Source organism: Acipenser ruthenus, chromosome 3, assembly GCF_902713425.1.
Source record: "Acipenser ruthenus chromosome 3, fAciRut3.2 maternal haplotype, whole genome shotgun sequence".
Classification (NCBI taxonomy): Eukaryota; Metazoa; Chordata; class Actinopteri; order Acipenseriformes; family Acipenseridae; genus Acipenser; species Acipenser ruthenus.
In genome coordinates, this window is record NC_081191.1 from 27,380,816 (window position 1) to 27,447,229 (window position 66,414).

At 36.9% G+C, this 66,414-nt stretch overlaps 2 protein-coding genes across 4 annotated transcripts; one reads left to right on the top strand and one right to left on the bottom strand.

Moving 5' to 3' along the window:
* Positions 1-10,818: 10,818 nt before the first annotated feature.
* Positions 10,819-55,882, bottom strand: LOC117395006 (solute carrier family 66 member 2-like). Of its 2 annotated transcripts, XM_033993830.3 has the most exons (6): positions 55,576-55,882; positions 54,697-55,204; positions 48,738-48,871; positions 46,479-46,529; positions 30,810-31,026; positions 10,819-11,831 (listed from the first exon to the last, which is right to left on the bottom strand). In XM_033993830.3, exons 2-6 carry the CDS (start codon positions 54,897-54,899, stop codon positions 11,624-11,626), a joined length of 813 nt encoding a protein of 270 aa, XP_033849721.3. In that variant the 5' UTR covers positions 54,900-55,204; positions 55,576-55,882; the 3' UTR covers positions 10,819-11,623. The 2 variants fall into 2 exon arrangements, with proteins under 2 accessions (XP_033849721.3, XP_033849724.3); XM_033993833.3 differs by lacking the exon at positions 46,479-46,529.
* Positions 55,883-60,754: 4,872 nt separating this feature from the next.
* LOC117394864 (heat shock factor-binding protein 1-like) lies at positions 60,755-64,741 on the top strand. 2 transcript variants are annotated; one of them, XM_033993520.3, is made up of 5 exons: positions 60,755-60,944; positions 61,254-61,431; positions 63,116-63,182; positions 63,810-63,904; positions 64,406-64,741. In XM_033993520.3, exons 2-5 carry the CDS (start codon positions 61,357-61,359, stop codon positions 64,409-64,411), a joined length of 243 nt encoding a protein of 80 aa, XP_033849411.1. In that variant the 5' UTR covers positions 60,755-60,944; positions 61,254-61,356; the 3' UTR covers positions 64,412-64,741. The 2 variants fall into 2 exon arrangements, with proteins under 2 accessions (XP_033849411.1, XP_033849410.1); XM_033993519.3 differs by having other exon boundaries at positions 60,758-60,944; positions 61,257-61,431.
* The last annotated feature ends 1,673 nt before the right edge of the window (positions 64,742-66,414 follow it).

Here is a 66,414-nt window from a genome sequence, read left to right on the forward strand (position 1 = left end):
GGGGAGAGTTTACGTAGCAGCTACAGGAATATAGAATGGTAATGTACACCTCTTCATGGTGACCTCACCCACTGCACTCCCCCAAAAGGAAATCATACAGTTGGACAGTTGTATTGGATTTACCGCTGTATCATGTATAAAGGGTTTCGCAGCCTTGCAAACAATAACAAACTTATGCACAAACGTGAGAATCCATGGCACGGCTGTGAGACTCTCAAGATTGTGACCGTGAGTTTCGCAGGTAAACCTTGAGACTTGACATCCATGACTCATACTCTATGTAGACATAAAACAACTGAACATGCTCCTGTGCTACAAGTTCTAAAACACATTTTTAAAACCCAGTCATGGGAATAAAACAAGCTCAGTTAGCCTGAGGTAGGGTGCTTTTCTATAACTGCCTTTGAGAGGAACCAGTTAAAAGTGCTTTTTATTGATATGGAGTTAATTTTTTAATTAAATGCCACATCAGAATGTTAATTATCCTTATGATTCCAGAGGCGGATGATGCATTGGGGGACCTCACAAGAATGTTTCTGATAACTGCTCTCGCAGGCGTGCATCTACAGATCAAGAGAACTCTTCGTATATGAATGATGGAGCCAGCTAGCAAGTCAAACATCGCACTGATTTTTAAAGTGCTATGGTACCCAATGTGCCATGCAATTCATTTTATATATATATATATATATATATATATATATATATAATATATATATATATATATATATATTTATATTTATTTTAATTTAGTAGTCACCAATTATTTTTATTATTTTCTCCCAATTTAGAATATCCAATTATTTTTAGACTCAGCTCACCGCTACCACCCCGCGCTGACTCTGGAGGGCGAAGATGAACACACACAGTCCTCCGAAGCGTGTGCCATCAGCCAACCACTTCTTTTCACACTGCAGACTCACCATGTTGCCACCTCAGAGCTACAGTGTCAGAGAACAACACAGCTCTGGGCAGCTTACAGGCAAGCCCGCAGGCGCCCGGCCAGACTACAGGGGTCGCTGGTGCGCGGTGAGCCTAAGAACACCCAAGCCGACCGAAGCCCCAGCGGCACGTAATTAGTAACAGGCTGTAGTGTACACAATACGCGTAATAGAAAATTATTACAGCGATTATAATTATTACAGCGATTATAAAACACAAAAAATGCTATATAACAGATATAAGCAACAAAGTACTTATCTGAACAAGGCTCTCTGATCAGGTAAGTCTTGAAAGGAAAAATGCCACTGAGATCTGTGACAGCAGTCATTTTGATACCTCGGGGGTGGAGTCATGACTGTCATGACTTATAGGCTCAGTGAGCAGCTTTGGTATACAATTTTCAAGATTCGGGTCTTTAGGAGGTAAATACCCATTTGGTAATGGTACATTTCCTACTTGAAAGGGAATTGCCCTGATCACTTTGCTTCTCAAGAAAGGGATGGATCCTCATGACTGTGCTAGCTATAGACCTCTATCATTGATCAATGCTGACATGAAACGATAATCGTGTAGACCAATGATCTATTATGCTCAACTGGCTTCAGTACAGACTGGGCCAAAGCCAATGCTGCCTTTTGTCTCTACTGCTTTTTGCTCTGTCTTTGGAAGCGGTCAGACAAAGCAAGGATATATCCCCAATTGTTTAAAATGGTACTACATGTCTGTCTGATGTTTCAGAATCGGTCCCGCAGGTTGACAGTTTGGGTTAGTTTCAGGCTATAAATCTCGCCTATTCCCCTTCCACTAAAGCCCTTTCACACTGGCACTCCTGGCTACCCAGGTCACAGTCCTGCGTAGTGTGAAACCACGTATCTGGGTCGTACCCAGGTTGACCCGGGTCCCAGCAACCCACCTCAGGATGTGGGTTGACACGCTTTGACCTGGGTTCAGCATGATAGTCGTTCGTAAAGCCGACGACATAACAAACAGCCACGCCTGCGTGAAGGTTTCACTTCCGCAAGGACCATTTCTGTTTAGCCATATTTTTGTTGATTAAGACACAGCATGAGCCAGATTGCAGCAGGGATGAAGAAACATTTGCTCTAATCAACATTTGGGCCGATGGTTCAATCCAGAGAAGCTTGGATGGAAGTGTCCGTAAAAAGCTGCTTCCGGGGCATTGATACACGTATTGTGTACTTGCGTCTGTCACCCAGGTCAACCCTGCTTTATCAAAAGTAGTGTGCAATCGCGTAGCCGACCCACATGTAGGTTCCGACCCAGGTAGAGCATGCCAGTGTGAAAGGGGCTTAGGTTATATAGAAGAAATACACTCTATGCTTTCTAAATTTATATGGGATGGTAAACGTCCCAGGATCACGTTGGCGGTGCTACAGCACCCTTAACACTTACGTGGCTTGGCTTCCCCAAACTAAATTTAATTACTGGGCTTTCCAAATTACAGCATGCAGGCTCTAGCTTGATAGGGAATCATCAGAGCCATGGTAAAGAATAGAAGCTGCACTGGTGGCATCTTATGCACACCTTGATCGCTCATATTCAAGATATCGTTCTGAAGCTTTTTATTTAAAGGTAGGACCGCTTATTTCCAATTCAATCAAAATTTGGAGAATGGCAGAGAGATTAATAGGAGCCCTTAAAAAAAATCTGCTGACTGGTGGTCACCTAGGTTTGGGCCGATTTACGATAACTCGTTAATATCGTATCGAACAGAAGTCACTATAAAAAAAATTGCATTGTAGTTATCGGAAATGTACGATATTGTATTCATTATGATGATTTTTAATGACAGCTGAATTTTTTATGCTATTTTTGTTTAATTATTCCACAAGAAAATCCAAGTATTCCATCTGTTCTAGTAATATTTAATTAGTACGTCTTGTAGTGTATTCGAGCAACCACCACTTCCACCCTAATGATGACCCAGTGGTTGTGAGGCTTTTGCGAGATTTCGTTTAAAAGGCGGTGAGTGAAAGCAGCAGAGCACTCTCTTTCAAAAAAGCTTAACAAAAAAGAAAAACACAACAAGTTCAGTATCTATTTCGATATTCCTGGAGAAAATGGAGGTACCCTATGAGCAAAATATGCCACGCTAAGGTTATCATACCAATAGAAAACAATTGTGGACTATTTCAGGAAATAGCAGGTAGGCCGTGCGTTTTTCTTGTTGCCACACGTACACTGTAAACTATTATATGCAAATTTAAAATAGATGTATTATTTCTTTATTGTGTGCAGTTAGTCCCTCCAGGATTCTGCAATCGTGGAAAAAATCACAGAACTTGCTCTCTCCTACGGAAAGTTTTTGCAAAAAAAACCCCAGAACTGAAACATTTGCTCCCTGCTATCACTGTATATGTCACTAGAGCACATACACGCTGTTTGTATAGTGAGAAGTGTGGCGGGGTTTCAGTATGAGTTTTAGTTCAGCCATGGAGAGATTCCTAAGGCCATCGGATAGCTCCGGAAACAAATCTAAATTAGCACCGTATATAACATCAAAAGATAGGCCACAAATGCAAAATGCAAGTCTAGTATTTCCAATAACTCACCATCATAGCTTCTGTTAAAATGGCAGAAGACCCTGACAACGACCATGGATAGACAAACAGTGGCTACTGAAGAACGAAATAAGGTAAGATGATGATGATTATTATTATTATTATTATTTTACAAAAGGATTTCATAGTTTAGTCACAAGTTCAAAGCAAAGCATTGTTCTGTTACTCCTATGTGAAAGGTCAGAGAAAAACAATTAGGACCTTGCTTGTACTCCCTATGTTGCAGGTCCTAAAGATGTCATTCTAATTATATATGGAAATACGCACTTTTTTTGTATATGGTGTAGTAACATGAATGCTCAAAAAAGGAAGGGGGCGGCAAACTATATTAGATATTATCCAGTTACTTGGGATGACTTAACATTTTTGTGAAAATTCTTTTTTTGTTTTTTAAATTGTTACTTTCCTGTTTGTTTTGTGGTATGTGATGGCAGCACTTTCACACTGTGGCCTTGGTCAAAGAAACAAAAACGCTAGTTTATCAGCCAATCAGTGTCGCCTGTCACTGTTTCCAAGCGCATGTCACAGCTTCCAAACTATTTTCTGTCTTGATGTAATTTAAAATTACAACATTTTGGTGAACAACACGTTTCTAAAAATACCCAGTTACATGTGTACAAAAATGCTCCAAGCCTAGTACACATTTGTAAAACAGTGCATTTGTAAAATGTACCAATGCTAATTTGAATCCCAGTGCACAAGTACAATCTTATTCTGCTAGGCAAATGTTATTATTACTAATGTGATTAAATATAGTTGTATGTTTTGGCCATAACTGTATTTAATTTGTTTTTTAAGAATTGTTATGTTTTATGTACTGTATATTTTTTAAAAATCTAATAGTCGGTACTGTAAGAGTTTTTAAAAAAGTGAACTCTTTTTGCTTTATTGTATGTGTTTTTTTTCTTCTTCTTCTTTGATTTCCATAAAATATGGTAAATATGTTTTGTTCTGGGTTTTCTTTTCAGATTTTAGTAATATGATTTAATAAAAAAAAAAAAGAATTTAACTAACTGTGACTTACTTTTTGTTATTTCTTTATACTCATTAACACTGTTTTTCCTTAAAAAGTCATTGCTCTCTTTTCTCGTTGCAGATTTTAGAAAATGTTACTGCGGATTTCCGTGGGGACCAACCAGGGAGCCACTTGCTGAAGTAGACACCAAGACTGAGGAATCTTTTTTTTTTTTGCTGCAGTGAGGCCCGCCTGCAAGAGCCTGTAGAAACAGGGCAGGCGCTGACGGCACTTCCCTTTCAAGCAGTGCTGACAGGGTCAATGCTGCCTGGCTCCAAAGGCTATAGGAGGGCACTCCCGAAACACATGTAAATGAATGACTGTAGAGTCAGGCTGGCAACCACCACTTGCAGGGTCAGGAATGATTTTCATGCATAAGCGTTTGAATAGGGTGTGATAGGATCTGTGTATCAATTTGAAATTGATCCGCTGGTGGGCTAGATTTTGTGAAGTAGAAAAAGTATTATCTCAAACCGTACCCCATTTAGGGTTTTCCCCATCTTACCCAGCTCCCAATCCCAATTTTGACTATTGCAAGAGGTTTGTACTATTTAGATATTAAATTACTATGTATAGTGGAAACTAGGCCCCTAGGGTATCTGTCCAGATCAGTCCACTCAGCTATTGGATGACTAGATAAAGCTGAATGCCATGGCTCCCCATACAGTATGCCTTCAGAGCTGACCTGATTCTAAATGATATGAATTGTGAGCAATCCGTAAGAGAGATGTCTTTTATTTCCTAGAACATGCAGAGGCCACCCCCATTATATGTATTTTAAGCTATGTATCTTTAGTGAATTAGGTATAGAATTTATTTAAATATAAATTAGTCTCAAGTCGCACACTCAGGGACATCAAAATGTAAAAGATGAGACATACCATATTTAAGTTCTGGATCATGTAGAACTCAGATTTCCTTGACGATAACCGACATTCACACGTGTCAAAAATATAAAACAATAGTTTATTTAAGAATAAAAAGGGGTGCACAACAGAAAGGAAAGGCTATTGGTTAGAGATATGCATGAATAGTATACAGTTAATTGATTTCATAGTCAAACGATTACAACGACCATAACATTATTAGCATACATGATTAATATACAAATATTAATTATGGCTCATCACACAAAGTTTATGCTTTACATTAGTATTTTCAATACTCGTTTCTTGAGTCATGTTTTATATCAAAATGCACGAGAATTAATTCATCTTCCCATTCAGAACAGAATCCAACATTCCAATAACTAATTTATCAAATTTAGTTTAGACGTGATCGACCAAACTAATAATATGTTATCAACCTCAATTGATTACATATTCAAATTAACTGGGGCAATGATCAAATTCTCTGCATTTACTCCTTTGAGTTGCACATTTCAACAAACAAAATACATTTCTTACACACGCTAAAACAGGAAGTTATATTCTATTCCTAGAACAATTTATCCGCTAACTTGATAGCATTTGCTACTGTTATCATATACACACGTATTGCACAATAACACAAAGCAAATTAAATATCTACTTGCTGAAGCTGTCTTTTATTTTAGCCAACAAGGTGTTCACGTGTGGCAGCAATGCACTAGCAAAAGTCACAGGGCAGTGACTTCAGCTCCCTAGCAACAAGCCTCCTATGTTGTTGTTGGGAATGGATTATTTCAATGCAGCGGGTTTGTGCATTTGAGAAAGGAGATGAAGACTCATGAAATTAATTGGAGACTGAAGTTGATGAGAAGTAATTACCCTCTGCTGTACAAATTAAAATGGTGTGCTGCTTTTTATACAGAAAATGAGAAAAAGCAGGTTGCGTAGAGGATTTATATTGGACCCTGACGCCCCTAATAAAACAAGGGAGTGGTTGTACAGTATTTGTTAGCCTATTTGTTTTTCTGTGGGTCTCTCGCTATATTGCAGCCCTTGATATATAGTTGATTTATATTGGACCCTGACACCTGTGATATATCAAGTGGGTGGTTGTGACAGGGTAGCCGTGTGGTGACGGCAGGCCAGATGCAGGGAGAAAAACACTGACAGGTACTGAAGGGAAAAAGTTTAAACAAAAATAAATAAAATATTTAAACACAAAACAACTACTCACAGAGTGAAGATAAATATTTAAACAAAAACAAAATCACGAACACCAAAACAAATGCCTCGGTCAGGCTGGACAATGTCCTGTCCTGTCCTGTCGCTCCTGTTCGCTCCTCTGAACACCCACACCGAGCAGGGAGAGCTGCAGGCTTTTATATTAGTGACCAAGGGATTAACTAGCCATCAATTATCCCTCGGCCACATTCTGCACAGGTTTTCTAATTACTACTGGGAGAGGACGAGCTGCCGACCTCGCCTCTGCCAGAACACATTTAAATAAAAATAATAACAAAACAAAAATGCACGGCTACGCCGTCATATATATATATATATATATATATATATATATATATATATATATATATATATATATATATATATATATATATAATACTAATCATTATAATAATAATAATAATACAAATATACATTATAGGAGCAGGGCCCCCTTCTCGTGTACAGGGCTTCTGGCCCTGTTACAGTGGTGTATAATAATTTACATGTGTGTGTGATTATATATATATATATATATATATATATATATATATATATATATATACATATATATATATATATATACACCTAAAGACTGACTACAGATTGATATAAAACATTTATGGATCAAAGAAAGTGCTCTATAATATGCCAGCAAGCCAGCACAACAAAATGAAACAGAGAGCAATGCTTAATGACTACTATAATTTGTTTTTAATTTATAATAATTATTATAAATTTTAAAAAAGCGGTCGGCTGACGGCACACGCTTCGGAGGACAGCGTGTGTTCGTCTTCGCCCTCCCGAGTCAGCGCAGGAGTGGTAGCGGTGAGCTGAGCCTAAAAATAACTGGCCATTCCAAATTGGGAGAAAAATAATAAAAATAATTGGCAACGACTAAATTAAAAAAAAAAAAAAAAAAAATTCAGTGTGAAACCATACTTAATATTTTTAGAGGTGTCGTGAGTCAGCATTCATAAGCAGCAGCCGAAGATTCAATTACTTCGGGATTGGCTAGAAAATTAACAACCCCGAAGCCTGTGCTCAGTGAAGTATAGAAATATTTTGGTTTTGAGGTGGCTGATGATGGAATAGTAAAACAATATAACAAGACCTTGGATATTGTGAAGCAAAGCACCACTAAGTTAAAGTATGTTATTGCTTTACATATGTAAATATCTGTTAACGTCTATATGTGTTTCATATTGCAATTGTGTTAATATTTTTCTGTGTTTTGGAACCCTTTGATATTATTGATAGCGATATCAAAATACATGCTGGATATTTTCATATCGATGCATAGATAAACTATAACACAACATAGATTTGAAACAATGACATTTGTAGGATAAAACTGTAATTGAATATCCTGTGAATTATCCAATTTTTTCGCATCAACATCATGGATAGTAGTTTTTTTAATGAATTGACTAGAAAGTGTTTTTTTTGTTTTGTTTGTTTTTTCCTGAATTGCTGGGGAAACTTCGTAACCATAGCACCAAATGTCCTGTAACTTAATTTCCAGTAGCAGAAGGGTTCACATTGTTCCTTGGACAAATGTAACCTGTTTACTTGCCTGAATCTGTTAAGTAAATGATTTGTAGTAATAGGCATCCACGAGACACCCTGTAAAAGTTACAGAGACAAGGAAATGAAAAATGGCTCTCCTGAGACCTGCAGGTTTATACAGCATATGCCAGTGTCCTGGCTGATCACCAGTAACACTATGAGAGGTTATTAGTCAGAGAAAAACAGTTCTTTCAAACAGGTTCCCCCCACTGCTGCAGATAAAATAAATAATGGTTTAGCAGAGGGAATGTTAGGTCCATCTGGATGGTAATGGGACAGTCAGGATTTCATTTTCTGAGCAAGAGGTGGCTCTGCAAAAAGTGAGAAGAATATTGGTGAGTTTTTTTGCAGCATTAAAAAAAAAATTATTTGAGTGAAAAATAGTAGTGACAAATGGCATCTGATTTTCACATTTCTTCTACGTTTTACTGTAGAATCAAAGTGTGTTTGAAACTGTCTTATGAACACCACCATCACCACTACTGACACAGGAAGATCTGATTCCAGTTTCATTATGGAACTCTTAACAGTATCCAATATTTGGTTTAAGCCACGTATTGTAAATACTCTGGGACATGTACCATAGATATTTCAAACATAAACATTAACATAATGCACACACTCACTGTCAAAAGTTGTAACATTCACTTTTATTAGAAGTGTTTAAACTTAATTTACCTTCCCATAAATAGTTATTTTTTTATGCAGAGATCAAACAACTTTGGCATTAAAGAAGTCAAACAGTGACATTTGCTGCTGTATAAAAACTTTGCATTCTTTATAATTCAGATTGCACCTTATGAGGGCTATGTTTTAATTTGACAGAAAAGCAGAAGGAATATGTAAATGATAACTTACTGGACAAATAAAATATTTAGTAGGAGCAGTCTGTCAACATAAACAGCAGGCCTAATATAATATTTATTCACCTGAGGTTTTGGATAGTTCATGTGTTGCATGACCTTTCCTTCAGCCCGTTGTGTTGTGGCTTTTACACGGAAAGGCATGCTTTCTATACAATAGGTGAATTCACAAAAGGGAGATGGCTTTATCTCATGGCCATGTCAGGTTTCAAATATTTACACTACTTCCGAGTGTAAATTGTGAGGAAATGTATATCATTTACACTACTGTTTACACCACTGTTGTAAACACACTCCTAATATTATTTTTAAAACATATTTCCTTTTTACTAACCTTATATCCCAAATATTTCATTTTACTAACCTTGTCAACCTTTCATTATTAACAGTTATTAAGGGAAACCATGAAAATCCAACCCTAACGTAATCATTATTATGAATTATTACTGTCAAATTTAAGAATTGATATATAGTGGTGTAAAAATGTCATGACTGACTAGACAGAAACCTTTCAAACAGACATTGCAACAGACTTTTAAACTTGACCCTTCATTTGTTTAAATAGTACAGCAAAAACACAAAAATATCCCCGCCCCCAGAAAATAAAGCCCTTTAAAAAAATGAATAAATAAAAAAACATAACAACAACCTGTAAAATAAACTAAGGTACCCCATATTTTCTTACAGTAACATCTTTTCAATGTGCTTGGCATTCTGCTACAGACACACTTTTTTTTTTTTCACTGTGGATGGTCCAGGGCCCGTTTGCAAGTAGTGGGACCCAACAGATCCAGGGTTGAGCAACTTGTACAATGTCAGCTAATCATGGTCGTTTTTGTATAACAAGCCATTCCACTGACAGATAACAAGTTCCACTGAGAGGGGGCATGAATAAAACATTCAGCTATACAGGATGTGCCTCTTTCTTGTAAGGTCACTTAGGCAGGCAGGAAAGTGGAAAGACAAAAATCTAAACTTCTGCCCATGGTGCCCCTGGCCTACACCCAATTTCAAGTGTGGTGGCGGCTGTTTCCATTTTGTGACCAGTCCATGAGGATTTCTTACAAATTCTGCTTTTGTTGAAAAACATAAAGTAATAAAGAAAATATTAAAGCAGCAGGGTGCAGTATTTTTCACAAAGGACTGACAGCATTCATTATTTAGATAACAATTTTTTTTTCCACAGCAAAAGTGGCCCGGTAAAGCAACTGGTCTTAACCTGTGGAAGCCTATGTGTAGTAGACATGAATCAGCCTACTATTAAAAATGTTGTATTTTAAATTAGGTGTATATAGGCAATGAATAAGGTACCTGTTGAACACAGCTGTGTACCTTCTTATCCTGTACATTTCCTCATCAATGCACCCTATCAGGTAACACATTTTAAATAATTAATGCAACACTTTTCATCGTATTATGACTAAATATGCTTAATTCAGTCACAGACGGTTCCAGATATCACCTCTGTTGGATTCAAGGTACTGTATCGTATCTCTCCAAGCTGTCTTTATGGTTCCTAATCAGAGTAAAAAACGGTTTACTCTTTATTACAATCAGAGATGAGCAGAAACTTAAATATTAAACACTGATGATTTCTTAGACATTAACTCTGACGATTTTTACAGTAGCTGTCTTCAAAGGTCTCAAATGCACTTCCCATTAGATGGCATCAAACATCAATCACGAAATGGTATATATATATATATATATATATATATATATATATATATATATATATATATATCAATAATGGGAAAAAAAAAAGCCAGTCACGTTTTTGACAGTCAGAAGAGTTAACCTTTTACCGAAAGCCAGTGAAAGAAGCAGACATAAATGATTCAAGAGCTTGGTCTGGGACTTTTAAACCAAACACATTGATGCCTTTTGCACAATAAGAGGGTAGATAAATACTTCATGAAAATAGTATGATGTAACATGACATGTGGCATATGTAAATGAGGTGAACCAGCGTACATACATAACCTTGAGTTGATTAAATTTACACACACATTGATTACAATTACTATCAATTTAACATCTGGCGGTAAACCTTGCTAGGTATATTTATGGCAGGAGTGTGCATTGGGGGCTGAGAGAAACCACTTACAGTCTAAATATATAAAAGCACAGACTGATTTTCCCCAATTAGAATTATGCTGCAGTTGCTCCTGTTGTGCTTGCTATGCGTAACAGACAGAGAGGAAGTCCATAAGCCCTTGCAAAATGGTCAAGATCAGTTGTGTTGTACATTCATAAAAGATTCACGAAAAAAAAATCATCCCATCTTCCTTATTGTAATTATCACAATCTGTTTAAAACTGAACAAGCCCTTTTTTAGAATTTTTTTTAAATATATTTATATATAAAAATATAAATTACAGCTGCATTTGTCCATTATTGCTTTGAAAAAAAAAAAAGTTTTCTAGCAACACAAATCCATAAATGCAAGCAACCCAAGTTTGGTTTTCATACTAGTGGAATCAGTCACTGGCCATGTGTATAAAGACCCAGGTAGCTGCAGGAGTGTGTGGGTGGATACATTTGAAGTTTATGACTTTGTGTTCAGAGTGCCTTGGCACTGGTGGTGTGGACAGCGTGGGAAACTGGCTTCTGGGGATAGTGGCTGTAGTAGTAGACCTGGAAAAGAATGGCAATGTCCACAAAGACCTGGAGCAGTCCACAGATGGAGAACTGGACCGGGGCCTGGTTCAACACAAAGTAGCCTGTCTTAAAGGTGTCCCCGCTGGTCCACATACACACCATCTTGATGCTGCCAATGAAAAAACAAAGGACGAATGAACAGTGTCATCGGTTTGCATATATAAGCATGTATATGGGTAAATGGGAAGAAATGGAGTAAACTAGACAAGAAACCTTTAGAAAACATTATTATTATTATTTTTTAGATATGTGGTTGACATACTGGGAATATGGACACATTGAGAAGAATCTCTTTTTCAGTTTCATAAAGCAGCAAATAATATCCACCCTAACATTTCAGTTGATCTACGGTGGACAAAATCTTAACTTAAATCCTGCAAGGAGCCATTAAAACAAATCTACTCAAAACCTACTGATATGCATCAGTACTTACATATGTCATCTGCACATCCTATCAATACTAAAAGAGCAATTTCTAAAGGACTGGGTACAGGGCCAAAAAAAAAATGTGTTCTGATGAAAATGACTATACAAAAAGAAGAAAGGAATTAAAAATAAATCCTAAAAAAGATATGAAGAACAGATTATTGAGAGAGAATTTTTAAGAGTTGACCAGCTCCGTAGAAATTAACTACTTGAGTATAATAAAAGTAAAATTAATTAACAATTTAAAAAATAGTTTGGAAGCATTTATATGTACTTCATAATTCAGAAAAAATGAAAAAAAAAATATTTCCAAAAAAAACAGTAGTGGCTTTTAGAAGGAATGCAAATTTTGCTGACATTTTGGTCCACAGTACACATAAACGGATCATAGACGCATTAAGAGGTTATTAAAACCGGTAAGAGCACATGTAAGTAATGCAAATATATTTGTAAGATACAAGTGAAATCGCAAATAGAGAAAATACATATTCAGTCGTAAGAAACCTGTCATGCAAAACTAGCAACCTTGTTATGGTATATTTTGCTAAAAATTTCACAAAATTAAATATGTAAGAGAGACTGGTACAACATAATATAAAAGAATACAGAATCACCTACCACACATAAGAAATAAAAAAAAGTAAGTGAACCAGTAGTTCACTTTACAAAAAATGAACATGAATGACCTACAATTTGTAGTTATAGAAAAAATAGAGAGAGAGAGAGAGAGAGAGAGAGAGAGAGAGAGAGAGAGAGAGAGAGAGAGAGAGAGAGAGAGAGAGAGAGAGAGAGAGAGAGAGAGAGAGAGAGAGAGAGAGAGAGAGAGAGAGAGAGAGAGAGAGAGAGAGAGAGAGAGAGAGAGAGAGAGAGATACTTAATGACCAGAGACCACGAACGATGATTCAATATTGTGTTTATACCACAAGTATATTTTATATGTTTGATAGGGTTTATATCAGGAAGCTGCAACCCCTGTTGTTTCTTCCAGGTAGTAGTGAGTCTGGACATGACCTGTGGCGCTGTGTTCCTGCAGATGGTGTGATGTAAACTGCTGAGCCTTGGTGGAACAATGGTATGCGATGGGTCTGAAGGATAGCAGTGCTTTCTGTGCTATACATTTGCATTGGTGAGCAGGGGTCGCGATCAGGCCACTCGCCTGTTGATCCCAGCCTACACAGAACCTGTTGTGCTGTCACAATAATGTTATGCACACATTCGAAAAGTTCATGATCTCTAGCAATCTGCCTCTCACTCTTCGCCAACAGTCAGATTGCCCAATCTACATGACCTTGCATAACAGGTGAAATATCACATGCACCTCCAAGGACATATTGTATGCTCCTTCTGAGCTCCTCAATGCAGACGGTTAATATTTACACCATGGGTGTGAAGGTATTGTGGGTATTTCATGTGATACCATTATTTTCAAGGGTGCTCATTTTAATATGGCAGGGCACTGTACCATTTTGTAATGAGAAAGGTGGAGACAAAATGCTGGACATTTTGGATGGTTGAAGACTTGGATAACCACATATGGACATATGGTTTTAATTTAAATGTAAAGTAAAAAGATACAGTGCATTTTAACTAGGTTAAAACTGATGATTAAAATAAGTAAGGGGCTCCCGAGTGGCGCATCCAGTAAAGGTGCTACACGTGGAGTGCAGGATGCGCTCTATAGTCTGGACGTCGCGAGTTCGAGTCCAGGCTATTCCACAGCCGACCGTAGACGGGAGCTCCCAGGGGGCGGCGCACAATTGGCCCCGGGGGGAGGGAGGGTTAGGTCGGCCAGGGTGTCCTCGGCTTACCGCACACCAGCGACCCCTGTAGTCTGGCCGGGTGCCTGTGGGCTTGCCTGTAAGCTGCCCGAGAGCTGCGTTGTCCTCCGACGCTGTAGCTCTTGGGTGGCTGCATGGTGAGTCCGCAGTGTGAAAAAAAAGCGGTCGGCTGACGGCACACGCTTCGGAGGACAGTGTGTGTTCGTCTTTGCCCTCTCGAGTCAGCGCAGGGGTGGTAGTGGTGAGCTGAGCTTCAAATAATAATTGGCCATTCCAAATTGGGAGAAAATAATAAAAATAATTGGCAACGACTAAATTTAAAAAATAAATAAATAAATAAATAAAAATAAGTATATCACAGTGGTTTTCAGAATATATAATACTGTTAAAAAGAAAACAAGCCTATCAGAGTGGTGAGATTCAATTCAAATCTCTTCTAAAAGAACTTCACATATAATTCTTCAATTATGTGACTAATGGAAAATAGAATAACCAATACTTGAAACAAAAACTGAACTCAACCACATTAAAAACAGAAAAAGGAAGAAACAATGAAATTATGATTACTTATATTACAAACAGAAGTGATCTCATTATATTGGCTTTTAACCAACTACCACCTGATTTACCACATTTAAACACCATTTATCTAGTCTAGAAGTTACATTCAAATACTGTAAATTATTTTAAATAACATGAAGACTTACGTACTGCAACATATTTCCCAACAGGCTGGAGCCGGACAGAGTACACATTGTTATTATGTGTAAGCAATAACTATTCTCCAAGGAATTTGCAAGGGCATTTCTCAAAAACAGACACTTGGCTCAGATCTTAACAACTTCTTGATCTGAAGAAAGCCATAAAGGCACTGTGGGAAGCTTACTGAGCTATGTTAGGAGTGAGAACGCTCTTCTGTCAATGTAGTTTTCCCTCATGGTGGATAAAACATTGCTGCTGCAAAATATTTTAAAATAAGGAGGCATCTGTCTTGCAAAAACTTTATACTGAAGTAAAAGTTCAATAAAATTGAAAATGTGATTTCTTATACTAACCATGAAGGCAGTACATTCAGAATGAATTATAATAACACAAATAAATTACAAAAGTTTGTCTAGTCTTTAATTGGCAATGCTTTCAAGGTTCATTTACAGGAAGCCTTCAGATTTCATGAAAGCAGCATTGTTAACTGCCTTGTATTGAAAGTAATTGCGAGTTCCTTTGAAAGCCTGAAAAGGCTATTTTGGAGTGCTACATACCCACGAAAAGACAAGCATCCCTCATATACCACAGATACTGACAATAACCTGCGCTAAAGAATGTTTTCACCAAGCTTTGTCAAAACTAGGTAAGGGATTACTTAGATACAAGAAGTGTGAAAGACAGACAGACAAACAGACAGACAGACAGACTTACAGCCAGTCAACCTCCTTTTACCCCCAATCTTTGAGACTTTTGTTAACTTTTACTAGACTGTCCTTCTTAAGTTTCATCACAACTGAATAAGCAATGGAAATCTTAACTTGCTTTAATATCGTACACAAGTTTCGCATCTATGCACCTAAATCTAATCAAGCAAGTCGCCAGATCAATTAACGGGTCTACAATGCAAGTTTGGTGTGCTGAACACATTTTAATGATCGCAAATCTACATTTTTAAAGGCTAATAAACAGGCATGTCAGTAACATACACCCCCATACTAAGGCTGTAATTGCCATGGCCTGCATCCGCAGGATTTAATACTTACGGTAAGGAACTTTATCACAATTTGGATAAGTGGTTCTCTAGATATACCTATGGGCATCTGCATGCTCATGCTAGGGATACACAGAAACAATCTTGATTAAATATTGTGATATTTAAAAAAAAAAAGCTAGGCTGAGAAGAGAAAAACATCAAATAAAACAGAAACTGGAAAACTTATATAGGTGACTGGTTACTATGGATACCTCAGAGAAGCCTGTTTACATCAAGTTTATTGTGTTTTTTAAGCAAGCCTTTGATGGTTGTCAACATGGCATGCCTTATCTTTACTGGCACAGACAGTAAACAAAGCTGGTGTTCTAACACATCCTCACAAGATAAAAATAATGGTTGCCAGTAAGAATCATTATTAAAACCAAAAAGAGGGGTATTACATGCCAGTGTTTCAGGAGATGTCACACAGCTTGTGAACAAAAACAGCAAGAACAACTCATATATTCAAGCTCTTCATCATTTTATATAATTCCTGTTCAAAGTACATTCTTCCTAGGCCATTTTCTAATTGTTAAAGCTACACACCAATGCATGTTAAGACTGTTAGAACACTCTATTCATATCTCCAAACAGATTTTTGATAATAGTCTGTTAACCGTTTCACTAAAACAGGTATTTTCCTAGTTATTACATAATTATGTTGTTTTTGTAGGCTCCGTTGTAAGAACGCATTGACCCGGAAGGGAAACAACGTGGCAGCCGCAGATTGATGAGGTGGTTGCACTCATTTACCAAGGGGTCATGTGTGAAAGCATAAAAGGGGGCGGAGAATCGTAATTTGTTCCTTCGCTTGGTTTGTATTTTTAAACCTAGAAGGACTGTGAAGAGAACATAACAGTATTGTGAGTGTTTTTTGTTTGTTTGTTTGTTCTGTCTGTTAGTAACTGTCTTGTTTGTGAATCACCAGACAGCTAACACGATTCCGGTGTTTTGTACATTGTGGGAGAGATACGTGTATTTATTATTTGGGACTGTAACCCATTGATTTACTTCCAGTGCATTACACATTGTTGTGTATTGCCTGGAGTTACTGTTTGGTCTCCAGACCAGGATTATAATCAATAAAACCTTTTTCCAACTGGATTACAATTCTCTGTTTGTTCATTGCACACTGCATCACTCCTGCACCTGTACACAATCAACCACTTTGCCACAGTCAGTTACCCAGAAAAGCAACTGACCAGACTGCTTACATTCCTCCCATTAGTCCAATTACTTGACATGTAAAAGGGGTAATTGCTACCCTTTTAAAATCCATTTCCCTACGTTCCATTAGCTTAAGTACCAGAATGTAAGTCAAAGAGCTTATTTTGTTTCACCAGCATAAAGCAGAGAGTTTGTAATACTGGATTTGCACCTCCATGAGCCAGAGGCCAGGGAGTATGACCCAAAATCAGATGGGCAGACTAGGTTGAAATACAAGCCAAAAATGGAAATGGTAATAAAGCTAACAAAAGGTAGCAACCACATGTAAATGTCAACTAGGCCTATTTGTGTCTTTAAAAGGGGTAATACCCAAAGCTTTGAAACACAGGAAGACACCTTTGTGTCACCTTTATTTTTTGGCTTGCACATAAGCCCATGACAAATGCTTTCCAGCTGTTCACCACTATAAACATAACACAATATTTGAGGTGCTAAAATTGTATGGATAAAGAGAAAAAAAGTAGTGCATTTGGTCAGAGAAATCAACCACAAGTATGAGGTTGAACTTGAGAAAACTTGAGCTGAAGCTGAATCCCAAAGGAATATTCTTGTCCGACAGACATAGTCATACAACTTTTGTCTGTTATAATTATGTTTTCTTCTTCAAAAAAGAGAATTTCATAAATCTTAACTGTGGTTTACGTTCGCAATGAAGAGCTCACAGGTTCAGTTTTGATTGATGTAGGTGGAACAGAAAACATATATATATTTTTTTTTTAAATTGTATCTGGTACCACCATGTGAGACCTATATAGTGAATTGAAGTACACCTCAGGTAAGATTTATGGAACCTTTCCATTAGCAATAACCTTTACTGTCAGTACTATTTTTCCTAACAAAAAACATTTTAAAAATGAATTGCTGCACAACTCCACAGTACACCAGGGTTAAAAGCTACAGAAGAAGCAATTTTTACAGCAATCACTGTTATACTTCAAAGCCTAACCTTCAGACATGCATCAAAATAACTAACAATATCCTACTAAACAATACACTTGTCTATTACAGCTTCAACTTTTAATTCATATAACCATATTTAAATAAACTTATTTCCAAAAAGCTACAGGTTAGCTTCATGTGGTATGATAAAGTAGATGCATCTGGAGCCAAATTAAATGGGTTTCAAGGAGGACGAGATTGATGCAAACACATAGGAAAAGAGCTAGCACCTGATCACTGTATGTAACACATTTCAACAGAATAGTGCAAATACTGTACTAGACGTAGTGTAATTGGATTTCCCCATCCCTGTACTCAAGCACTTTTAACCCTTTGCGGTCCTATGCGGGACCAGATCCGACATTACAATTTTCCCTTTCCGGTCCGATGTCCTGTCCGACATCATCAAAAAGACGTAAAACACAGATCTCTAGTCGTTTTTTTCTCCGGAAAAAGCCGAGAGAAGCTGAAAATTTTTTTAAAAAAAGGGGCGGATCTGAGCAATACACATAGCCCCAGCACCACAGAGATAACACAGACATAAACAAACAAGATAGCTGCTTCTGCATCCAGCACTCAAAGAATATTACAGACATTTGCACAGCTTTTTGAGATGTTATAGTAATAAAAATAATGATTTGGATCGTATTATTGAGGAGTTTGGTGATAAAGGAGATGATTCATCGGTATGCATGACTATGAAGAGGTATGTGAAAAATACAGCGAACAAGGGGTGGTGCGGGGCTGGAGATGCAGTACTGAGTGTCCTGTTGATATGCAGTGCCTTTTAAACCTCTTTTACTGTGAAAAAAATACTTTTAAACAGTGCTAAAATAAACTGCGCGGATGAAAATAAATTGGACCTGACGCGCCTGAGAGGCGCTGAATAAACGGACCGCAAAGGGTTAATGAACAGTGTACCTCAAGGTGATAGGTGGCTATAAGTCGAGTTGGGCCAAACAATATGCAGAGACTCAAATTCTAGATGGAAATTGCACTTTTGGATAAATGTACTTTTGGAAAAGATAAATTAAGCAGCATTTGTAATGTCCCCCCACATCTGCTACCAACAGCATACACACCAAAACATTTTGAATAATAAGTGTACTTAAAATCTGGGCCTTGCTAGGACAACAAGAAACTTTGATGGCATTGTGTATACTCTCGGTAACAGATGTAGGGGACGCAAAAAATAATTGCAGCGGAATGATACAGTTCCAAAGCGTAGGCGGATAGGAGGTAAATACCCAGCTGCCTGTAATCAAACAGACGGGACAGTTATATTCCTGGCATTCAAAAATATCAGGGCTCAGCCAGGAATATACCTAGAGACCAAGTCAGAGAGATGCACAAGTGTAGTCCAACATTCTAAACATTCTGGCCAACATTCTGGCCTTGTTACTTACTCAATATTTTGCATTATTGTCATAGTAGAATGTTCACGAGAAGCCATATTAAATGGGGGATTTCAATTTCCCCCCACATAAAATGGGAAAACCCAGTGGACGAAACTGAAATGGTGGAAATGACAAATGACTGCTTCCTAACGCAATTTGTCAAGGCACCGACTAGATGGGCGGCATGCCTTGATTTAGTCGTTTCAAATAACAAAGACAGAATAACTAAAACAGGTCATAGAACCACTGGCAAACTCAGACCACAACATGGTCTAATTTGAAGTGCTTTTTAAAACCCCCAAAATAATGACTAAAGCTAAGGTTTACAATTTTAGGAAGGCAAACTGCCAAACACGCCCCAACAATCACCCCTCTTTCAAAGTCACTGAAGTCTCCTCTTGCAGCCATGCTAGCCATAATTATAGGCAACCAGACCTGTCCAGCATTTTTATACAAGACCCTAAGCATGCTGGGATGTTATTTGCTTAATTAACGCATGAGCCACACCTGTGTGGAAGCCCTTGCGTTCAACATACTTGGTGTCCCTCATTTACCCAGGTGTTTCCATTTTTTTGTCCACTACCTGTAGATTGGAGTAAAATAGAGAAAACATCCACGGAAAAAGGATGGCTGTTTTTTAAAAATGTAGTACTAGAGGCGCAAAACAATTACATCCCAAAAGTAGACAAATCTAAATATAAAACAAAATTGCCAAAATGGTTTAACAGATCAATTAAAAAAATATTCAGAGAAAAAAGGCACTTTACAGAGCATTTAAAAGGGACCAAGAACAAAGTACACAGAAAGAGTACTTGGAACTGCAAATACAAGTCAAAAAGGATGTTAGAAAGGCCAAGAGAGAGATAGAAATGAGCATTGCTAAGGGGGCTAAAACCATTTCCAAAAAGTTTTTCCAATATTATAACAGCAAGAGAACATGCAAATAGGAGGTAAAATGTCTAAGAGACACAAATGGCAAAATCATAGATGAAGAGAAAAAAATAGCAAATATATTAAATGGTTACTTTCACAAGTTTTTACAAAGGAGGATACGGACAACATGCCCCACATGTCGACCTGTTCCTATCCAGTTTTAAATAACTTTAGCATAACAGAGGCAGAAGTGTTTAAGGGACAAGGAGCTCTTAAAATAAACAAATCCCCTGGGCTGGATGAGATCCTCCCAATGGTACTCAAAGAAATAAAAGAAGTTATTTACAAACCACTAACCAAGATCCTGCACAGTCTCTTGACACATGGGGTTGTACCGACAGACTGGAAAATTGCAAACGTAATACTGATCCACAAAAAGGGAGACAAAACCAAACCAGGTACCTACAGACCAATAAGCCTGACTTATATTATATGTAAACTTATGGGAACTATAATAAGATCCAAAATGGAAAATTACCTATATGGTAACAGTATCCTGGGAGATAGTCAGCATGGTTTTAGGAAAGGGAGATCATGTCTAACTAACCTGCTTGACTTTTTTGAGGATGCAACATCGACAATGGATAACTGCAAAGTATATGACATGGTTTATTTAGATTTCCAGAAAGCTTTTGACAAAGTCCCACATAAAAGATTAATTCTCAAACTGAACGCAATAGGGATTCAAGGATATGCATGCACATGGATTAGGGAGTGGTTAACATGTAGAAAACAGAAAGTACTGATTAGAGGAAAAACCTCAAAATGGAGCGAGGTAACCAGTGGAGTACCACAGGGATCAGTATTAGGTCCTCTGCTATTCCTAATCTACATTAATGACTTAGATTGTGGTATAGTAAGCAAACTTGTTAAATTTGCAGATGACACAAAAATAGGTGGATTGGCAGCAGCAAAGGTCATTCAAAATTATCTAGAGAGCATTCAGAACTGGGCAGACACATGGCAAATTACATTTAATAGAGACAAGTGTAAAGTACTGCACGCAGGCAATAAAAATGTGCATTATAAATATCATATGGGAGACACTGAAATTGAAGAAGGAATCTATGAAAAAGACCTGGGAGTTTATGTTGACTCAGAAATGTCTTCATCTAGACAATGTGGGGAAGCTATAAAAAGGCCAACAAGATGCTCGGATATATAGTGAAAAATGTTAAATTTAAATCAAGGGAAATCATTTTAAAACTTTACAATGCATTAGTAAGACCTCATCTAGAATATTGTGTTCAGTTCTGGTCACCACGCTACAAAAAGGATATTGCTGCTCTAGAAAGAGTGCAAAGAAGAGCAACCAGAATTATTCAAGCATTCAAAATTCTAAAAGGTACTGACAATGTTGACCTGAAAAAAGAAGCAAGGACCAGGGGTTAGAGTCCTGCATCGGGTCGGGGACCTGCGGAGCCCGTGGATGACACGCAAAAGCGGGTCGAGTTCGGGTCAGAATGTGAACTTTTTCACGGTTTGCGGTTCGGGGGCGGGTCAAAAAAAAATAATTTTCGGGTCTGAATTGTGAGGGTCTGGAACCAACTCCCCTGTAATGTTGTTGAAGCTGACACCCTAGGATCCTTCAAGAAGCTGCTTGATGAGATTCTGGGATCAATAAGCTACTAACAACTAAGCGAACAAGATGGGCCAAATGGCCTCCTCTCGTTTGTAAACTTTCTTATGTACATGCTGTTTGGAAATCTCCGATAGCTTGACAAATGAAACATTAGTCTTCTGCCCATTGTTTAAAGACTAAGTAGGGAGGTTCCGAAAAATATATAGCGTTCACATGTCCCCACATATATAGCATTATACATCCCCCAATAATAATAAAAATAATAATAATAATAATAATAATAATAATAATAATAATAAATAATGCAAGTCAGGAGCCGCAGAGAAAAAGGTACAGTTATTTACAGTGTTATGCAAAAATTAAGCATGTTGTTTGCTTACTGTACACATATTACGGTGTCTGCAAACAAGCAAAGCCAGCTTTCTGTTAAATATATGCAAAAATAAATGTGTTCAACATTATCGACTGGATGCAGTATAACTGATCAGTTTCATCAAAAACGGTCCGCCAAGAACTCCACAGAGCGGGATACCATAGTGGCCCAATGCCCTATTAAGTGACTTTACATTGGTGTTTCCATTTTTTTGTCCACTTCCTGTATGTGTATATATATATATATATATATATATATATATATATATATATATATATATATATATATGTGTGTGTGTGTAAGATTGTAATTGTAATCATTCTAACTCATTAAAAATACACATATATTAGCATGGCTTAATAATGTATTTTCTAAATTTGTAGGCATCAGGAAAACGCTTTTTCAAATGAGTATAATAGACACCTAGCCTCCTACAGACCTTTCTCATTAATGCGATGATTTTCAAGTGTTTTGCTTGTGAGATCATTTTGCAGTGCTCTACTATTATAATATATATATATATATATATATAGAGAGAGAGAGAGAGAGAGAGAGAGAGAGAGAGAGAGAGAGAGAGAGAGATTTTTTTTTAAACTCTGAGCAATCACGCCTGTGCATCCCCCTATCTAAGTGTACCTGCTGTTGAGATCTAATTTTCAATCTGAAAAGACGTGCAAAACAGTCCTTGCAGCTCCATTATTTAACACTTAGTTTGTGAAGGTGTAAATTCAACATAGAGCAGTTTGGACTGGTCACTGTGGTTTTCAATGCAATTGATAATACACAAACTGCACTTTTTATGGCATGAATTGAATTTCAGCATTTCAAAAATTAGCTACTACAGGATGATAGAGGGAAGCTGGGATGTTTTGTTAAAACATGGAAACCTCTCTAAGATTATTTTTAAAAATAGCCTGATATATGTAACCAACTCTTAATTTATGCTAGTACTTTTATAAAATCTTATTTTACAAAATAACTAATTTGTAGCATTTTTATACAAAATACTTAAATAACCGATTATTATTATTATTATTATTATTATTATTATTATTATTATTATTATTATTATTATTATTATTATTGACCCTGTATATCAAATTTAGTAATTTCTGTACCAGTACTAGTCACAGACTATAATATATGCTTTAGGCAGAAAACGTCAGTCATATCACTAAATATTTAAATGACTAGACCAGGGCTTCTCAAACTCGGTCCTGGGGACCCCCTGTGGCTGCTGGTTTTCATTCCAACCAAGCTTTCAATTACTTAACTAGACTCTTAATTGAACTAATAATTTGCTAAACTATACCTTTTTACTTGTTTTCAGCTCTTGAATAATTGCATATTTCAAGTTAGCTGTAACATTTGATAAGTAACTTGAACTGTAACTGTTTAAGAGCTGAAAACAAGTAAAAAAAAGTCTAATTAAGCAAATGATCAGTTCAATTAAGGGTTTACTTAAGTAACTGAGAGCTTGGTTGGAATGAAAACCAGCAGCCACAGGGGGTCCCCAGGACTGAGTTTGAGAAGCTCTGTGCTAGACGTTTTCTTTTTAAATTCTGAACAATATTAATTTGCCAACATATTCATATTTGTACAGTTTGTACAGTGTACATTATAAACTTCAATACTTTAACTGTTGTATGAATATACAACCTCATGTAACATCTTTTTCAGGTTATATCCCAATTACTAAAAGTAGTGACATGCTGGTTTTAGGTTTAATTATTCACAGTGGCAAACAACTTTAATCTATAGTTAGGCCTAATTAATAATTAAATGGGCCCTTGAGTGTCATTATCTTGTAAATATTCAAGCAAAAATTACTTGAAACGTTATTCATATAACATATAAATTCAAAAATACAAACCATAATCTAGACCAGGGGAGGGCCGCTGTCCCTCCTGGTTTTTCTTCTAACTGTACACTAAATTGATTAATTGGACCAATTAAGCTTCTAATAAGCACTTCATTGGTCCAATTAAGTAATTTAGGGTAGAGTTGGAACAAAAACCAGGAGGGACAGCGGCCCTCCAGGACCAGGGTTGAGTAGCCCTGCTCTAGACTATAATGCTTGTTAAGGGATTAAATAGATTGTAGACAAAAGGGGAGTGGGTTTCAAACGCACACGTTGTCAATTTGAAAGAAGCAAAAAAAAAAAAAAAAAGTAGATTCATGATGCAGTAGTAATAGGGAGAGGTGGATAGGGCTTTTGTAGGTGTTTAAGAACTTCTTGAATTATATAAAATAAAATTTAAAAAAATAAAATAAATAAATACATATTTTAAAAAAAAGATAACCATTAAACTACAAACTGTGACTGGCCTGAAGAGGGTGATCTATTATTTTCAAAAGCTGAATTAATGAAGGTGTTTTTCATTTCCGCTATAATTAATTTATTTGCTTTCACTTTATTATCATAGATACTGCTATTTGCTCCTGTTTGGCAGAGCAAAGATAATTTAAAAGGGAGTGTCATTCATTACCATAGCAATGAATACATGAATAGCTGATTATGTGCTTCGGAGCAAAACCAGGCAGGGATCAGAAAGTTTTCATTATTATGTGCAAATGATGTCACTGTGAAATCGTAACCCGAATACCTCTCTTTCTGAAGGAGGCCAAAAAAAAAATATATTTCATTATTTTGTATCATAAAATAAATGTTAAGAAAAACATGAAAACTAAAACGCATGGGTGCAGTTCCTTCTAGTTATACAATCCTACAACAGCTGAAAATAACATATCTAATAATACCAATCAGAAACCTATAGAACTAAAAGTCCTGGAAAAAAAAAAACAATAAAAGTAAATGATCAATTTCAACAGCTCTTTATGTAACAATATACTGGTCTAAATACCTCACCACCATCCCATTATAATGGCAAGTCAGGCACTCACACTGTAGTCTGAAGTCCTGCATTATCCCAGAACAGGTGCTACGCATATAGAAGTAATACCACTCATCAGGACTCGTGGAGCCATCATGCCCCAGGAGTCAGAGAATTACTCAACTCCAGACTGACGCAGCTTAGGACCTCTCCACAGTAAACACTGTCACTATCATCTAGGCCTGTTAAATTGTTTGGTGGTTCTGTATTACAGCCTGCCAACTCCAGGGGGAGACTGAACAATTAATTCCCCTTCAAACATGGTTATAGAATAACATTCAACTCACTAGAGGTTTTCTGTTCTGTTGGAAGCACAGTGGAGAGACAGGACCGAAGGGTTGTTACGCGTTCCATTACTTTTTCCAACCCAATTATTTAATTACATACCCCATTATTAAAATGCTGAGCATTATAACCTGGATGCATAGCAAATGTAATGAATTGTGCATTTTAATTAAAAACTAGCTGTTTTCCCATTTCTGTGGTTGATTGTTCTTTGCATTAACCAACGAGTAGCAATAACGTGCGTCACAACCACAGAAAATGATTAGGGTTTGGGTTAACGTTGTCCTTTGATCCATAGCAACAAGTGATGCAACAACCCTGGTGACCAGTCAATATACCCTTAGGATTGGGATACCAATAGGGGATCCCTGGCCATGGTTGACTCACCCTGTATGCAAATCTAAATTGAGTGCTCCAGGTGGGTGAACTCCTACTCGGTTAGCAATGAGAGAAACAGGGCTAATCTGACCACTACAAGCAGGTTAAGCACATCCAAACTCAGTATGTAGCTCGTCCCCAAAGACGGAGATACTGCTGTGCCTCTCGTGCCACTGAACGGCACGGGAAAGAACTAATGACATCCCGGCTATCTTAAACTAAGAAGGCCAAATGTTAGGCAGCACGATTTTGTGGTGAAATAGAGCATACAAAATTGTTACCAAAACTAGCAACAGAATCCAGAACCACTCAGAGTGATTTCAAACACATTCAAATAGAATTGAAATGTAAAAAAATAATACTTCTTACTCTTTAAACTCCTGCTGTTTAGTGCTGCAGCTTCACTCCCTTGGTGTGAATATAGAAAGTGCTACCAAGGAACAAGGAACAACATGTTTAAACTTGTAAATGGTTTTCACCCAATTGGTATTGCTTGGCATGTCGAAAAATACAGGGGACTGATCAGCATTTCCGATCTGTCCAAGTTGTTTGTTAGAAATGCTGAAATTGAGGCTCCCGAGTGGCACATCCAGTAAAGGCGCTCCGCGTGGAGTGCAGGATGCGCCCTATAGTCTGGAAATCGCAGGTTCGAACCCAGGCTATGTCATTGTCAACCGTGACCGGGGGTTCCTAGGGGGTGGCTCACAATTGGCTGAGCGCCACCTGGGTAGGGAGGGCTTAGGTCGGCAGAGCAATCCACGGTTCACCGCGCACCAGCGACCCCTGTGGCTGATAAGGGCGCCTGCGGGTCTGCAGTGGAGCCATTCAGATCTGTGTTGTCCTGCGGCACTGTGGGTCTGGTGGCTTCGCTGTGGATCTGCAGTGCGAAAAATGACGGATTGGCAGGAACACGTTTCAGAGGACGCGTGTTTCAGCCTTCGTTTCCCGAGACGCCGGGGGGTTGCAGCAGTTAACCGGGATAAAATTAATAATTGGGCATTGGGGAGAAACCGGGGTAAAAACCATTGGCAACGACTAAATTAAAAGAAAAAAAAAGAAATGCTGAAATTGTATAAGCTTCTCTTTGAATTTCTCAGGAAGCTAATGACACTTATTTGAAAATGGCTTCCTGTACGTCATGGATGATTCGAGATCGGGCAGTAATGTTTTGGTTCGTCTTTTCTCGGCAGTTAGTCACGTTGCTGTTTGTGTACTCGGGTAGTTGCATCTTTTGTTGGAAATTTTAATACACACATCACTACTGCACTCGAATTTAAGACACAGGCCATTTTTGAGAAGCAAAAAATGGTTCAAAAAGTACGTCTTAAGTCCGAAGGAATACAGTATAAATGTAAGTAATAAAGCACAACAGGGTGTGTGATATACTCTAATGTTACCACACACCGGGTGCGTTGCAATCACGAGGTGAAGCCGAGTGTTTCAACCACCAGTGGCATGGTGATATTAGAGTATATCACACACCCTGTCGTGCCTTATTGTGCTTAGAAAATGCAACTAACTAACTTAGAGTATATCGTGCAGAATTTTTTTTTTTATATATAAAATAAAATCAACCAATAAAAAAATATTCTCTGCAGCAGTCCAATGTAAGTGAGCAGAGGCAGGACATAAACAGTTTAAAGTATTCTATATATATAATATAACATTTTGTGTTAAAGCACATGTTTCACTAGTTAAACAGGAGGAGTATAAAGGTAGTGAAATCTATTATAAAAAGAAAACAGATAAATTAATGCACCTCAAGATTGTATTTCATTTCATTATTCGTACTGATAAAACAAGGAAGACGTCACATAGCTCATGGTAACGTTATAGCTATTTGCTCCTGTTTTTTTTTTTTTTTTTTTTGATAAAGTAATAATTATCTACCTATTATGTGTTCATTTTTAGCATGGGTGAAACCAAGGTTAACATTATAACAAAATAATCTCCATGACAGATTAAATTAGCATTTTATAGACACTGAATAATCTTAATATCCTGTTAGGTTATCCTGTTATTTTATAAAATAGTAATCTTATTAGCCTGTTATCTTATAAAATAGTAACGTTTTTAAGAGTTAATTTTACTTTTGGTCTATAAAATAAACTGCATACCTTTTAAATAGTATCTACGTTGTTCTGTAGTACAGTAGGTATGTGTACTCTACTGTGCAAACAATACGATTTGCATGGTGGGCCTCGCGTGTATAGTGGGTTTTCTACTATTATAACAACCTACAATCCAGCATTTTCTAGACTTTTCTAGAATTAAGTTCTGCATTATCATATTGAAATTTCTAGCAACTTGTAGACAATACTATCATAGCATCAAAGTGTATGAATACTTTTTAAATTAGCATTTTTTGAGTTTTGCAAAATAAATAATAAATAATAAATTTCTTGTAATTTTTTTTCCTCATCCACAAAAGCAAAACGCATTAATAACTAATTACTTGTTTTCGAGAAATTTCAAGAAATTATAAATTTCCATTGGGGTATGTAAAGTTTTGACTACAACTATATATATATATATATATATATATATATATATATATATATATATATATATATATGTATATATATATATTATTATTATTTATTTCTTAGCAGACGCCCTTATCCAGGGCGACTTACAATTGTTACAAGATATCACATTATTTTTACATACAATTACATCATTTTTTACACATTATTTTTACATACAGTTGGGTTTTTACTGGAGCAATCTAGGTAAAGTACCTTGCTCAAGGGTACAGCAGCAGTGTCCCCACCTGGGATTTAACCCCCGACCCTCCGGTCAAGAGTCCAGAGCCCTATTTACACACACATATACTGTACAGGGCCAACTAGGCGTGTAAATAGGGCCCGAACTCAAGGGGGGGGGGGGCCCAAAACGGTTATGTGTGTTTTTTCTGGGGGTTTTTTACATACAAAGATTTGACTGGAAAAACTTCACTCACTGACATTCGAACCGAGGCATGTATCTCAAAATCAAATTGTTCTGACAGGTGTTACACAGATTTCTGTAACATTACCTTATACAATTCTGTATCCCCATATTATTCCATGCTTGTGCAGATGCAGTTTTTAAAAGATCGCTGGATGTGAATGTGCGATATTTCTGTGCCCAAGCCCTGTTGTGTTCTCCATTGAGTTCTGCTGCAGCTTGCAACAAATATTGTAAACAAGACAAAACAAATTCTGTGGCAAAATAAAATAGCATGTATAACACCATTGATTTTCTAGATATACAGTACGTTCAGCCTCCTGCGTTGCTCAATACACGAAACCCTTGATTAAAGTAACCTTATACAACTTTAAAAGAAAAATAAACACATTTTCATTGTATTACATGTAAATACTGTTCAGAAACATCAAGCTTTCACATCCAGCGATCTTTGAAAAAATGCAGCTGTGTCGGTGTGGAATCATCAAAAGTACAGAATTCTATAGGGTACAGACATCTACCATATGTAACACCTAAACTTACTTGTATGCCAAAACATTGACGATTTCTCTGCTCTTGAGAAAAGGGCATGTTATTGAAGCGAGTCAAAACCCACCCGATGAACAAAAAAACAAGGAAACATTATTGACGATTTGCGTGCAGTAAACTGTAACGTATTTAACTACACAACAATGTACAGGCATGTTTGTTTTTTACTATTTATTTTTGTGGAGTTAGTGAAAAAAAGTTTCAGCACCCTTATATATATTACATTTTTCAACTTCATACAGTGTTCCTTGTTTGTTTGTTTGAACTGTTGTCTTTTCATTCAGTAAATCAGTTAAAGTAATTGTCGAGCTGTGCTACAGGATTTAACGCAGGCTTCAGTTTTTTCCAGTTTTATTCTGAAATGTATTTAGCACACTCCCTACAGTTTAATTTTCTGTCAGATTCATTCAGTCGTTCATAATAACTTCAAACTGAGAACACTACCTGTTGTAAAAGGGTGGAGTGCTAGTTATAAAGGCTGTAATGTATATAGAGGTGTGTGTGTGTGTGTGTATATGTCTGTGTGTGGCTGTTTGTTCAGGGTTAGGGGGCCGCAAGTGTATGCTTGCCTAGGGCCCAGTGATGGGTTAATCCGGCCCTGTATATATACACACACTGTATATGGAGCAGGCTATTAAAATGACATTTGAAGCTACTTACTTGTTAAAATCTATACTGTGGTAGTTAAAAATCAGAGCCTGAATTTAAAGACATGGTTCTCACTCATTTAACTTTCAAAACATATCACAATGCATTCATTTCACAAGGTTATAATTACACTCACAGCTCTGTGCAAAATTTAATCTGTCAATACTTAATTGGCACATGCACAGCAGACAATACATAACATGTTTTAATTAGTGCTATTTCTACGGTCATGGAAATTAATTTCGGTTACAGAACAGACATGATAAAAGTCTTATGACAAAACTAAAAGCATTTCTGAATGAGCAGAGAAACAAGAAGCAACGAAGGTCAGGGGATAAAAAAGGGCCTGGTGAATGTAAGTGACACATCAATAAAATACTGTTCACATTTCCTGTGACGCACACTACAATTATTAGAACTGCTAACTTGATAAAAGACCTGTGGACGTGAAATAACCTTGCTGTCTGTTTTGTCTCTGCCATTTCAAAGGTTTACTTTGCAGCAAATTAATTCAACAAGTCATTTTAAAACAGAAGGTCAATCAGGGTCCATGGAGACTCACCATGTAAAAGCTCAAGCCAACGTGCCGATATTGACTGAGGACCCACAGGGAGCTCTGCATTGGCAGGGTTAGGGAGGAATATCAGGGACTTGAGAATATCACACTTCAGGGACCTCTACTTGGTCAGGCACCAGATGAGTCCAGGTGGAGACATTCTAAGCTAGATATACCGGGCAGGCTAGAGTTCAGCAGTTTGCAACAGCCATAGCTTGGGTCAGGTGGGTAAAAAGATGCGACTGGCGTAACAGAGGAATGAAAGTTGTTTATTGATTTTATAAGGCAGCATTCAATTTAGGCTTAATGTTTTAAGAATATATCACATATGACTGTGTGAATCATGTTTGTATCAACAACTAAATAAATAAAAATAAAAATAACTGTTCGGCAGCACACTGGCAATATTGTTCTACAGATGCTGTGGCCCCTTACCTCATGCCCTCAGTGGACTTGTTTTGGTAGTTGCGGTAGAGTTGTGGAGTGCCCAGCATGGCTTCGGTGAACACAGCGAGGAAGCCCAGTGTTTCCACAAAGACATCAGAGTCCAGGAAGAGGTAGGTAATGTAAGCTGCTAAAGCAGTGAATGCCAGCACACACTGCAGATAATCCATAAACCTGCTCCATAGCCAGAAGTATTTCAAGTCAAAATCTGAAACCAAAGACAAAGAATGGTGTTGGTCAGTCAGTCCACTATAGTTGATGGTGGGTGAGAGAGAGGGTGATTGAGTAAGGTTACTGTATTGTCTTTTTGGAATGGGGGAATAATAAACATTATTTAATAAAGAGAAGTCACAAAGATTAGAACATTAGCCTATAAAACAACATGTAAATCAAATTAAAAAAACAAAACACACTTAAAATCTTCAGTTCAAAATGACAGTTTAAAATTACAGGAAAAAAAAAAATAGGTTTCAGTCCAATGTCAAATCTAAAAGCATTCCATAATGTACAGACAAAGGCAATGGATGTACAGTAAAAATGCCAATTTAAATCTATTTAATTATATTTTCAGTGCTGAACACTTGATTTTGTTTTTGTGCACCTACCACTTTGATAAGCAAGACCACTGAATGTAAAGTTCACTGAAAGTTAACTTGCTGTCAAATCTTTTAAGTTTCTTTAAAGGAAAAAAAAACTGTACAATGGAAATCAATAATAACCAGATAAGGTAAAAAGCTCAAATTCATAAAATGATCAAGTACACTACTACAGTTGGGACAGCCATTGTTACAATGATTGTACTTTTGAAAAACAAACTGCCAACTAGAGAGGGACTAGTAACTGAATGAAACCAAAAAAATGGCACCACTATAAAAATACAAAAGTGTGTCTATGGCAGCACCACAAACTTTGAAATAATCACAACCTGCGTATGTTTAAATGAGTCTGTTGTTTTAAAAGTTTTCTACAGAACAATAAAAGGGTTACACATCTGCCTCAGATTCACTTCCAGCCTAATTGAGTTTGTGGGATTCTGGTTGGCAGAAGGAAGTTAGTGTTCATAAATTATAAACCAGCATACAATGCCTATTATATTTTTACAGTGCTATGTAATAGCTGCCTGTGGGACACTGCATTAGTCCCTTAAGTGAGTACCATTAGTATGAGAGGATCATGGATGACAAGTCTCATAAGGGAATGTATATAGTGTCCCACTGGCAAACAAAGGTCAAAGTCATTCCTGCGCTGAATCTGAGAACCAGTTCTTGGTGCTAATTAAATCAGACAGAAAACTGTAAGAAACTTGACATCTGCTGGAGCAAAAATCCTATATTAAGCTGTTGGAGTCCAAAGGGGTTTTACACCTTTCTTTGTGGTGTCAGTGCACCACATGGGAAGAGTAGCTTGAGTAACTCTGCAGCTTGTTTCCCACAGATCTCCCTTTATAATGCCCTGCAGCTAGGCACATGTCAAAATCACGTTTCTTCCCAAATAAATCAATCTCGAAACAGGAGCAAGATAATAACAAACACCATTTTCAGACCAAAATGTGTGTAGCCAAAGAAGCTGAGCATTTTAATACCAGAAAGTTTGTTAAATAATCATACACAACTTCACTCAAAGTAATACTGAAGGGTACATTTTAGTAACATACAATACATTCCCTGCCACTTAAAAAGTCTGTGGTGAACATCTGCAGCAAACATATCAGAAGAAACACCCACACAGTTTCACAAAAATGTGAAATGATACAACCTTCAATATTCACAGTATGTTGAATAACATAAATAATTGCCCATGCAAAGTTCTAAATTAGTATGCAGAAGTAGGTCACCTTGTCTTACTGTAGTTAACAAAGAAACACATGTACCCATGGAATGTTTATGCAAGAATATGCAATAATAATTTCTTTAGGTCTAATTTTTCATTTCTTTATTTGTCTTTTTTTACTAGGATCATAACCTAAAGCACATCTAACTAAATAAAGCACATTTGAATTGGCCTTTATTTAAATGTTTTGGGGGAAAAAAAAAAAACCTTTTAATGTAGTACATCTGCCCCATGCAGCAGTAAAAATATAAAACAACAAACAAATCAGCTTAAAAAAACAACAACAAAAAAACAGTAGAAACCTAGCCGTGTTGAGGCCTTATCATCCCTTTGTTGTTAGTGTATTTTTTGGCAAACACAGGAACATTTGGCACATTTCAGTCAAACTTTAAAATAGTAACAAATAAAATACAACAAAAAAAAGACATACAAGCATTAAACAATTGTATAAATCTAAATAAATACATTCTTATGGATTATCTTAATACTAAAGCCTAAAATGTTTGAAATGGAAATCTTTCAAGAGATGTATTGCAGATGCACTAGCCTAAAAAGAATAGCATGGAAATGTCTTACTTGCACATACCAATGTTTTTGACTGTTACCAGACATTGAAACTATACATCCTTTATTTATGGGCAATTTATATACCTGTAGTTTTCAATTACGCCAAGAACTATTGTGTAAAATATTTGAATTTTAAATTATAAAATCAAAATATGAATGTTAAATATGAAAATATTTTGACAACTTTTGAAAACAAACTGTTAGAAAAACGATGCTCTTTTATTTTCTGCTCAATTAAAAAAAAAAAATAAGGCTGCTAAGTGAAAGGAATTCGGGTTTTTAAACATAGGCCTATTTATTCTCCAAAACGACATGTATGTGTGTCGCTTTAAAGAATGGGCAGGTGTCATTTAGTGACCAGCACTTCCATGCTCACTGACATCAATATAAAAAGATAAGTGTAATAACAGTAATCTTTGGGAACCACACAATTTGTTGTCTTATAAATGATGATGTGAGAAAGCCTTGCCTCTATTTTTCTTTTACTGAATATTTTTAACAGAGCATTAAAACATTACACACACACACATCTATATATATATATATATATATACACATATATACACACACATACACATACACACACACACACACACACACACACACACACAGTAGTCTCTGCTAGGGTGACCACCCGTCCCTAATTGGGTGGGACAGTCCCGAAATGTAAAGATCAAGTCCCGGTCCCGGGCTTATTGTCTCCGGGACGGCATCTGTCCCGAATTCGTAGACACAGTGCAATCTTACAGTTTAGCGCCACAGTCAAACCATAGTAATGATAGCATATCTGTTTATAGCGCATCATAGCACCGCCCCTGCAGTATTATTTTGCAATGCCTTACACTCGCTCGCTTGCCAGTTAAAACAATAAAAGAAAATGTAAAGGAAAAACTAGCTCACAAATATTTTATGCTGGTTCCATTTCTAATCATTTTACTCTCACAATCACTTCAACTAACCATTATCCCCCCCCCCCCCCCAACTCCCACCCCACCCCCGCTCTTTGGGGCAAACAGTAAAAAAATGTAATTATATCCCAACATAAGAAATGGCAGGTGTCCCATTTTTGCATTTTGAAAAGGTGGTCACGCTAGTCTCCGCATATAGGAACACCTCCTAAGAGAACACTTCACCTAAGAGAACACCCTTGTGGTGAAACAGATTTTTCTCATTGTAAATGCTCCGGCTAAAGGAACAGGAACTTCGCTTAAAAGAACACCTTCTTGGCACCGATAATGATTTGTTCACAACTGATAGATTACTGTTTTGTAACCTGATAACTCATCATCATCCAGCATAAATTAAAATGCTTTATTTAGTCTTTTCAAAAGCAACTTATCATCGTAAGAGTGTCTTGAGGCACACTGATTGGTTTATTAAATCATTCCAGAACTGCTGTCATATCCATTGACTCATTTTGTATTCTGATTTCCATGAGTGCACCTCATCGATACAAAATGGCATGTAAACAAACAACAAAATGTGGTACTGTTTCTCTTGCTACAAAAAATACCTGAATCAGACACAGGTTGCTGAACAATTTGATGTTTCCCGATCTGGTGAGTAGCTTCACCATTCTGTTAAATAATGTGCATGTCTTGTATATTGCTGCTGCATTTTTTAATGATTGTAGGGGTGTTGTGTTAATTTAGTTTGACAGTTTATTAACATTTGTTTGTCTGTTACTTTATTATAGTTTATTAACATACACTGCCTATTGCTTTTCTTTTACTTATTCAGTTCATTTCATATGTTGATGCACGTGTGTCATGACAAGTAATACATATATATATATATATATATATATATATATATATATATATATATATATATATATATATATATATATAAAATGTGTAAAAAATAATGTAATTGTATGTAAAAATAATGTGATATCTTGTAACAATTGTAAGTCGCCCTGGATAAGGGCGTCTGCTAAGCAATAATTAATAATAATAATATAAAAAGATATTTATCCCAGATAAAGCAAACCTACTGAAATGTTTTAAAACATTTATTTGTATGTATTTAATATTTTTAACATGTTCAAGTGGCAAGTAAGTGGATGGACTTTCTTTCTGCACTATGTCATAATACCAGTGGTCAAGACGGCATATTGTAAAAACAAAGGGCTCTTACCATGGCTATACTGCAGGAGATGCTTCAATGTTTGCAACTGGAACCTATGAGAATATTGTTATGCTAGTGAGAGGCAAGAAAAAAAAAAAGCATTGGGTAATTATTTCCCCTTTGTCACAGGTGAAATGAATTTGGTCACCTCAGTGTGTCTTACTCATAACAGGCCCAGGGCCAAAGAATCATACTGAGGATTTTGTGACATGTTGGGGAATCAGTGCTGGGTAAAATAATTGTCTCTACCTGGAGACCACAAAATAAATGGCTCACTTAAGCTCACTCGACTTTCACCCTTCCTCTAAATGTATCACCTGTGTATTTTTGGAGGCAGTTTGGACCAAATGATTGGAGAGCCTCGGTTCAAATTATACATAGGCTTATCTGTAAAACTGCAGGCACTTTCCAGAATGTATTACTTGTTTTATTACCTTGAGGCTGAATGTTTAAACCCATTCCAAATGCAAGCTTCCATTTCAGTAATACTACTAAAAAAAAGTTAAAGACGACAAGGGTTTTAACAAATATGTAATTTAAAATAAAAAACATGTGCCCAGTTCTAGCACCGGTTAAACAGAATTCCTGAAAATAATAAATATATTCCCTCTAACTTGCACACTGATTTCCAAAAGTCCTTCCAAAAATAAGATCTAAAAATAACTTTTCAGGATTATATTGCCACCTGCTTTACAGGGCTTCAACTAGCAATTTTTTATACCATGCTGTTTAAGTTTGTCACAGATGATCATCACAACTGGAAACCAGCATTTCATAAAGGAGTGACATCATCACCATCTGCTTTAATTAAGTTTGTTAAGTGATAAAAAAATAAAAATAAATACAAAAGAGTTATTATAAGGCAAAACAGACAGTACTATTCAACCTTTCTGTTGTTTTCACCATATTCCCAGTTCAATATTCAGTTCCATTTCAGACTTCTGAAATGGAATTGCTACCACAGTATTTATATTTACATATATATCCCATTGTCTTGACTAAAACTGGGCAGGCTGCACTTTGGTATGTCGCCTGTACAAGGAGATACAGTCTGGCATAACAAAATAAATCTTTTAAATTCAATGCATTTTCAGCCAGTCATTGACCCCTTTCACACAGACGAGTTATGACGGCTCAGAACCGGCACTGATGCAGTATTTTGGTCTGTGTGAATTGCCTATAACAGAGATGGCCAAACTTGATGACCATATGAGCCGCATACCAAAATGTTCATATGGCCAAGAGCCTCAAGACACATGTTGTAAAACAGCAGCTTCTTTACTGAACGCAGAGAGGAGCATCTGCTGACTGCTGAGTTGTGCTTTTAAAGAGGTTAGTTTGTTTCTCCTCAAGTCTGAACCAGGAGGATATTCAGATGAAAATCTGTTATGATTTGTTCCATAGACGTTGGTTGCTCGCCTAGTGTGTAAGAGATTTGTTACAGATGAAACACAGATATTAACCACTGTTTTCAGTGAAAGCAAACTCTTTGTCCTATTCTGTCTTAAAGTCTCATACTTTTGTATGAGATTTTAAGTGGAGGGTTTACTCAATGCCACTGACTCCAAGAAACTTCATTCAAAATGATCAAATTGACTCAACCACACATCCGGCTTTCATACAAGGTGATTGAAATACGCATGCGCGAGCGCACGGTGTCGAAGGTCATCAAGTGATGAAATGTGCAATGAACATGCAGGCTGAAATAAACAGGAGAGAAGAAAGAATAATAAACATGAATGACTACAGAGAACAAAAACAATAAACTTTTTCTCTTTTATTTTCGCTTTTGTTTATTATTCTTCAGTTAATTTGAGCCACAAAGTGTGCGTCACCCAGCATTTCACCGGGAGCCGCACTTCAACTGCAAGCTGCGGTTTGGCCGCCTCTGGCCTATACCATCACAGAGCCATCATATTTTATGCCGTCTCTGAACCACCTCGTCAGGTGGTTCAGAGACGGCACTGAACCGTCTTAACTCCTGTGTGAAATGCTATGCCAGAAGTGCTACCGTGGGTTTGGATTGAAAGTCAGCATCTCACGTGACTGCATGTATACCGGACGTGTTGGGTATTTGTCGTTAATTTTTTTCAGATACAATGGCTGATCAAGAACGAGGTATTAATTGGAGTCTGGAATAAGTTGAGGAATTGTTAACTTTATGGGCTGACAAGGATGTGACTTCACAAATAGAAGGGACGGTCCGTGATGCTGTAATTTATGGGCAAATCGCCGTTGCCATGAAAACGATCTGTTGACTGACAGGTTTGAAAGTTGTACTCACATGATCCCTTTGGCTGTGTGAAAAGGTTATGACGGTATTACACCAGCATAGATTGTGCAATTACGTGCTGTGTGAAAGGGTATTTTAAATTATTTTTTAAACATCTCCGAGACGGTTCAGTGGCAGCATTTGTGTGTGAAAGTGGCTTAACTAACAGTAAGTAAAAAAAAACTAAATGTAATATTTATATGAATATATTTAAGATAAAAGATGGTGCCACTATAAATTTACTTTAAAGACAAAATTTTAACTTTTTTTTTCATTTTATACATGGGCCTAATTTAATCACAATGCAAAGGTCTTTAGGGCCTGATTATGGGGATATTGAGGACAGATTTACCTCAGATTTTAGACTCAAGTAAAAAACTAAAGAGAACGGAATATCTGAGTTCAGCAAAAATACTGAAAAACTGATATTTGTGAAATGTTTACTGGCAAGTTGTCAGCTTACAAAACATGACAGGGCAAGCCAGGCAAACACCTTCGACACTGCCTGTCAATCTGTCTGTCAAACGTACAACCAGACACTTCTAAATACTCTTTGAGCAAGCTCTTCTAAAACAAAACAACGCTCACATGAAATCAGCGTGTACAGGAAAAACAATGAAAAGCTGTCAGTTCAATCACAGATTACACAACATTAAAACCAAACGCACTTGAGGCAGTGGTGAGTTCTAAAGGTTTGTTGGTGCTCACGTTCCATTAAATGTGTTACTCAGAGCACATCATTAAGCAATAGCCATGCTCCTCCAATCCAAGCTACATCTGTGCACTTCAATTACAAACAAGACACCAAATTACAAAAACATTCTCTATTTCTGCTGTGAAGGCAGACCCAGGAATAAATTCTCCAGTTTGCTTTTCTTTTATAAAACCTTAATAACAAAACTTTGAGGATGCTTTCAAGGAATGTTTTGAGAAGGACTGCTTTATTTTTTTAAAACACCATTTTGATTCAATAAATCAAGTTCAATTTGATGTTTTTTCTTTGAAGGTTTTTAGGTGTTTTTTTTTTTGGTCTTCAAAGCACTGTTTAACTTAAGTGAATGTTTATAAACACCATAAAAAATAAACATTTCTTAAAACAGTCCTTAAAGTTTTGTGAATAGGGCCTATAATCTCAACAAACTTTTCTCCATGTGTCAGGACGACTTTGCTTCCTTTTTATAAAAACCTAAAATACATTCATCATGTTTTCATATTGTTTTCTTTTCAAGCAAAAATGCAAAATGGTAGTGTCATATCACTCAAACTAGCAAATATTAGCTAAAATCTAGCTTTTACCCGTTCATATTGTTCACACACCATAGAAGGCTAACGACTAAGCAATAATGAGCTGGCAAACTGCAGGAAAAACTGGAGGCTCCTTTCAGCAAGACAGAGAGAACGACAGATCACCTGGCAAGCCTTTCTGCACAGAGCTGATTTTGGCAACTCAATTTAGTGCATCTCTGTTAATGAGGTAGAACTATGACTTTAAAGAAGTTTCCAGTGACAGAATGATGTGGTAATTTGTCCTTTCTTGTCACGGCTCCTGCACCGTAAGTATACACCAAGGAGCGGGATGATAAATGAGAATCCGAAAACAACAACTGGAGCAGCCCCCTCCCTTACAGGGCATGTTTACATGGACCACTAAGCCATGTAGATATTTTTAACAATGTGCAAAAAAACTAAATTAACTAAGTGGAATGTGACAAGTGCAGTATCTCAAATTAGGGCTCTTTTTATCTAGCGACCGACCTGCTTGGATTGTGTTTAGCTGTTTGCAGTAGACAGGCAAAAAATAGCGATTTTGGTAAGTACAATTGAATCCTTGTTGCTGATGTAACTACATTAGCTGGTTTGAAGGAATTCATTTTCTAAAGTAGGGGCAGCAGTGTGTAGTAGTGGTTAGGGCTCTGGACTCTTGACTAGAGGGTCGTGGGTTCAATCCCAGGTGGGGGACACTGCTGCTGTACCCTTGAACAAGGTACTTTACCTAGATTGCTTCAGTAAGAACCCAACTGTATAAATGGGTAATTGTATGTAAAAATAATGTGATATCTTGTAACAATTGTAAGTCGCCCTAGATAAGGGCGTCTGCTAAGAAATAAATAATAATAAAGTATTCAGAGCTGTGGTTGATTGAAATAAATAATAATAATAATAATAATTTAGAAAATGGAGCAACTCTAGACCTGTAGGACAGTATAAATTGACAATCAAATTGACATCAGCCGTTCTAAGCAGTAGACGTCTAAGGGCCACACGTCCAAGGGCAGTCAGAGCGAGGACAGGTAGAGCAAGGACTTCCAAATCTCTCCCAGTGGCGTCTAGATGCCTCATTCCAACTCTTAACATTAGGTATATTTAAGTAAGATTATTAAGGTGGTGTTTTAATTAGGTGCTCTACTGTTGTGAGAGTGGTTAAACTGAATAGAGGTTGATTTGCAATTTGATTGTTTTCCACACAGCTTTTTGTAGTTGTGTGATCCCATTGAAGTGCCTTGAAACTATTGCTGAAGTACTGTCTTTAGCACAGTTTAGCAGCTGTTAACCAGTTCCCTTGCAAAGCGAGGGTGCGAGAAGAGGATAAAATCCAACGGTCAAGGTTTTTATACTGGCACGGTATACTGTTGACTCCATGTTCACTTGATGTGTCCACCAGTTATAGCTATTATGTGACGAGATTTGGTCTTTCCTTTTTAACAAGGATTTAAATAAAAAAGTGACTTACGGGGTCCCCGAAGGCTCACCTGGAAGAAGCGCAGCCGCATGGTGCGCAGGGCGAGTCATACAGCACAGGTTTGTGTCTTGGCTGTGCAAAGTCTTCGCTGGGCGGTCTTTGCTGGGGACTCACAAGGGAGCATCACAGCTATGTCTTGGATCTGACATACCAATGCACGTTATCAAAAAAAGGTAAAAGCGGTAACTCAGATCAAGTAAGCATGCAGCAAACAGTGACTATTATATAACTTCACTCAAGAAGGACATTTGAATAAAAAAATAAAAAAATAAAAAAATCTGCAAGCCTGCTTAGACACTGAAACCCACACTGCATTTTTAAATTAGTTTAAGATATAAATCAGCAGAATAGAATCAACTGGCGCCCTATCATTGTGTTTCAATAGACAGTACTATCTTCCAGGACAGCAGATAGCTGTGTCTGATATACAAGTAAGACAAAGACTATGTTATAAAAGGGAACAAAAATTAAGACAGTTGCAATCACATGTGCATGGATTAATTAGGCCGCTTCAAATAAAGGCAAGATAAAAAAGAAATTATTATAAGCCTGTCAGGATGCATTTCAGTTCTCTGTAGCCACAAGTTGGTCACCCTAACATGCTGTACCTGCTGGGAGTAAACTAGTTCTATAACAGCGGTGAGTTTTGTAAGGTGCAAATTGTCTAGCCATCTGTAAGGTGTGCCAGTAGGCCTGAGCACTGTAAGAAGAGACTGAAATGGAACACTTTACAGACCAACACATACTGTGCTGGAGACTTAAAGAAATTGCACTTGACACACTGGCTGGCTGGGTCGTCTCGGATCAATCCAGTCCAATAAAATACTATGTTAACTAGAAATGTGTCTTAGAAGAATGAATAGTTTAGTTGACTAATTTGTAAACATAAACTAAAACAGAAAAGGGTATGTGTCATTTTTATAGCCAGTAGTGAAAAAAAGTGAAAACACATGTTTTGATCATTTGTGAGATCAAAATATCCCTGGAAATCAAGATAAGGATTTCCACAGTTCAAACCTGTGTTCATCAGGTCGCTGGACTACGAATCACAAATCTACTGTATGGGTAACTAAGTTGGATGCCACCATCTGAATCTTGATTTTCAGTAAAGCAAAAAAGTTTCCGAAAATCTTGGGAATCATTTTTTATGTTATATAACCATATTCCATCATTTTTTTGGAAATACGAATATCATTCTCCACGGCTATTTGTTCAGTATCCAAACAATCATCATGCATCCTGTTTTATAGCCCTTCTTAAATCCAGTCTCTCAAAGCACTGAATATTAGCCTTTGGACACAAGGTCACAGATGAAATGCGAGGGATAACCTTGACCTGAACAGTACACACGGCTTGACCATATTATTGATTGCAATACTAGACAATCTGCATTCCTGCTCTAACAGGTTGAGACAAACCTCTGGCTGTCAGTTGTACAACTAAAGTGTCCCAAAATTCAATTAAAACAGAACACAGCTTTGTGTATATATAAAGCAAAGTGACTGTTATGATGTGTTTATGTTGAAAAACAAAAACATTTGAATTGATGGATTTTTATTATGTTGTTTTTTTTTGTCCTACTGAGTGTTGAGCTGCATAAAAACATTTTAGAAAAAAACAGTCACAGAATGTTGAATGCTTGTGAACGTGTACAGTATGTGTACAAAACCTATAAGCCTGTGTATGTGGGAAGAACTGTACTTCAAACAGGGATTTGCCTCAAAAGCCTCAAGTCACCTCCCAAGGCACAGGTCCTGTCCCCAAGAAATAGCTCGGCCTTGGGGCCCAATTCGGCTCCCATGGATATTTCATAAGCACCAACCCACAACATTATTTGCCTTATGATTTAATGCTTTGGCAGATGGATCACAGAAATATCCAATCAGATCTCACTTTATGACAATATTGTAAGGCATCCAGAGGACCTTGCTCTGACTAGGTACCCCAAATACTGCTGGGAAGAGTATGCTACTGTACCTCAACATATGTACCTTTTACATTTACAAGACAGGATAACTTCAAACAAAGTACTTACAAATGTACAATTAAATTACGGTCCTGCAACACGGTAACACTTAAGATTGCCATTCCTTCCCTAGAAGCTTCATGTGCCCAAAGCTCAACACTGTGTAAATGTCCTCGAATCAGAGCTAAATGTAGGTCCTGGTAGAAACATTTAAACCGAGCACAACTGATTGCAAACATGCAGAACAGAATAGGAAGGCAGGTTGCAAAAATAATCAGCTACTGACACCTAGAGAACAACAGCCTGTACTACATGCAGCAAGCCAATTTAAAGAAGTACATACCGGCAATGCTGTTATTATAAACACAGAGGGAAGAAATCATCTAGTCAGTTATATAGTGATGATAGGAATACGTGTACCCAGCGCTCCAGATAAGGTTTTGGGTCTGGGAGTAGCTTACCCTCTAATTTTAACACTGAGAGAGTAAAATGTATTTTCAGGGGGTAAAATGCAACATTACTTTGAAGTCATGAGTAATCTCGATAAATACTGTACAATCTTAAATGGTAATGGTGTAGGCATTAAAAAAGAGCCTTCCATTTTAACTGCAAGGTTCTTTATCGGCTCAGCGCATTTTTTTCGAGGTATCACACTGACTCTGCAAATTAATTACGTTACTTACATTTTAACATTAAATTATTAAACTATGAACATGTTAAAACTTCAATATAAAACATACAGATAAATAAGGAAATGCATTCATAAGTTATAAAGCAGTTCATTTAATATTATAGGCACCTTTTGTTAGCGGTTGCCTCTGACGATGGTTCCTGTTGGATTTAAGAACTAAGAACATAAGAAAGTTTACAAACGAGAGGAGACCATTCGGCCCATCTTGCTCATTTGGTTGTTAGAAGCTTATTGATCCCAGAATCTCATCAAGCAGTTTCTTGAAGGATCCCAGGGTGTCAGCTTCAACAACATTACTGGGGAGTTGGTTCCAGACCCTCACAATTCTATGTGTAAAAAAGTGGCTCCTATTTTCTGTTCTGAATGCCCCTTCATCTAATCTCCATTTGTGACCCCTGGTCCTTGTTTCTTTTTTCAGGTCGAAAAAGTCCCCTGGGTCGACATTGTCAATACCTTTTAGATTTTTGAATGCTTCAATCAGATCACCGCGTAGTCTTCTTTGTTCAAGACTGAATAAATTCAATTATTTTAGTCTGTCTGCATATGACATGCCTTTTAAACCCGGGATAAATCTGGTCGCTCTTCTTTGCACTTTTTCTAGAGCAGCAATATCCTTTTTGTAACAAGGTGACCAGAACTGAACACAGTATTCTAGATGAGGTCTTACTAATGCATTGTAAAGTTTTAACATTACTTCCCTTGACTTAAATTAAATATATCCGAGCATCTTGTTGGCCTTTTTTACAGCTTCCCCACATTGTCTAGATGAAGACATTTCTGAGTCAACATAAACTCCTAGGTATTTTTCATAAATTCATTCTTCAATTTCCTTATCTACCATACGATATTTATAATGCACATTTTTATTGCCTGTTTGCAGTACCTTATACTTTTCTCTATTAAATTTAATTTGCCATGTGTCTGCCCATCCTTGTTACCTGCTTAAAGAATGCAATTGAACAATACTAAACATTATGCTAATTTTCACTTCTTAACTAAATGATTTGTATAAATACACAATAGTGAAAACAACAATGTAACAATGACTACAAGTGCATATTACCCACTGTACCATCAATCCCTGAATTAAATGGCAGAAGCTACTATATTACAGTCAGCACTCATATATCCGACCCTATAAAATTTTGACTTTAGTGACGGTTAAACTTGTGTGATGTATATCTGATTATTTCATTTTAGCCCATTCCAACACTTGTCCGTTTTTTCAGGGAAAACAAAAAAGATACAATGTCAAAAATACATAGCTGAAAGAACTTTGTTTTAAAATAAGTAGGCTTCCATTTAGATGTACTATAGTTGGTTTTGTTGGTACAGTACTATATTTTCAACAGAAGTATTTTAATTCATAACGATATGATTCTGAAACTATCACTTGCCAAAAGAGATGACACGTAGCGGGGGGCAGAGGGGGGGGGGCATTTGATTTGCAAGACAATGTGGGAATGGACCTGATTATGGACTGGGGAAGGGGATGGGAGTACTCTGTAAATAATGTGTGTTTGTAAACTGTGTTATTCTTGTTCAAATCTGTTAGCATTCTCTGTATGTTTTGGTGATTGTGAGACAGAGTTGAAAGACTGCCTGTGTGTGAGTGTGTCACTGAGGGGGGTGGGAGCAGGTCTGACATGACCAGTCAGGGATAGGGAGTGTTGGACCAATGACTGAGGAACGGGGGAAGGACTTGGGTGTGTGTGTGGAGATGACAGTCTGAAAGAGAGAAGCGCGACCTGACGGTGGGAGAATTGAGAGAGAATTTGAGTCTGCGAGTGAGAGGAGAGGAATGAGAGCATTTGTTCACTAAAAGCTAAAAAAATTAAAATACAGTGGTTTCCTACTGCTTTGAACCGCATTGATTTGATATCGAAATGCTTTGAAGTCAGTGCTAATGCCAGTAATGGAAATGTGAAACAAGTTTCAGGTGCATCTCTATCACACTGTAGATTTTACTTTCCTTAAACACCCTGGATGGACTTCAAATTAACTGAACTTATTTTAAAACGAAAGAACACTTCCGAGGGGTCCCCGAGTGGCTCATCCAGTTAAAGCGCTGCCACTAGGAGCTCAGGATGAGTCATACAGCTTGGACGCCGTCGGTTCGTGTCCGGGCTGTGCAAAGAGGCCGAACTTTGCTGGGGTCTCCAAAGGGGGCGTCACAAAAAACATAATTGGACATTCCAAATTAGGGGATAAAAAAATGTATTATTGGTCACTCTAAATTAAATAAAAAGAAAAAGAACAAACATTTCTGTTTTATCATATCATTTCTTAACGGTTCATAAGAGGGTGCTTCATTTGGTTTTGTCATGAAACCTAAATCATTCAAAGTAGAATGAAAAGATATATATATGTATATATGCTTCCTGATACCATCTGTCTAGTTTTACACAGGAAGTGATACAGGAAGCAGCCGTTTCAAAGTATATACCCAATGCCCTTTAACTAAAAAAGTGTCGTTAGCACTATTTTCTTCTGAGAAGCGAAAAACAAAACTAGAAATAAACAACTTTAAATGAAGTTGTTCATCCTGCTACATGTAATGGATGTTTTTTGTCTTTCAGAAATTGGTGACAATGGCATTTTGAAGTAAATGACTTTCTTAATTTTACCTGTAGTATATGTAGCACAATTGAAAATGGGACCAGTGATAATGCTGCTAGCTCTTACAAGAACTACTCTCTCTTATCACTCCATTATCTCCATTAGCACCTAGCCTGTATAGAGAACACTTTACAGCAGCATTCTACAATTCTTGGTTTTGCAGTTTAAATAAGTAAATACAAAACTCTAAATGCTAAACAGCATCGTGTGTTTGTTTTTAGATTTGGAATGTGAAAAACAGATGGACACAGATGGATCGAGAATATTTGCACATGACTGATGTTTTTTATTGTGCCACGTAGTTGAATAATTCATTTGGGGGGGGGGGGGGGGGGGGTTCAAAAAACCACCCCCCTAGCTATGCCACTGACTGAAACACCTTTTTAGCTCGTATACGAGGAACAAAAAACACATTTAATTAAATATATCTGCTAGCTTGTCTGTCCTTAACATTATATATGGAAAACAATACTATAGCAAAGTGCTATTTAACATAAAACTTGAAACAAATTATTCTACAATAGTGACACATGAGTTATTGTATTTCTTGTCTAACTGGATGTGTTCCAGCAGCGCTCCACACGTCACTCTGCTCTGGACAGAATGCACTCTGAGGTGTTTGAATTCAAGGGAGATGATTTTAATGTTCAAATGGCAAGTAAAAGACTAAACCTTTCATTACATTCGAGAAAAGGTGAAACAAAGAGAAGCACAACAAAAGTAAACTTTCATACACATTCTTATTTACATATTTTAATGTTAAATGGGAAGGGCAAATGAAGAATGACAGACAAAGGGTGTGTGTGTGTGAGATGGGGGTGGGGGGGGGTTGAAACAGTACATACCCAGAAAGAGCTTCTTAGGAACTTTGATTTCTTCATCCTTACTGTCTGTTGCTACAGACAAAAAGCAAAACAAAGAAGGGAGAAGAAAAAAATACTTGGTTTTCTTTGTGAACCAAAAAAATCCTTTAACCCAATGCTGATACAAATTGGGACACCCACCCACCACACTTGGAAAAACTAAATATGTCAAAGGGCCAATGTAGTGTGGTGACCTTTGAGGCACTTCCAGGACTGTTTTACAGTACAATACAGGAGAGCTAATAGAGTACAGTGCAGTGAATAATTCATTTTAAATATGGTCCATTATTTTAGGTGTAGTATTGAATTATGTAAATGTCTCAAGCATTTGTATCTCAGTCCCAATGAATTATTGAGTAGGGTTGAAAATTTCCCACAATTCTCCAACTGAGCCATAAACTTAAGCAAGCCTGACAACTCAACTCATCTGGTCACTTCAGTGTTTCTGCTGAAAACGGTCTGCCATTTTTCTGTTTTAGTAGCATTAGTTTTTCCAAACAGTTTAAGTGGAAATGTACCACCCAGTGAAGAGTTACAGGTACAGTCTCATTCTGTACAACATCTTGATATATTTTACACCGCTGTACTTTCATCCAGTTACAGTATCAAACCACATTAACAGCAAACTATGTTGAACATGCATACAATACTTTAAATGGTTAACACAAAAGGTTTAAATGTCTGTTCTATTTATCATAGATTTCCAACTTAAGATGCAGCCCTCCCCAGTGAATTCCATCCTAGATTCACAAAGGACTTGGTAAAACACATTGGGGCCTAACCAATGTAAAAAACACTTACTGACATAAAGACAAAGAGATCTACATGCACTGCAAGGTGTTTCATTTTACTATATAACATAGTTTAGATTCATTGAATAAACCCCATTATGTTGAAATAAGTACTGTGCAAGTATAATGTGGACGTGTTGGTATGTACGCTGTAGCTACATAAGCTAGTACAGGGGTGTGCAATTCGTATCACCTAACGTGAGGGACATCAGGTTTTGCCGTTATACTTTGCCTGTCGGACAAGTAGTTATTTATTTGTTTTTCCTATGTTAGTTCTGTTGCTAGAAAGACACTCCAGGTATATTTCTAGAAAGCCACGCAAGTTTCTGAATACTGAATTGTGGAAGTCTAGCACCTACACAAACATTTTTAAAAGGTGTTTACATCCAACCCCTATCACTTCTGCTTGGCTATCTGGGGAAGAAGCTAATCTTCTATAGGTTACAAAGAAACCCAGAAATACCTGCCTGAGAGCCTCTTGGAAGGCGCAGACTAATGTTTTATACTTAAGGTATTAATTACATTTTTTGTAAATTAGCAAATAAGTGATACTGCATTTTTATTACATGAACCTGACATTTAAATACAGCAATCTAGTAAAGTTAACTAATAATGTGCTTAATTAGACCTTTTTAATTGTTCTCAGCTCCTAAAAAGTTGCCGATTTCAAGTTACCTATAAAATTATATAGTGAAAAGCTGAAAACAATTAAAAAGGTCTAATTAAGCTAATGAATAGTTCAATTAAGTAATTGAGAACTCAGTTGGAATGAAAACCAGCAGACACAGGGGTCCCCTAGGACCAGGATTGGGAAACCCTGCTCTAAATTATTCCAGGAAAAGAGATTTAAAAAAAAAAAAAAAAAAACATAACAAGTGCTCTGGCTTTTCTGTTCCGTACCACATCATGGATCGTTATTGCTGTGTTACCTGTTTGACAATGTGGGCAAAAATCCTTACACTATCAGTGCACTAGAGCGGACATTTTGAAAAGAGCTTTGAACAGACTTTAAAGTTAGAAGTGTAAAAAGTTGTTGGGATGTTAACAATGAAAAGAGAAATTACAGGGACATAATTTAAACAGTTGTAGCAACAAGTGGGGACGTTTAACGCTACACTTTTTGGAACCCCGCTACTTACTCTTGTTTTGTTTTGTTTTGTTTTCCTTTATCTAAACTAAATGACTTCATCCATGATGTTTGTCAAGAGCATGGACTGTGTTCTAAAAACTTGTTTAAATAATAATTAATCATTTAAAGTTTATCTTTTGTTATTTTCTTAATGAAACACAGTTGCCACACAATGGTTGAGAAGACTGCAAGCTACCAGCAACTGCTACATTATATCAGCAAGGCAAGGTGTGTAAAAAAAAACCACATGATTAGTTTGCCTTGATAATCTTTTCCAGTATAATAACAGTTATGGTGTTAATAAAAGTAACTGTCACTGACCTGCAAAGGCTCTGCGCTTCGTGTTGAGTTCACTGGCCACCCTGATGTCAGTGCAGAGGCGAAGCATGATTAGCATGGTCAGAATCATGATTATGCTTTGCCATAGGAGTGGCGTCTCGAAATGTCTCCCAAACCTGAATGCAAGACAAAAATACATCAAACAATAATAATGAATATAAAACTGTACTCACTGGAAAAGCCATATGAGCTGAGCTGCAAACATCCCGTTTACAAAGGCACCCCAGGAAGGAGGCAGGAGCAAGTTTTACAATCCATGTCTTACTGTATTCACCTCACATCACCTGCAATTACAAGGCTGGTTCAAGAGATCAAACAACAATCTCTTAAAATGAGAATGTGAATCTGAGAATCTGAGTTTTATGGGTAGCTCATTCCAGTATGAGGAGGGCATCAAAAGCAAAAGCTTTCCTTTCAATAGTACTTCTCACTGATGGTATTTTTAAAGATTTAGTATCACTGACATTTCTTAAGGAATAAACACAATTCAACTCCTGGTACAGTTTATTAAAAAATAGTTTATTGTTCCCCCTCTAAAAAGGATTTGTTGTCTACATGCATATGTACATAAATATATATATATATATATATATATATATATATATATATATATATATATATATATATATAGAGAGAGAGAGAGAGAGAGAGAGAGAGAGAGAGAGAGAGAGAGAGAGAGAGATAGATAGATAGATAGATATAGATATAGATATAGAGATATATATATATATATATAGTTTTTGCAAACACTAGGTATTTGACTAATAACAATAGAAAATGAAAGAGGTCCCGTGAGTTTGTTTAGTTTTTGCTGATGGGATCTCATCTGCATGGGAGTCTTCATAGCGAGCAACAGAACAAGTTAACAAATATCAACCATGAGATACAATGTCTTCCGATGTTTGCCAATTGTTTTCTAAAATAGAAGACGACAAGAAAGTAAACTGCAGCCTATGTGACAAATATCTTGTGTGACCATTTAATGAGATGGGACCCTACAAACCTCCAAACAAAACCTGACAGTGATAAAAAAAATAAACATGTACCCCCAGTTGCTTCTTTTTTTGAAGAACAAAAAATAGATCAGAGTAGTGACAGAGCAAAGCATATTACAGGTATGGTTGTGAATGTAGTGACGCAAGATGTATTGCAAGGCCTGTATATATTGTTGAGGGAGCTGCGTTTCAAAAACAGCTTACAAATCTTGCACTAGGCTACCAAATGCCTTGCCATGTCCTAGTAAAATATAAGCCACGGACAATTTACTGAACTGCTGTGGACAGTGTTTACTTTTTGTAAATTAGTTATGTTGTTCTCTGGATTGGTTGACAGATGCCGTCTATCCATATTTCCAAAGAGGTACTTAATCCTAATGACCATGCGCACTGGTACAAAGACTATGAGAAGTGTGGCCCACTTGCTCAACACATACAGTAGTGGTTGAAACCTTTACTGCTGCAGCCGACACAACAGACCTGTTTACAAAGTATTACAGAGTACCCCTTATAAATGTTTACCACAGTATTTCTGGATGGTGATTTTGCAATGTTCTCCTGGTTATAGTATACATTTACTATAGTTTACCATTTTGTGCCATGTTTTTAATATGCTTTACAATACCTCTCTGGGCTTTACAATGCTTACCTACACTGTATGCTTTGCCAAGTTTTCATAATGTTTTATTACACTTTGCTGTGCTTCTACTATAGGATTCTGCAGTTTTTACAAGAAATGCATTACTTTACCTTTGTTGGTATCGCAGCAACATATTTTGAACATAATCCTGATTTTTAGATATTTTTATTCACTAAGCAGCTGGAAATACAATTCTCCACTTTTATTCAGTACATAAACCTATAGTAAGAGAACTGTATGACCCTATTGAGTTGATTAGCGGATAATTAAAAATGGCCAAGCCCTGTCACTTACCCTAACCTTAACTCAAACCCTGTCACTTACCCTAACCTTAACTCAAACCCTGTCACTTACCCTAACCTTAACTCAAACCCTGTCACTTACCCTAACCTTAACTCAAACCCTGTCACTTACCCTAACCTTAACTCAAACCCTGTCACTTACCCTAACCTTAACTCAAAACCCATGTGGTCATAATATCAACAATGAACCCCAAGGTGATGGGGCACATTCCAGCTTCCAGCTTCGGGACCTACTAGCTACCTACAGTTGTAATGACTTGAGTCAGTGACTCGAGTCAGACTCGAGTCACAATTTTCGGTGACTCAACTAGAAGTCCTGGCCCAAAAGTCTCTATTCGACTCGAGTCATAGTCTTTATGATAAAATTACACGATCAGTTTAGTTTTCAATAACTGCAGCCCTTCTTCTGATACAAGCCCTGCCTCTTTATGAGTGAGAGGAACACGTGACAACATAGAGACAGAGAGAAGAGCATCAGCAGCATGGAAGGTAAATCAAGAGTACCTGCGCTCGTCGAGTTCACAAGAACTATGGAGTAGACAGGGAGAGAAATCAGCAGCCTGCATCCTGCCAGCACTGAGAAATGACAAACTAGAATAAACAGTGTCTAAAATAATTGAAATCGGTTTTGATCTTTTTTTATTATTTCTTACCAATCAATACTTATTTAGTGGGTCAATCAATAGATTTTTTTTTATATAAGCTTAAAACTTAAATGTGATAGAAAAGAGGTTTAGTGTTTGTTGTCTGGTTTAATGTATATTGATCTAACTCTAGACTGTTTAAAAAAAAATATTGTTTTAGAAAATAAAGAACTGAAGTCATATTTTGCTAAAATTGTAAGTTGTTTTCAAAATCCAAACTACCACTTGCGAATCCAAACTCATGTACAAGCTTATAAACTTAAAGAAAATGTTTTGTACACAAATTTAATGTAATAATGCACTGTGCAAGAAATGAACAACCCAAACAACCCAGTCTGGAGCTTTAATAATTGCATTTATTTTTTTCACATTCCCTTAGCCTACAGCAGGGTTTCCCAATCCTGGTCCTGGGGGACCCCTGTGTCCCGCTGAGTTCTCATTTACTTAATTGAAATATTCATTAGCTTAATTAGACCTTTTTAATTGTTTTGAGCTTTTAAACAGTTGGAAATTTCAAGTTAACTTGAAATCTGCAACTTTTTAGGAACTGAGAACAATTAAGCATGATTTTGGGAATAGGCACAATCAACATTGGCAGACAAAAGGAGATTGAGGACGGAACTGCATTGTTTTCAATGAATTTTTAAGAAGTGGTCTGTGGATTTTGTCACAGTGGGTGAACAGATTAATTATTACACAGGTAAAAAAAAAAAAAGTGTTCGTTTGCGCTGCTGGGGTATTTTGCATGTGTTTATGAAACAGCAGCTACAATACCAGTCTTTTACATTAGCAGGGTTATTCAAAATACAGTTGACCTCTTAGTATTACTGTACGTTTACGTATTTTAACTACATTGATGATTTTATTTTGACAGACAGCTGGGATTTTATCATGCAAAGTATAGGTGGTTAAAGGGTTTATGGTGCAATGTGTTCTGTGTGAAATATTTACGCTATTTCTTTTAAGCGTATTAGTGAACAACCCTTTTTATCTGAAAATAACGAAAATTACTTACCGGTATTTTGTAACACACATTATTATTCTAAACTCTTAGCCTTTCAAGTTACATTTCTTTCTGTAATATTAAGCAAATTAGGTTGAGTTTATTGATTTTGAACTGGAGCATGTATGTGCGAGTATGCAATGGTTTTAAAACTCTGATTTCACCTCAGTTGCATTACTTGGACTGTTTTCCTTTGTAGCTGCTGTGTTTGGGGGCTAGAAGCAAGATCTCTATATCAAATATCAAATTAAATGCCACAAAATTTCCTTTCATATGGTTAAGGTATCTGAAAAAAACTATCAGGGAGTTTCACTGTTGAGAAAAGGTGAAAAACACTCAGGCTGCCATCAGTAAAATTGTACATAAATGGTTACATGCATTCTTTTGTTTTGTGGTGTCCATTACTGTACATCCAACCTAACTGAGCACAGGTAAAATGGCCTCTGTATGGTCAACAACAAAACCTGCTTATAAAAAGGCCAAGGAATCGTAAATTCACTGAAATGGAGATGCAGAAACCATGGACCTTTAATGGTGAACATTAGTGGGGCAAGTACGACCACATTATTGTGTATCTCAAGTTTATATATTTAATTGAAATGTTCCTTTCTTTTTACTTGTAGATTTCTAATTTCCTGGAAAATGAATCCGATTAAATCAAACTGTCTGGAACTGTCAGAACTAATGACTCGAAATGAGTAAACTCTGTGACTTGACTCCTCGAGCTTGGCATGTCAAAGACTCGACTTGACTCGAGTCTTACCCCCCCCGACCTCGACCTCCCCCCCCCGGTGACTCAACTCAAGTCCCAATTTTTATGACTTGATTACAACACTGCCTACAGTAGCTACTATATACAGGGAAACCTGAATTAACTGGCCACCAAAGGGATTAGACATGTGTGGCTGCTGAAGGCAGGTGGTTGTTTAGTTGTCTCTGATATCACCGTGTAACAATTTTTTTTTTTTTTTTGGTTCCTGGGTAGTAAGTGTTATTTCCTAATTGCTTATGCCTCAAAAGTATAGAAAATGGCTATTATTCCCCACAAACTTTGCTTTTGTGACCAGGACAGTGATATTTTGAAATTTACCTATTTTCCAGAACATTCCAGATAGATTCAGTGCTGAGTAAACTTGGAGTAACTTCTAGAACTTTCCAGTAATATAAATAGTAGTATAAATACAGGGGCCTTAAGCCCACCAGTTCAGTTTAGTTCCAGTTGCCTAAGTGGATACATATCTGCATTTTTCTGAGATGGCATCAAGGTCATAGGAGACTTCAAAATGGTGGCATTCCTGATGGGTCTCCAAGGTGTTTTTACCAAGTTTCCCTGCTATCTTTGCCTTTGGGACAGCAGGGACACCAAGGCGCACTACCACAGGCGGGACTGGCCAAAGCGGACCGAGTTCTTTGTGGGGAGGAACAACGTCAAGTGGGAGCCACTGGTGGACCCCCGGAAGGTGCTGATGCCACCACTGCACATCAAATTGGGCCTTATGAAACAATTTGTCAGAGCTCTAGATAAGGAGTCGGCAGCCTTCAAGTACCTTCAAGACTTCTTCCCTAAGCTGTCTGAGGCAAAGGTCAAAGCCGGTGTCTTCGTCGGACCACAGATAAAGAAGATCCTGGAGTGCAATGAATTCCCCAAGAAGCTCACTAGTAAGGAGAAAGCGGCTTGGAACAGCTTTGTCGCAGTAGTTCGGGGCTTCCTGGGCAATCACAAGGCCGAAAACTATGTGGAGCTGGTTGAGACTCTGGTGAAGAACTACGGCACAATGGGCTGTAGGATGTCCCTCAAAGTCCATATCCTTGATGCTCATCTTGATAAATTCAAGGAGAACATGGGAGCGTACTCGGAGGAGCAAGGCGAGCGCTTCCACCAGGATATACTGGACTTTGAACGCCGCTACCAAGGACAGTATAACGAGAACATGATGGGAGACTACATTTGGGGGCTGATTCGTGAAAGTGATTTACAGTATAATCGTAAATCTCGAAAAACTACTCACTTCTAAATCTTTTGTAGTCATTTTTGTATTACTTTAGTATAAATACATGTTAATTTGGATTCATATGTTGTTTTTTCTGACGAAAAGACACAAATTCGCCCGTTTTCTCATTGGAAATAGGTAAATTTCAAAATATCACTGTCCTGGTCACAAAAGCAAAGTTTGTGGGGAATAATAGCCATTTTCTATACTTTTGAGGCATAAGCAATTAGGAAATAACATTTACTACCCAGGAACAAAAATTGTGTTTTTATTGTCTGGATGGTCATAGAAGGTGGAAATTCCAAATCTAAATGAATCCTTAAACTCATTTGCTACAACAAAATAATAGTAAGAGTATTAACTCACCAAAACAATATCCTTAAAATGTTTGCTATCAGCAAGACGAGACACACGTAACTTGAGAATCCCTCAGCGTTCTGCGTTCTTCTTATGTCCCTGTACTGAGGAATGTATGGCACTACACCTCCAAACACCATGGCACCCGCAGCAACCCACAACACCAGCTGATTCAGTACAAGAATGATCTGATCCATGTCTTCATCCTCCATTTTCAATGTCAATTTAAAAATAAAACTCTTACTGGTAAGTTAATTTAATAAATAAATAAATAAATAAATAAATAATAAAAATGTCTGGCTTTTCTTATTGTGTTACTGGTGCACCTTAGCTCCTTGGCTGTATATGAATGAATGGAGCAGGATGCATGTATGAATGAATGTGCCCACTTCCTGGTTGTGATTTCAGATTTGTAAGGCTCCAGCCCCTCTGCACGGCACTGTGTATTCACGTTGCTGGAGTGACGTGAGGTCACAAATAACCACGTCACATCACTGCCACGCAAGCGCAAGTGGATCTGAAAAAAAGCAGTTCGATGAGAAAACGTGACTAATAAAACAGTATAAATGTATACGTAAAAGTTAACGGATAATATACAGTTTAGCGAGTTACATAAAGTCTGTTGCCCAAGATAACAAATAAATGTGGGGGACATTTTCCATCAACATTCACAGTGTACAAAACGAAAATATATTTCCTTGGCTTTTCACTCTTCTGCATCCCAAGTCAATACCTTATCTTACTATTTGTAATAACGACCAGATCAGCCTGTATCTCCTCACTACATCAAAGTACAAAATAAACATAATCCTTGTAGTTCATGCAGACATTGCGGTATAAATGCAAACAGCAAAAGTTAAATCATACATCACCATCACCATCACATACCACGGTCGCAGAAGCAGACGGACGAGTCTTCCGGGAGCAAGCAAAGCTGGTGTGTACGCTTCTTTAATTCTACTGCATACATGAAGCAGGTTTGGACGACCCCGTTGTTTAAGTTTCGGAGCATCAAGTCTTCCCCTTGTAGTCGTGAACAGCTAGTTAGATGGCCACTGGAGTGTCAGAAATAGCATCCATGTCCTGCTATGGCAGCATCATGATACAACAATACCGAAGAAGTGCTTCCTTTAGCTACGTTATATTTGGGGTTTGACATCTGTGATTCCTCAAGGTCCAAAGCTTAGCGGGCAACTTTGTTTTGTTTTTAACATGGGTACCGTATTATCTAGAATACATGCGCACACACAACGTGTGCAAAACCGCCTTTAGCATATATATATATATATATATATATATATATATATATATATATATATATATATATATATATATATATATATATATATATATATATAAATACATTGGCAAGTGGTAAAATTATGATTTCAACTTTCTTGTATATCAGTCTGTGCTTATATTCGCTCATATATGCTCTCCCTGACTGGGAAAAAAAATAACTCAGTGCTGTCTCAACTCTGCCCCCTGGTGTATTTTTTTTCAATGGCCATTTCCACAATATCAAAAATACAGATGTACTTTCTTTTGCATGTTCCAATAAATTTAATGTACTCATCTTAACTCAGTGTGTAGTTCAAAATTATAAATGGGACTACTTTATTGGCGTATGGATATTAATAATAAAATAAACTAATAATGTTTTGCCATAAACGTGATTTATGTTTTTTTTCTTGGATTATAAATGCAATAAGGCCCTTCAGGGCATCCGTATACATTGCATATACAGACTTCTAGGGGGTTGGAGGCACTCGACTTCATCTCGTGCCTCACAACGCCCGAGGCGTCCGTGTATTCGACATATACGGACGGCCTGTCAGGCCTTATATATACAGTGGAACTCCGTTTATCTGCATACTTCTGGGGACATATGTCCACGGATGTGTGAAATCCATGGATAAATGAGGTGTCATTGCGTGTGACTAGAATGCATGAATAAATACAGAAACTAGTAATGTAAACCAAATTAGCGTTTACTGAAGATGTATGCAATACAATATATTAAAGAATTATGACAGAATGTTTTAAAATTAGTTTACTTTGACAGTGTTACTCCCAGCAAAATCTTTTCAAAATGTGATACACCTCCAACCCTGTTTCCCTAGCTTTTTCTGTTACCAAAAACAAATACAAAATAAATAATAATACAAAAAAATAAAATAAAATGCTACAAAGCTACAAGATCATAAGACATTTTATGACGGGAATAAGCTATTCAGCCCCTCAGAGCGCACAGTTTCCCTCTAAACTAAGACGTGTGTCTAGCAGCTAGAAATATCACAAGGTATTATCACTAATTTATTCCATGCATTAATGTTAAATAATGGTAGCTAAGTGTTGCTAGTTTTCTGGGATTTAAAAAAAATACAATTCTTTAACTTTAAAACTAAATAAACAAGCCTGCTGTGTAATTTTAACTTTTCTTACATATACATACTAACAGAAGTGTTTTTTTTTTTTTTTCAAAACAGCTTTTTTAAACAATTCACTGTTGCAAGTCGTTCTTTTTAACCTTGGGAAAGTCCATCATCCATAGTATTTAGTTTCAGAGAGGCAAAATATGTTTGCTGGGCTTCACTAAGTAACTGCCTCAGGAGAACTCATTTCACAGAATCGGCATCCTTCTGCTGTTCATGCGAAGAAACGATTCCTGGCATCTGTAGAGCTGCTGTCATGGTGTCTGCTCCACAGGTTTTTGGCGTCTCTTCTTCTTCAATGTCATCATCACGGTTACTGTTCTATTTGGCACTAAATGCAATATGTTCTAGACTGAAGTATGCGGCATTATGTGTGTGTGTACCGCAGGCATTAAGTTTACGTTGGCAATAATGTACTGTATTTCAAAGATAAAACTCATCAGGGAGCTGTGGATAATTGAAGTCGTGGATGAATGGGGTGCAGATAAATTAGGTTCTACTGTATGTGTGATTATATATCCATCCATTATCCGCTTACTCCTTTACAGGGTCGCGGTGAGCCGGAGCCTAACCCAGCATACACAGGGCACAAGGCGAGACTACATCCTGGACGGGATGCCAGTCCATCGCAGGGCACCACACACACTCACACAGAGGGCAATTTAGAGTGACCAATCAACCTGGACAACATGTCTTTGGACTGTGGGAGGAAACCGGAGTACCCGGAGAAAACCCACGCGAACACGGGGAGAACATGCAAACTCCACACAGACAGTACCCTAGGCCGGATTCAAACCTAGGACCACGGTGCTGTGAGGCAGCAGCGCTAACCACTACGCCACCGTGCTGCCTCGTAATTACATATATAAAACAAAAACAGAAAAAGTGTCTAAAATGAAAGAAAAAAATGACACTAACCAAAGCCCTATATTCAACATTCCTATACTAAAAGTAGTTCTGGCTCCTCAGAGGAGGCAAGTCTCCATTATAAACTATTATCTGCTTTTAACTGCAGTACTGGCAGTAGCAGGTGAAGTGATCTAAGCACAGTTTTTAACTGGAGGAGCCCAGAGAGATTTTTTCAACAGAGGAGGCAAACCTCCATTACAAACTCCTATCTACTCTCCCGTACCCTGCTGAATCACTGCTTTACTGAGTATGCATGATTATGAGTGGTGGAAGGAGATTTTGACCAGAAGAATAAATCCATTAAAACGGTAGGAAAATGTAAAAAAACAGATGGCACAGTAGACAAAAAATAAACTGTGTCACTGCTCGATACCATGGAAAATCCAAAGACTGTTTAGTCCCCATTAAACAAAACTTAATCGAAGCCAGAGCTGTTGATATAGTGGATTATGAAAGATGTAGTTTTCCTCTGCATTTCTGCTGATTGGAAACACCTTTCAGCATGTACCAGATAACACTGCACGTCTGTATATATATTTTAAAAGTTTCATATTATGATACCACTTCAAAAATAACAAAACCAACAACATATCTAGTTGTTGGTTTTGTTATTTTCTCTGTTAGTGTTTGTTGGAAGTCGCCGATGCACTGGACTTACCTGACCTAAGCACCACGTTACTGTATCCTCAGCTGATGCACTATCCTTCAATCAATCAATCAATCAATCTTTATTTTATATAGCGCCTTTCATAGTGGACCACCATCACAAAGCGCTTTACAAGATGCAGTAACAACAAGATAATCTATAATACTTTAAATACAGAGAAATGCATAATACATGATAAACAGTAAAAAAAAAAAAAAACAGTGAAAAATGCATAATACATTAAGTACAGTGGAAAGTGCATAATACATGATAGTAACATAATACATGAAATAGTAGCAGCAACTAATAGCAGATATCAGGCTTAAAGAGCATGGAAAGCAAGAGAGAACAAGTAGGTCTTGAGAGTTGATTTAAAGCAACCAACGGTGGGAGCATCACGCACCAAAGCTGGGAGAGAGTTCCACAGAGTTGGAGCCATGAAGCTAAACGAGCGTTCTCCAAGTGTGGTGGACTTTTGCTTGGGGATAACATGCAGACCAGAGTCGGAGGACCTCAGCTTGCGGGCAGGGACATAGCGGGTCAGCAGGTTGAAGAGGTACTCAGGACCTGTGTGATGAAGGGCATTGTAGGTGAGCAGGAGAGTTTTGAAAATAATCCTGAACTTTACAGGTAGCCAGTGCAGCTGGGCAAGACCGGGGGTGATGTGATCACATTTTTTACATCTGGTGAGGATCCTGGCAGCGGCATTCTGGACTAGCTGCAGTTGGTTTATGGTGCATGCCAGGAGACCACCATATAGAGAGTTGCAGTAGTTGAGTCAAGAGGAGACAAATGCTTAACAAAGTATCTCCGCATCTGGGAGGGAAAGGTAGGGACGGACTTTGGCGATGTTTCGAAAATGGTAGAAGGAAGATTTGACTACGGAGGAGATGTGGGCTATATCAGATTCTAGTTCCTGTGGTGTGTGGCTACCACTGGTAATTTTACATATTTGAAGTAGGAGATTCGTAAATTACACTTATGAGGACATTTCTAAAGAAAATGAATTTTCAAGTGGATTTTTTAACATTTTTTGTCACATTCAAACTAGGTCAGTGTGGGTATACTTGATCACAGAATGAAATAATTATTTATTTAGTAATCTGCAGAGCAACTGCTTTTGCTGTATAATACTGTATACTTTAATAGATATTTGGTCTGATACATGCTCTAAAGTTAAGTCATGTCATTCGGACCTCAAAATGGTAGAATTCTCACAGTGAGCAAAGGGATAAACAGTACCCAACTTCCTGAAAATGTTGTGTAGTGATTTTTATATAGATTGTATATATTATATATTTTTTGTTGCGACTTTCTGTTATATGGAATGTAATAAAGGAGAACCAAAACTATGAGTTTTTTTCTCCTTCACTTTACAACGCCATTTCCACTTTTGTTTTATCTGAAGTGTTTAAAGTTAAAATTCAGTTTTCATTTGCTTGTTCAGGTACAAAAAGGCACAAGTAAACCTCATGTTATTACTTTATGAAAATGTGTTGATGGCCACTACTTACTGTGAACAATCGGCAATGGCAAGAAATGAAAATAAATAAATAAATAAAATGCGGTGTCAGCCATTATGAACTATTTATTTCAGGAATAAACAAAACAACGTTTAACTTGAACTGTTATTTAGCATCCTTTGTTTTGTAGTTAATTCACTGGGTTAAAGTAAGGCCTACACAACTTATTACAACAAAGGATATCATATATATATATATATATATCATTTAAACTTTTTGTGTACATTATTTTTATTTTATTTTTTTAAAATATTTTTCTTCTTATCAACCTTCATTTTTGTACATTGCAGTTCTATGCGCCCCCAAAACAAAAGTGGTAATAATTTAAAATAGTTGTTTACATCAAATTGGTGAATGCTACAATAACTAACCGTGCTGCATGCATAAATTAGCAGAGATTGGAGTGAGGTTTGTGAATACAACATTGAGATCGATTTGAATTTCCTTTCTGCTTAAATTGAGGCCAGAAAGTTCTTAAAACGAATGACTGTTAAAATCCCTCTATTAGCAACCGTTACTACTGTAGGGTTAATTTCCACAAGGCTTCAGAGAAGGGAAACGCCTCTTAATATTTTACCTTGTTTAGCCAGATTAGGCTCTTAGGAAGTCAACAAGGGAGTGGCCCCATGCGACGGATTGCTGTTTTAAATACAATATTGTTTCTACTTAAACATTATTCTTGAACGAAGAGCTGAATCAAAAATAATTTCGAACCTACTTTGAGAGAAAAGTCAACTTACACAGGTACATTTCTTGCTTGTAGAACTTTCGTCACAGACAGTTTCGGTTTGTTACTAAAAACCTGACAGGCAGTGTAACTACCGTATACATTTCGCAGACTGAAAATAGAAGTATAGTCATGTTTATAACCTACTAATTCCTAAAGAAAAAAAAAATCTAATTGAAATAACACTTTCTTCGGAACATGCTGTTGACAATTGTTGAGATTAATTTAAAGAAATTCTGTTAGAAGCTTTTTTTGGCATGGTAACCACTAATGGCTCGGGGAATGTTTCTGCCCGTTTGACTTGCTTTTGTTTGTGTCTGAATCAACAGCTCTTGTTGCCAGGATTGTGTTTGGGACGCTTGTCCTTCAGTCCTATTGGGAGACTAGGGAGAGTGTTTGGTGGACAGTTGGAAAAAAGAATCATATCCGATGAAGAGTAAACGGGATCAGCACTACAGGATGGCAGACGGTAACCCAACATCAGTACAGGACCTGTCGGCATTTGTAAGTTACGGGTCTGTGATTGGAAATTACTGTCTCCTGAAAGTTTGTAATAATGCGGAACTAATGTGAATTGATATACTAATACTGCAGATACATGGTTTTTAAAGGTTTCAAGAAGCCTATCTCGTGTACAGCTAAATAATAAATAAATAAATAAATAAATAAATAAATAAATAAATAAATAAAGAAACGCAGACAGCTCACAGCAATTTCATTTGTGTTATGTACAGCAGCTACACATCAAATCAAATGTTTAACAATTAAACATGAATCTAATGCAATATATTACAAGTATTTATACTTTATATGTGCGTCTAAAATATAGTCTAAAACACTAAAACGTGTTTGTAATCTGTTTCATAAGACGTGTGTTTAATTCTTCAACACTATAAAGACAGTTGTGTTTATTAAGTATAACTGGGACCCACATTTACACCAAATAAAATCTAATGACAATTTAGGTACACTTTTTTTTTTGTAACGTTACAAAATTGTAAAAGGTATAAATCAGATCTGTTACAATTGTGGTAGTGTGATGTATCTCCTTAGGATAAATACTGAATCTGAGTTTGAAAGACCTTTTCTTTTTGGAGGCTGTAGTGTTCAAGGACCAGTAAAACACAAACAAGTTTCAGGAAAAAAAACTTTGTAAGGACTGGATAGTAGTTTGTATCAGTGTAATTGGTAGCACACATCTTCATGTGTGTTTATGTACTCTGGAATCTGTAAAAGAAGGAAAGCATTGAGTTACAGTTTGATTAAATAATGTATTAGAATCTAGGCAACCAATTAGCACAAGTACTAGAAAGGTACTTTTTACATATTCATGCTACTTTAACATGTTATTATTATATATATTTGTTTCTAATACAACACATAAATGTGTTTTTATAAACATAGGACATGTATACAAAAATAGTCGCCTGCAATAAATATTAAAAAAGTTATGTATACGTAAGTTTATAAAATAGTTGTCTAAATATTATAGAAGCAAACTAGATAAATAAAGTTAAAATAAATTACAAAATATTCCTTGCACATGTGCTTCAGTTTATCTAATACATTCAAATGCTAAGGTATTGATGCAAAGCTGATGAAACCCAATTAAATTTTTTGTTAATTGTTTTAAATTTCAGATTACCCCATAGCTATTTTATAATCACAATATGGCACTCCAGGGTGTGTGTCATAGTGGGATATAGCTACTTATTAGGAGTTTGAAGGCACTTGGCTTCACCGTGTATCTCACAACGCACCCTGAGCCATTGTGGAGTCCCACAATGACATACCGTCGGCCGTGCTGTGTTGCTTAACAACACTGAGGTACATTTCTTAAAGGTGTATCAACCTCAAACAATAATGAGAAGTATCAGCTAGATAACTAAAACATTTCCTACGATTTCACAAAGTGCAGGTTATCCACAGAATGGGAGCATTTTCTATAATAATATGTGGTACCTTGAATTCTTAAATCTTCATTTATTAATCACATGATTTATAAAGTAAATTTTACATTAAGCATTTGGACCAATACAATAAAAACTGGACATTTCAAAAATGGATCAGTGCAATAAAAAAATGTCAAGCTGCCAAAATAATTATTAGCTACAGTAACAATATTATTAAACAAAATACTTTTGGAACACTCTGACAGATACTATGTTGCTTTCTCTTTTCAAAACAGGTTGAAACAACAATGCAGAATCTACAGGGAAAGTTTCAAGTGATGTCCAACCAGATAGTCTCAAGAAATATCCTTTAAAAAGAATAAAAACTTTCCGGACAGTAATCTTTAACAGGTTGCATGTAATAATAATTTTAAAAGTTGCTGGTAAAGGAGGCTATACCACAACCAAAGTATTTTAAAGGACTAAAGTATTGTAGTTAGTTATGTCTTTGATTGCAGTGCTTCTTGCTATATTTGTCTCAAATTCTTGGTGAAAGAATAATTCACAAAAAGCCCATATATAGTAACAAAAAAATATATTAAGATGCTTATTAATGCAAACTGTTTTCAGCTTGACCAATGCTTTATCTGCATGGTGTATTGTTTGCATGAATCTCATTCGGTAATCAAGTGACTGTGCATTCTATGAGATTCCTCATTACACCCCCCCCCCCCCCCCCACCATATGATTTTAAGAAACCATGCATGCAAATCAAGGGACAATCAGAAAACAGCTCTTCTAACCCCATGCCCCCCCCGCGCAATTCTGTAAAATGCTCTAATAGAAAACAACTGTGGCTTGTGGGTTTTAGGGTGATCAAATTGACCCCTAACAAACTATACTAACTTCCACTTCTGTTTTAACTGTATGTATTGGAATTGATATTAGTAACAGCAATGAAACTAAAACTGTTTTTCTTTAACATTTTACTGGATGAAATGGGGACCCGTATTGATGACCTGGAAAAGAATGTATCTGATCTGATGACACTAGCAGGAATGGATGAACCAGTGGAAGATAGCAAGGTAAAAAAAAAAATACATGAATGTATCAAATACATAGTACAGCATTCGAAGTGCTGGCTAGCTGGGGATAAACATAGTAATACTAAAAACAAGCCTTATGGTTGATTGTTTAAAGTTCAATAACTGATGAGAAAGCAAACTGTGAACATAAACTTTATTTAAATAATATACATACTGGTATCTCCCACAAAGAATAGTAAGAGTTAATCTTAGTAATGTTCTACTGTGCAGAATCCAATGACATCACACCACAGGAGAAAAAAATGTTAAGATGTGTTGTGTTGAAAGCTTACTCTCACAATGTCCATGTTTTCAGATACACTATATGGATCCCAAGATAAATAGCATAGGATGTACAATAACCAAGAAGACATGCATAAGTAGATGACTATTAGCTATATTCTAGAGAACCCTTCAAAATAGAAGAATGCACAATTCAATATTGTTTCACTATATTAATGTTAGTTTTTAATGTGACTCTATCCTTTCTTACCTTTTTAGCAGTAAAAGTGAAAAAGCAAAAAACTTTTGCCCAGCAAAGAATTAGTTGGAAACATTTTACAAGTTGGAATTCACTACAAGAGGGTGGAAAGTCGTGTGATTGCTGTATACATGAACCAGAAAATACATGTAATTCTGAACAAAATGAGACTCCCTCAGGACAACTGGCAGACGAACATTTAGGAGGGTCCTAACCACTTTCCTATTTGTATGAACACTGTGGACACTCAACACCAATGCAAAAAAATGGAAGAGAAGATCAGATTTTGGTGGTCTCTCCACATCTGGACTTATCTGTGACCGTTTACCACTCAACCAATAAAAATGCCAAACATCTGTGTTTGTATCAATCCATCAGGATGTTATAGTATGGCATCATTAGTGACCATGCCTATCTAGCTAGTTTAGTTAATTATGCTGTCCTGAGTGGCTGATCCAGTAAAGGCCCTTCTGTATGGTGTGCAGGGTGAATCGTGTGATTAGAAGCTTACTGGTTTTAAATCTGATTGTACTGAGTTGCTGATCTTGGCTGGAGGTCCACAAGGAGTGTTGTGTTGGTTTTGCACTTTAGTAGTTTGGGAAGGTCAAAGGAGTTCTGTTATGGAAACCCATTGTGTCTGTACAACCTATTGAAACAACAAATGTAACTTATTTTGATAGTGTGCATTTCTAATTCTGGTGCAAGTTAGTTTTAGATTTAGCCTGAAATATTGAAATCATGCCAAGCACAAAAGTGCAAATCCAGAATAATTACAAATATACTGTATTCTAATTCCACTCAATCAGTACGTTTACATGACAAAGTGTTTTACGAAAACTAATGTTTTCGGAAAACTGAATCAGAAAACTGATTTTCTTAAAACGTCACTTTTCTGTGTTTACATGATTAAGGATAGAAAGTCTAATTAGAATTCAGCTGTATACATGGATTGAAGTTTTCGGAAAACGCAGGATATTTTCGCATGCAAAGTACTGTAGTACCCTAAGTACGATTTGAACAGACCGGGCATTTTTTCTGCGATAGAACGGAGACCAATCCAATAACTCAAGTGCTTTATCGAAGTGTCCAGTATTAAATTCAAAGATTACTATCCTATACCTCTATTCAGATTCCCCACAATGTGCAATCAGCCTTTCCAACAGCTCATCCTGTTCTATATTACCAGTTTCTTTTGCAGACATTATTTTAAATTATCACATAACATGTGCTGCTTCAGTATGGGCTATTAAAAAAATACATACGGACAAATATTACTTTATCCCTAACTTATTATTATTTCTTAGCAGACAGCCTTATCCAGGATGACTTACAGTCGTAAACAAAAATATATTTCAAGAATCACAGTACAAGTATTAATACAATTAAGAACAAGATCAAATACAATGACTTCGGTTCTAGCAAATACAATGACAAAATACGATTCAACGGAGCAAATGGAACCATGCAGACTTGACTATGTGTTATTTCTGTTTTCTAAAACCACGTGCAGGAATGAAGGTCAAAGTTTGCACATGTGCAGTACGCTATCAGAATAAGTTTTCCGAAAAGTGCGTTTACATGATCTACATTTGGTTCGTTTTCGGAATTGAATCGGAAATTTCTAGGTGCTGTTTTCCAAAAACTGACCTAAGGAATATTCCGATACATTTTCCAAAAACTGTTTACAGGAATTAGTTTTCCGAAAAATATCGGAATTCTTATGCTCATGTAAACGCACTGAATGACTTTATGCCTATGTACCTGGTCTTTAAATGCAATGGATGTTTTTGCATGAAAGAAATGGTTTATCTACTGAAGCTTCTGTAGTTTATTCAGCCCCATAATATTAGAATATACAAGCATTTCATTTTCGGAAATCATTGCAAAGCTAAAAACCTACGTCTGAGAAAGTGAACATCAAATGTGTGGATGAAAGAAAATGTGTCACATCTGTCAATTTGACTAAGTAGGTTGAAATGATGATCAGGTAAGCTATAATAGTTTTATAACAAGGGTGTTTTGAAGACTG

Bases quoted from the DNA above. Each gene is read 5' to 3' on its own strand.
- LOC117395006 (XM_033993830.3), bottom strand. From the start codon at position 54,899: ATGGAGGATGAAGACATGGATCAGATCATTCTTGTACTGAATCAGCTG. The intron at 46,530-48,737 runs GTCAGTGACAGT...TTTTGTCTGTAG, and splicing joins GAAGCGCAGAGCCTTTGCAG to CAACAGACAGTAAGGATGAA. The intron at 11,832-30,809 runs GTAAGGGGCCAC...TTTCATTGGCAG, and splicing joins AAGTCCACTGAGGGCATGAG to CATCAAGATGGTGTGTATGT.
- LOC117394864 (XM_033993520.3), top strand. From the start codon at position 61,357: ATGAAGAGTAAACGGGATCAGCACTACAGGATGGCAGACGGTAACCCA. The intron at 61,432-63,115 runs GTAAGTTACGGG...TTTTCAAAACAG, and splicing joins TACAGGACCTGTCGGCATTT to GTTGAAACAACAATGCAGAA. The intron at 63,183-63,809 runs ATATCCTTTAAA...TTAACATTTTAC, and splicing joins CAACCAGATAGTCTCAAGAA to TGGATGAAATGGGGACCCGT.